Raw genomic sequence first — 65,446 nt, 5'->3', positions numbered from 1 at the left:
AAAGGAAAACAAGGATTGTATTGTTCAATTTTGGTTTAATAATTTGAAACAGAAACTCATATTTGTTTCACTGAAATTAAATTCGAATGTTTGGACTGAAACGTATTTCCCCAGCTTCAAAAGCCAATTGCACTTCCACTCCACTCCACATTTCATACCCTATGTACAAGCATTAAATGCACTTGTTATTTTGCAATCAAAGCCAATTAAAGCCATCAAACGAGCTATGGTAAATGGATTTGCGTCTGACATTGATCTCCGTAGACTGTCCGACCATCCAAAACCACCCAAAATCACCCAAAACCACCCAAAAACCGCCCACATGACCGCAAATGAAACAAATTCAGGCAGAACAGGGGAATTAACAACAATATATGACTATAATTGTGTGAGTTTCGGGGGAGGCTATTGCTATTGTGATTCTGTGGGTTCATCGATTCCAGGGCAGGGCAATTGATTTAAATTAAAATTTAAATGGAAATCAATTAATTGCGATAGCCAGTGATTTTAATTGAAATTCGTTTTCTACGACCAAAAACTAAAGCCCAAAACCGAAATGCGAACGAAGGACCAAAAATGGGAGACTGCAAACCGAAAACTGAATTAACTGGCGAGCAGAAGGAGTCCTTCGATGCCGAGTCAATTATTGTCGATGCTGATGCAATTTTTGCGGCTGCCCCTCAGCCGACATAAATTCGCTTTGGTTGCGAAATTAACAATTTCATTTGATAAATCAAAGGTTGCCAGGCTGGAAGGGAGATGGAATTGTTCACTCAGTCACATTTGCAATGGCAGAGAGGCAGTTGCAGTTGCAGTTGCAATTGCAGTCGTGGTGCCCAGTGCCATATGCATGCATCAGTGGGCAGTGGCAACCTTTTGTGTGTCCATATTCAACATGACACGAACACCCACGCATCGTGGAGCATTCATTATGCATTGTTGCTTTCGCACACACACACACACACATTCGGCACACACACACACCCGCACATTTGCATTTGCATAATTGCATCTGTCATTGGCATTGGCTTGCTGGCTACAATTGCATTGGCCTTCGTACATCCACTCCAAAACCCCTCTCCCTCCTCCCCCCCTCTGCAAATTCGAACCATTTTACTTTTTGTTCAATATGCTCAACATGCAACATTTTGTTTGCTTTGCTATGCAAAGTATGTCGAGAATGTTCCGCAAACCGGATTCATTTGTTAAAATAAAACAATTTTAAGCTTTGAAAATATAATAAACTCGATAAACAACTCGAAAAATGTAAAGGATTTCATTGGAAATATCTTTTCAAGGATTTTTTTATGCAACCACTTCCATTCCAGCTTAAAAAAGAAGTCCTTTAAAAATATTTTTGTGAATACATCGAGAAAACCCTTAGTGGTTTTAGTTGCTGTTGGGTATTTAATTTTGTTTAATTAGGGGCTTGGCATGGGTAAATTAAATATTGACTGAAAAATCTGAAGATTTCTAAGTTTATTAAGCTTATTTTCTAAAAATGTGTTCACAGCCCACATTTAAATACAGTTTAAAACCACGACTCCAAATTAAAAAGTAACGAAAATTTAATCAAAAAAGATTTATGGAACCACACTTGCTAATTCTAGAGTTTGAGATTGAAACGGTTGACTAATAAGTAAAAAAGATTTCGACATGTTTTATTTTTGGAGATATTAAAGTCAAGAATGAAAATATTTGGCAATTGGAGAACATTGTTGACATTATTGTAAGTGCATTCATTGTCCCTGGACTCTTTTATTTGTTTTTACACTCTCGACATGGCAAACACAATTTCCCGCAGACTGGCGATGACTGGAAAATCTCGCACTCGACTAAAATACATATCAGAGAAAATGACTATAACGTTTTAAAATCATAGCAGGTAAATATTGACCGACTGTGCCCCACACAAGAGCAACACTTGCCCGTCGCCGTTGATTGCTGCCATCCAGGGCAGTTAGATATAGATAGATATAGCTGGATATATGTATATAGATGGATATATGGATAGGCGGAGTGTTTATAGAAATCAGAGCGTAGCAGTGTGAGTGGCAGACTTTTAATTAAAAGGCCGAATGGGGCCAAAAATGTTGGCAAATATCGAAATATGCAGATTGAGTGCAGATCGAAAATTGACTAATTTTTCACCCAGAATCGATATTTGTTTATGGAGCTTAAAGCCGGCTGAGTCATGGACTTTTATGGCCATTACTTGGCTCACATGTACACGAGTGGTTGTATGTGTTATTGCATGCACTTCATTTATTTTATGCGTTCGCTGGATCCTTAAATGTTCATGTATTTTGTTAGTCATTCTGCACCCTCAACCCCCCTTCACCCCCTCATCAGCAATGCTTCGTTCCACTGCATAAAATTTATTTCGTTTTTATTATCATTTCGTGCATTGAGTGCACCCCCACCAACCCTCAATTCCACACCCCCGCATTTTTCGAGCGGAAGGAAAGGAAAAAATTCAAAGAACCGCCTGCAATTGACCTGCCCCCCACGCTCCCCTTTCACTCACCCCTTTCACTCTCTGCAAAATGTTTTTCCCGGAGCCGGGAGAAAAATGGAGGAAAAAAATAGTTTTCGCCCCCATGTAAAAATATGTAAAGTTGCAACACGTTCGTCCTGGCCTTGCTTTTGTTGTTGCTGGCATATTCCTTAAAAAAAAGGAATAATAGGGAAACCCCAAATACATATATATGTTCCTGCAACAATAACAACAAGGACAATGGCAGTGACAACAAGGACAATACTGTATGAAGCAACGAGTGAGGGGGAGGGGGGGGAGAGGTGTCGGTTGGGATTCCCTGTCTATTTTAGTTGCTGGGGTAATTTTTTCCGTCGTCGTCGCTTTCTTTATGCTTTGCGTTCAAATAATGTCATTTCGTAAATTGCTTCACTTCTCTCCACCCCACATCCCCGCACTATCAAAGGACACCCACCACCCCCCACCCCCAAAAGTAAACCGCACACCCTTGTTGGCATATTTTTTTAGGGCTTCCAACTGAAACACAAACATATAGCGATATATATCCACAAACATATCGAGAGTTCGGCTGGGTCCTTTTTCTTTTATGTTTTCTGGTTTGATTTTTTTTTGTTTTTCTTCTTTTATTTTGTGTCCACCGCCAACAATTGGCCTTTTAGCTCCGACTCCGGCTTTGGTTCCTCCGCCAGCTGCTCTTCCTGTTCCTGCGGCTTTTGTTTCATGGCAGCCACTCCTTGCTCCTGCTCCTGCCCCTCCCCCTGCTCCTGATACCCCTCCCCATTTCCAACACCCGACGTGTGTCCATGTCCTTTTGAAACTTTGCCTTTTGTTTGGCGCGAAAATCAATTAACGCGCTCAATGAGCTTCAAAAACTTTGTGCCCCAGCCAGCACACACAACAAAGCCAATTTACAGTTATCCAAAATGTAAATGTCCTTTTTTGGGGGGACCAAGGAGGCGGAGGGGGCGGGGCGGCGAGGCAAGTGTCAACTGCTTTGATAAGCTGTTAAATTTAATGTGCTTCAATGTCATAAAAGTCTGTGGCAGGGACAGCAGCTGAGGGAGATTCAAAGAAGCCATAACACGAAAACAAGTTTGGAAAGGCATATGAAGTCATCAACAATGCGGCGAAGCCTCCCCCGAAAAAGATTTTTCGAGGGGGGGTTGATGGTTTGGGATTGGGGAAATCTGAAAAGAACAGCTGATAAGTGCATGCAAATTAAGGGGGAAAGTTTCAAAGGCTCTATTGAATGCAGCAAAGAAATCAGGCTATTTTTTATATTCTCAAAAGGTTGAGTCCAAGCCAATGTGTTTTAATGACTTCTATATTACCAAGATGGAATAAGCCTTATAATATAGCTTATTACACACCAAGGCGACATGTCTCAGTCTCCAAATTCATTTATATAATTATAAATCCCAAATCCGGACACATTTTTACTTTCACAGCTTTAAACACTCTTTAGATACACCTCGAAAAATGAAAAAATATTTTTAAATTGTTTAATTATGGTTTTCGCTTTTAACATAAAATATATAACTTCAATAGGATAAAAAACAATGATCGACAGTGTTTTATGTTTAAGTATCTTCATAATATATAGTTCAATCGTAAGCATGTAAAACTCAAATAGTGTAATATATTCATCTGACAGCTTTTTGAATAACTTTTATCCCCCGAAATCCTTATTTATACCGACATTTAGAGACATTTGATATTTTATGGGAGTCATAGTTTAAACACTTAGCGCCATTTTTATATTGCTCACGATTTATTGACACGATTTTTGTTATTGTGCGGCACTCCATATTTTTGGCTCCATGCTTTTAGCTAACTCCCTGAGCTTTTCCCGCCCCACGTCTCCATTTCTTTCACCTGCCCGATTCCCACGTGCCCCATCAAAAGCCGAATCAGATTCAGGTACTGATACGCACTTGCCGCGATTCACATTCAATTTGAGATCAATGCGCGAACATAATGCGGAGCATGCAGCTCCCCGAGGAGGGGAGGGGGAGGGGAGGGGAAAAGGGGAGGGGGGGTTTCAGTCTGAATGCCATTATGGCTTCTGGTGGCGGCGCCAAAACGATTTGCTGCCAATTCTCCCATTTGCCCAGGTGATTGCATTCGCACATGTATTTGCGTGCTCCGTAAGAGATGTGGGGTTTTTGCAAGTTGAATTGGTCCTTTGCGGCAAATGCCGCATGCATCAACTAACTGGGAAGTGCACTCCACTAAACTTGTCCGACAATTAAAAGTAGCCAAACTGCAGTTGGGGCCAAAACGCAGACCGATTGACAGGGCCTTTGAAGTGGCCGAAAGACCGCAAACTTTAATTGCATGTCCGGCTCAAAGTGGGGACAATTGACCAATCAAGCAAGTTGCAGAACTTTGCCAATTGTCTTTGATTTTATAGGCGGCCCGTTTGCCTTGGTTTGCTTGAGTTGCGTGTTTGCACAAATTGCGGCTTGTGGCCTCCTATTCATCCTGCCTTCCAGTTGGGAATGCCATTTATTGCCCGGCTCCGGAACCACTAGATTTATCTGGGCCTCCAGTCCATTGTCCTTAGCTTTTTCGCACCCCAAAAACTTCTGCTCACCCTCCCCTTCGATTCGCACTTGGATTGTTGCCAAAAAATTCCCTGCTTTTCGGGTCTTACAAATTCGGGCTTATTGTCGTGTTCGGTTTGCGTGTTGTTCGACTGTGTTGTGCCGGATTTTTGGATTTTTCCCAAACAACAATTATTTTAGATTTGTGTTTTTTCAGCCATGAAATTAATTTCGGCTCTTTGTGGTGAACGGTTTGTGTTTGTGCGGCTAGTGAAAACTTTCATTAACTGCCTGTGACCTTAATCAAGTGTTTTGGGGGGTGGCTAAGATAGCTTTAAGGTTGCTCAAGGAGACAACCCAAACCAAAGCTGTAGTTGCAGTATCCTGTAAAGCAATCTGAGTTTCAGTCAGTCGGAATGAGCATTGGAAACTTGAGCGTCGGCCATCGATACCGAAAACCGAAACTATGAATGCCACTTCCATAATTTGCCGCTTGCCGCTTGCCGGTTGCCATGCCTTCGCAATGCCCCCCCTCCCATCCGAAAAGCACTGAGCCGTAGATTTTGCTCCGTTCCACATGCATGAGTGCATCTTGACTCTCGACATGCCAATTGCAAAATTGTTTTTCCTGCCTCTCCGCCTCTGGATCTCCTCCTACATCAGGGACAGGTTGCCGTGGCAACCCTGGTCGGCTTTAACAACACAATCATCAGTCCGGTTTTGAAGAGCACTGGGCAATGCGAAGGTGTTTGCCTGTGTCCATCTCCATCTGAATCTGCATCTCCATCTGCACCTCTCCATCGAGTGTATGCCCACTCTGCATAGCCCTATCATGTGCCAGAAACAGTCCCCTGTGCATCCGAGTGGCTCATCATCACTGCCACTGACCATTTTCCCCCGGTAGTGCTCTTCAACTTTTACCCCCCATCCACAGGCAACGCTTCCAAAATGGATTAAAAATGCCCTGTGTTGGCGAAAATTATGGAGATGGTGCCGGCAAATTAGTTTAACAGGCAGTCGACAAAAAAAAAAACGCTAAATTAATTTCAATGCCAGGCAACTGAAACTGGAACTCAGTTAAATTCCGTTTGACAGTGAATAAAACTGCTCGCGTTGCGTCTGCCAGTCTGGGTTAAGGGTTTTTCACGGGGTTTTCGGGAGGTTCCAGAGTTCTGCTTCAACAAAATGCAATTCATTTGGCGCCAATGCCGCTGCCGACGCCATTGGGCGCCATTTTGTTGCCGCAACTTTGAATGGAGGGAGGGGGAGGGGGGATTACGAGGGCAGAAGGGCAATGAACAAGTTTTTTTCACCCCGAGCAATTTTTTTCGCTACAAGTTCTTGGCAAAAAAGTTTCAAGTTTATTAGAATGGCAGTGTTGCTAAATGCCAGTGTTGGCCATGGCCAACGCCTCCCTCTAAGTGGGTCCAGTAATGGCCAAAGTTGTGCGGCATCCGCTGAGCCAGGCGGCCAACTGCAGTCATCAGATTGTGCACTGAACAAAAAATTAGGTTAGCAGATTATTTGAGATCAATTTATAATATTTAATAGAATGATTCAGTTTATTTGATCATAACTATGGGAATTAATGATCAAATATTGGAATGTCTTTGAATTCATTATACAATTTTAAATCAATTGGCATTAACTTTTGAAAAATGTTATTTTTTTTGCAAAAAAAAAATCAGTCGAAAAATACATTTTTACGAATCATTCTGGAATCGATTGTTTAGAAACTTATCATCATCATCAAAACAATTATTATTTTAGCTGTGCTCGAATTTTGGACCAGTAAGAAAAAAAAAATCTTAAAAAGGTTTATTCTATTGCCTAAAAAACAAGACGAGTTTATGGGAAATAAACCATTTTCTAAGGTTTTAATGTAAAATGTTGAATTCGTTATAAAATGTCATATCGATTGACAAACATAGTTAAAAAATTAATTTTTAGCGAAATTGTGCACAAAATCCTGCGAAAATCAATCCAATAATACATTTTTTTTATCAAAACCCTTATAAATGGTCAAATGTTTGAATGCTAAAAAGTTTTAGTATTCAAAATTTAGTGCAGTGCAGCTTTTAGAGGCACGTCTGCCTTTTGGCCAGCCACTTTGGACTCAAACCCGATTTCACCTTGATTGGCACTTTGATGTCTCATTGTCGGTGGGAATCAGATTAGAAGCGAGCTCATTGAGAGGTGCACTTTGAGGTAGCTCAAGTTTGCATCTGACTAATTCCAGGCCATTTCCGAAGCTGCACTTTGTCTCTGAGCACCGTGGCATATGCCACATGCATCTCTGTCAGCGATTCCACACCCGGGACCGCCTCAACGAGCCCCAGCGAAATGTAGCAGAAAATATGGCGTTAGTCAGCGCAGAAACAGGAAGACAGAGTAGTCCGTAAATGGATTGCCTTCCACGTGGACTGGCGGCGGAAAGGCAGAGCGGAAGGTGGCGAACAGGAGAAGTGAGTGGCCAAAATTCCGTTCCAACTCACTGTGTCCTTCCGTTTTTCAGGCGCTTACGCAACACGCTCCCCAGAGAGAAAGACAAAGCTGAGCTGGTTCGGGACACCCCGAATGTATTCCAAATTAAGTCGTTATCGAGCGCTAAAATATATGCAAATTGTTTTCGGCTCATGTCAGACATAAACTCTTTTTATGGCCAAGTGACATGTAAATCCACCTAACCCACTCCTCCTTATCTTTCAAAATCCTCCCCGCCCTGAAACCCCTCTCTATTTGTCTGGCAAACACTTTCGTCTGCGTCTGGCAAAGAGAATTATTTCTCGGAGCCCGAGTTTGTGTGCCGATGATGGCGACGTGTTCACGTTTATGCACTCTCCGTGTATCCAGAATCAGATAAGCGGACCCACTCCTAACCTGGCCTTAAACCCCCTTAAGCACTTTAAGTCAGCGGCGGATCCTCGGGGAGTTTTTGGACTCGAACGCCCCTGAACAACTTAGCTTAATGAAGATATCAAAGAATTATGCACTTATATTTTCGGATCAGTTGCTTGTGAGCTTGTCAATGCAATCCCACCAGGTCAATATTTTTGTTATAAGCTGTTATGATTTTTAACCTTTTAATGAAGCCGAATATTATGGGATTAATTTTTATAAACTCTTTAAACCGAAAGAAAATCAGTTAATAAATCAACTTTAATTACTAAAATATAATCAATATGTCTATTAGTTAAATGTTTATTGTGCTTGTGTCAAATAAATTAGAATTTAAATAAGCTATTAATAATATGTCTGTTAATAATCATAAATTTGTTAGTAACCCCTTTTCTAATCATATTTTCGGACCGCCACTGCACAAACTCCATGCAATTTTCAGGGGAAAGGCGGAGATTTGCCGCCACACGTTGTAGAATAATTGCGAATCATAAATATGAGGCACGACGTCCTCGACATTATTTAGAGGCAAACAGCAGGCCATAACTCTGCCCCTCCCCCCTGCTCCATTTACCATTTATGGCCTGTTGATTTCGCAGAGTGCAGCTAACAGTTAATTAAGACATTCAAGCCCTGCTCCACCTCACCCACCCACTTTTCCATCCAGCGACTCATTCACGCCGTACTCCGCTCCGGATCATCGCGTGTCTGCATCGCAAAGGAAGTTAAATGGGGGAGGGGATGGGGGAGTGCAGCTGGGTGGGAGAAAGACTTTTCATGTTCCGTGTAGCCCTCCCACTCTCCTCAGCCCTAAAACACCCACCGTGGCTGGGGCTACAAGCTTCTAATTGAGCGTGCACTGGGCGCTTCTAATTATCGCACGAAGCGAACAGTTTCCCATTTCGCATTTCGATCCTTTGACGCCATTGTTCCCCTTTTCCAGGACCGCTTCATCTTGTTTGTTGTTTATGGCAAATGGCCTGCGACATTCGGGTGAAGGCGGCGAAAGGTTCAGCCGAAACACGAATTAAGTTGTTTACCGTCTGCGATAAAGTTTAAAGTCGCCCCCGTTTGGAAGGGGAGGTTTTGGGCCTGCGGTTGGGGATCGTATTCCCCATTTATGTACCAACCCACCCATCCATCCACCCATCCATCCATTCACCCATGCATTCATCCATCCTAACTTCATTACCCAGCACGGAGCTTGTGTGTATGTGCAAATTTCCTGTTCTGCTTTTTACGGCGGCACGTAATCAAATTAAGCAATTACTGCCTGGCGTCTCCCTCTCCCTCCCTCTGCCCACCGCATCCACATCCCCTTGATTACGGGGCAACTTCAAGGGAAAATCACCAGCTGAGAGGAGCGTGGAAGTTTTCCCTGCAATCATAACGGTAAACGCTGCCCAGGCAAATGAATTTGGAACTCCAGAACACCAGAAATGTTTCCCTGCGAACAAGTGGCAATCACTCCAACACCCACCCTGCAACAGAAGGACATCGCACATCCTGGCTAATCCACAGTGATGTCTGGTACTCGAGCATCGAAATATCGCATGGGAGAAAGATGTTCAACTGGGTTGAAATAGAATGGGTTGGGGGCACTCTTCAACCCCATCTCCTCCCGAAATTAGAATGATAATCGTTTGGTTTATGGCCAATTAATCAACTCCCCAATGCCGTTAAGCCCAAAAAGGAGGCTACACTTTCCATGGACATTATGCGTTTTCACAGCCGCTCCCTTAACGGCTCCTAAACAAACATCCAGGACATGTTTCTGGCCACTTTCCAATTGGACAAAGGCCTGTAAGCGATATATTTACGATTCTAATGGTTCGTAAGGATCCTGCGAAATGTTTCCATGTTGTCAATTAATAATATTGAATGTGAACCCAAGCTGGAGTGAGGCATCCTGTATCCACAGTGGCCTTGGCCTTGGTCATCCCATCACCCCCATGAAAGCTATATATTCTTTGTATCCTTTCGCCTAATCGCTCGGTCGTAAAGCTCCGAAGGCGAATGCCTCTAATTATAACTGACCACGCAGCAGTGCAATTCACTTGCGTTTGTTTCTGTTTCTGCTTTTGAGTCCATTTCTTTAATTCCACTGAAGTAAGCTAGAAAGAACTCCCCCACTGACCTAATGAGCCATTTAGCCAATTGGGGTTAATGTCCACACCCGCAGGACGAAGGACGAAGGAGGAGCGTCAAGAAGGGGGCGTGGTGCCGCCCACGAACTCAACTCAGCTGAAGTCAACTTGTGCGCGTCTTCCTGATGAATTTTTGAAGAGGCTTCGTGCGAACTTTCAGCCAGGATAAATATATCAACCCGATTACCGACTCCGAACTTCCTCCTCTTGATTTCCTCGTTTCCTTTATTTGCTGAGCTCGCCTCTTCATTTTCATATTTTCCTTGTTTATGGCCAAACATTTTGGTCACGTGCCGGGGACGTGAGCATTTTTAGGCAACTTTTCGACGTGGTACAGAACTTTGTAAGAGAGGCGAAGAGAAAAAAGGGGGAAAGTGTGGAAAACATTTCCTAGGGGTCTAGTTAAGTGCATTGTTCCATCGCTTATGACTACAGCAATCGATGGCTAACCAAAATTGCAGTGTAGCCCCAAGTTGTTGACCCAACTTTATTCTGCAGTCGATGGGAATTACGATATCATCTGGCCTTCTGTCGGCCTGCGTGGCGATGCTTCAGTTGCACCAGCCACTTTCCCTGAATCGTCTGATACTGCTTAGTCCTTGTCGAGCACAACATGATAGGACACAAACAGCTCCCAGCCATCAACGTCTCCAATTGCAGGGGAATGGATGTTTGTGCGAGAGGACACAGTAAAGATGCACTTCGAACGCTTTTGATTTCAATTTGTCATTGGCTTGGGTTCGGAAATAAAATCGGGATCAGCACCGTCGTTCCACCCACTCAACTCCATTTTCCACCACCCCCCCACTCACTGACAGCTCATGAAACTGTAATTGGAAGTCCCTGCAACTGGCTGTCCATGTCAGTTTGAGGAGGACTCCGGCATCGTTGGAGTGTTTCCCCAGCACTACATTTTTGATAAACGAAACCGGCACAGAAGTGACAGATTACCCCGCATTGCAGCCCACCATGGCGGTGGCATCCTGGCACCATGGTGACTCACATATTAATTATTGGCCCACAATATTGAAACAGAAACCAGTGCAAATGCTCTGAGGCAGATGACAAATCAATTTCTTTGCTTTCGCATCGGTTTCAAGGGGGATTGACCTGAGAGCAAACCCTTGTTACTCCGACCCTTAGTCGATTCCAGTTTCAGTTTCGATATCTGATTTTCCACCCATTTCTGCATCCAGGACATCCATTGGTGTCAATTAGGCTGTGGAAAGCTTTGTCCGCCTGCAAATTGGCATTTTATTATGGATTCCATTCTGTTGCCATCGCATTGCGCATTCATTGAGCTGCTTATCACTGGATGTGGATGTGGCAGGCAATGGCTTTCCTCGGTCTTGCGGCGGAATATCGAGTATCCTGTATCCTTTTAGCCTTTATCAGCTGCCTCATCCACATATTTTCCAAATCATTTCATCGCGAGTTGTGCGGCATCATCTGAAATTCAAATATCACTGCTAAAAAGCATAGCCATGTCTGGGTACGCCTGTATCCTGCCTCCTGTTGTTATCCTTCATCCGTGTCATCATCCCCTTTCTGGCCCCTGTACTACCCGTTTTCCCCACTTTACGATCGAATGCTAATAAAGTCGTCTGCCGTTGGCCGTCGGCGCCAACTTGCATAATTCAATTACATCCGATGCAGACTCATAAAACTAAATCAAAGGAAAACAAAGCGTCACGCTTCATTTACTTTAGTACAACTCCTCGGCGGGGAGCTCCGCTTTTCACCCATTTCCCCCCCTCCACCAACCAAGAAGCCCCCAACTTCGAAGTGGAGACACATCGAGCCGGCTAAGAGCAATAAAAGCGTTTGCCAAGAAGTTCTCCTTCGGCTCGCATTCCGCCCCAGCAAGTATCCTTCGTGTTGCTAGTCTGCTTATCCTCTTTGGCCGCCACCCAGCTCCTGGCTGACAGTTGACGTCCGTGGCTGGTGTGGTGGTCTCTGGCAGACTCCGAGTTCCGAGCTCCGAGCTCCAAGTTGCGAGACCCGTCTGCTGGCCATGAAACTTTCCCGTCACTTCCGACGCCCCCGAGGCGCTGCTTTGCATGGAAAGCGGCAAACAATTTCCTCCTCGGAAAGTTGGCTGCGACTTTGATTCTAGTTTGGCCCCGGCAATAATAATATCGCAGAATGTGATTGTCGTGACTGATTGCACTGGGCGCTGCGAAAGTTGGCAGCAATTTCTTGCAGTGCACTTAACTTTATTGTTCAGCAGTACAAGCTGAGTTGCCCTTGTGGCGGATTTGAGTTAGTGCCAGGCATCAGGCATAAAGTGTTGGCGCATTATTATCTTTCGGACTTCATAACTTCTGGCCGTAAAGTTCTGATTGGGCGCCGGCGGAGTGCCAAAAGTCTTGCTTGAAATAACATTGCCTTGCCAATTGGAGAGGCTACAGGGGGCCAGAGTGCCGCCCTCTTCATTATCTTCACATTTATCGAGCTAATTAACAATGGGGAAATACGTGAGGCAATTGAGGCGGCGAAGCAGGAAACGCCTTCATCTTGAAGATGTCAAAACGAAAAGTATTTAAACTGAAAATGCCACATCACAAGAGGAGACCGCCTGACAGCGAGTGTTGAGGCCATCAAAGGAGTTCTGCAAATGGTTCGACAAGCGTTGAGCAAATGAAAATGGGGGAAATGCTGGAGGACTGCTCAAAAGATGTTTGATTTGACAGCCATTCAAGGACTGCAGTTGCACTCGATGAAACGAGAATGGGAGGAAGTGGAGCTCGAAATGGTGGTCATTCCTGGCATTTGCTGGTGCGAATAATGCACAATCCTTTTTCTTTTTTTCCCCCTCTCTCTCTCTTTGGACAGTACAATGTCTTGCTACTGTCTGCCAACTCCCAAAGTGCTTCCTTATTTTCTGATCCTGGCGCCTTCGTAGTCTGCGTCTCGGTTTCAGTATCCGACTGGGTTTTTATGATGGCGCAACAATCTGCAAGCTATCGGGATTACTTTCATGCGGCAATTTGTTGGCCAGTTGGCAACTTTTGCCACATCCCGCTGTCCAGAGGCAGGGAATCCACCCTGGCTCCTTTATCCAGCTCCTGCTGGCTTCTCCCCTTCTGGTCACGTGCCCATTTTGTTTACATGCCGCATTAAGGGGATTCCATTCCGTTTAGTTTTCACTCGCTGTGTTTCGTTTTATTGCGATTTGATTCTATTTTCCGTTTGCCACACATTCTCCTTGCTTTATGCCCTCTGCTAAGTCCCTGCCACAGATCAACGCATATTTGTTTTTACTCTCGCATTATTATCCTTATCCCACCCCTTTTTTTTTCTCTAAATTCCCTGATGGGGTTGGTGTGAACTTTGGCACTCAGCTGCAGCTTTTTTCCCCGGTTTATCCTTCGTCCTGCTCTCCTGCAGCTCCTGCAACTATTTAGTGCTTTCCACTTCCACTTGTGTTTCCACTTCCATTTACTGTTCTGTTGCGGCTGCTTATTGTGTTCTATATCCGCCTTAGTACTGCCATTTGTTGCATCGGGGGTGGACTGGCTTAACCTTTCCTTTTCCACTTTATCTTCGGCTCTTCTTACACTCATTACTCAAGGAGTGAGCGTGTGGATAAATCTTGAGCAAGATGTGGGGGTTCGGGTGGGAATGGAGATGTGTTTGCCTCGCTGATAAGTGCACGGTTGGGGGATTAGTGGTCTCTTATCAGTCGGTATTGGCGTAGTTCACCTTCTCCCTTCTAAACCCAAACTTTATCGCAGGCAATTTACTTGCTGGCAGCTTAATGGCGCCCAACGCGGCACGTGCTCCACGTGCGAACAGCTCGCAATGGGTTGTTGAGATTGCAAAAGTGAAACGGGTGGGGGGGGGGGGGGTTGACTGCTGACTGGCGCCTGGTTAGCCATGAAAATTTTAATTATTTCCAAAGGCCCTGTTATGATTTGTAATTGGTTTTCTTTCTTCTCATTTCGTTTCCCTTTCTTAATTAAAAGTCCGAGCGTATCGCAGCGAACAAGTTGGAGGGCCTAAAAGTTGACACTTTTTTGTTTGCCTTCGCTCGCCTTTTGGTAATGAGGCATTCTCCGATCTAATGGCGAACTAATCAACCTTTTTTAATTGAATTCCTGGAGACGACGTTGTCGTGTCCAGGCCGGGGACAAATCAACGAAAGTTATTTCATTAAAAAATTTTAATTGACATTCGTTCTTTCGGCAAATTAAGCTTTGTGTCGTGAAAATATTTGCCCGACTCAGCGAGAAGTTTCGGCCAGGCCATCTGTCAGCCGGACAGGACCTGTCCCAGGACCTATTACCTCGCCCAGCTCCTCTCCCCTTGTCCATCTATTTTCACTTGCCCAATGAATCAAGCTGACAGAGCTCATATATATTTCTGTTTCAGTTTTTTTTTTGCGACTTGGACTTTTTGTGCACAGTTTGCTCTTCCCTCTTTATAGATATTTTGATGTAATTACTGCGACAAGTTGCCCAATTTGCTTAGTTCGGAGTTCGTTTTATTTAATTAGTTTGGAGATTGTTTGTGCCGGCTCCTTTGGTTCCTTCTGATGTTTTTTTCGCCCATTTTATCTGGCAACAGGAAATTGCTCCGTTTCGCAGGCTGTTGAGTGACAAATTGAATTTGCTGTGACAAAATGGGGCTACTTGTAAAGGGCGCCCGTACATCAGATCCCGTCACAAGCACAGGGGTTATGTCAACCCCACACACTCTTAAGCAATTAGATTTTTAGTAGTTGATCTTTCTGGTCAGCACAACGCTGCATTGTTCTGCTCCCGAAAAACCCATTTGTGAAGGCAACCTAGTTTATCTACTCATTCTGTACAACATTCCGCAAAAGCAACCAGAAGTCCTCTAAGGGGTATTTAGGACTAAGCTCAAATTTCACACTCATAGTGATGGTTTATTTGGAACTGGTTCCTAAAATTGCACCTTAAGAACTCTAATTAACACGTAAAAACACCTCTAAAATGTAAGGATAACCTTTAAAACATATGTTGAAAGAGATATCCAGCCTCAACATATTATTATTTACATACCCCATGACCAAGACCTGTTAATATAAGAGCTGGAAAATATTTATGCTGTTAATTCTTTTTCATAGTTTTATTTTCCCTTTTCAACAAAAAATTAAATTAAATTCAAAAAACATTTATTCTCCAATCTAAAAGAAAACAACATTTTTGATTTTATTACTCCTGGTAAAACTATTGAAAACTTTAAAGACTTTCGAAAAATTAAATTTTTTTCAAATCATTACAAGTAAACACTATATTTGACGTCCATAAGTTGTAAGTTAAGTTAAGGAAAGATAATAAAATTCAACTCGTTTAAAAAATAACATATTTATCGCATTTATTTTAAGAAAGTTAAGGCCCTCAATCTACATAAACTCTTACATAAATTTATCAAAATTATTCTAAATTCGCACACCGAACGGGAGCTAGTTCCGCTCCACTTCCGCCCAACTGAGGAGCCAAAACTCAACACGACATCAAGTGCAATCATAAACTAGCGCAGTTCACAGCAACAACAACATTTATCGCTAGCCATTTGCAAAAAAAATGCGCAACAGTTGCATGTGGCAGGCAGTGGCAACAACAGCAACACAAAACAAACAATTGTCCTTTCTCCGGCCCAGAAATCCCCACCCACCTCCTGCCAACCACCCAATTTACTGCCGGCATTTCGGCAACACCACCACCCACAAATTTTGATAATTGCGCATGTGCCCACAGAGAAAGCCGAGTCCTTTTTCGTGGCAAGTTCGTGGAAGAGAAGTCCGAAGGACTTTCCGCTGATTCAGTCGCTCGCCACATTTCGAAACAAACGGTCGTCGAGGACTTCCACCGCCGGTAATGGTGGAAAACTGAGTGCGTGAGTGTGTGTTCTTCAAGGGAAACGCGAAATTCTCCGTCCAAACAGCAGCAACAATTACAACTACAACTACAACTACAACCAACAAGCAAAAGCCGTAGTTCCTGCGAGACCCACAAGCCGCAAAACCGAATCATTAATAAAGAAAAGCCCAGCCGTCGACAATATTGTGCCGCGGTTGCCCCATGTTGACACGGCTTAAATGGGGCATTAAGTGCTCGGTGCTCGGTGCTCAGTGCTCATACATGCCATTGCCGCTAATCAGAAGTGCAAAAATCCCACGTTGGATTCCAAACCCCACCCCAACCCCAAAAAAAAAGGATTAAACTCCGGATTCACGTCAGCACATCACACATTGAAAATCCTGCGTGGACAGGCGTAAAGCTGATTGCCCGGTGATATGAGTATAAGTAAGCATTTAATGTGTTTTGTACGCTCTGACCGATTTCAACACCCGCTTGAACCCGTCACAAAGAATCGCACCCATTTCAAACTCTCGACCGGAACTAAATAAATAATTGTGCTGGGTCACCCACGTATACGTATATGTTTTTTCTGCTCTTTTTTTATGGTGTCACATTGCGTGACTGAGTGAACTTGCGGGGGTGGACTGACACTAATTGCAATGTGTGAGAATGAAGGCCTTTTCCTTGGGGCGCCAAGAAGTAGGCAATAAAAAAGTAAGGCCTACTCTCGTAGACCAAATGAGCAGCCAAAAAATAGGAAGAATTAGAAAGAAGAGGTGAATGCAACGACTATGAAATACCTGGTAGTTATTCCTTTCTTATAAAATATATGTTATTTTCTTAGGTAATCTAAAAGTAAAATAAGGGAAATGGTTCCATATTATACACTTTTAGTATAAATGTAGGCTTTTATGTAAAGACTATAATTAAGACTTACAGACGAATGAATATCTTTTTTTTTTCTTTTTTTTTTTATTCACTGGAATTTGTTCAGTGCCTTCTGAACTTAACCTTGCGTAATTAGCAAGAAACAGTTTTATGGATACATAATAGCCTTATATATGAATATCGCAAGTAAAGATTACTGATTTATTTAGCTAATAATCTAGACCTTGAGCATAAACACTTTTTGCGGTCACCAAATACCTAACTTTTTTAGTAAAACTTAGCTAGCTTGAAGCGAAGTTACGCCAAACTAGTTTAATTGCCAATAGATACACTATGAAAAAGGTAAAACTAATTTTACACATCAAATTCTCATTGAAATATGAAGAATGCATAGAACACCAAAAAAACCAAATTGCTAACCTTTTAGGATTAATGTTCTCTGAGTGTGGTTTGAGTGGAAAAAGGTGTTAAGAATAACCCAAACTCACCCTTTAAGTAATTTTTACTAAAGTTTGGGTAATTTGGTTTAAGTCCTACTTTCTTGAAACCAAACATATCCTTGCTGTCCAAAGGTACACCCGTCCTAATGGAGAAGAATAAAGCTGAAAATGCAAATCTCTCGTTGCGCTTGGGCAACTCCAAATGGGGCTGGCCCGACACTTAGCACCACCCCACCACCGCACCACCGAAGCAACTTTGGGGCAAGTGCCCCACCACCGGCCACCGCTCCACTCAGTGCACGCTAACGCCTCGACACGACAGTCTACGTTGATTGAATGCCTAAGTGCCCCGGCAGCAACGGCAACAAAGGAGGCACAAAGTGAAACTAAAAGTTGGCCCTAAGTGTGGGCCACAGTTTCCTTTTTAGCCCGGTTTTTATGCCTTAGCCCCTGATTAGGGGTCTTTGGGCAAATATGCATAGATTAGGCACGCTTTTAGCGCTCGATTGCGGGACACTTGGCCTGATGTTTCAATTAGGGGCATAAAACTCTAAAAAGGAGGCCAGCCAAGTGGCCCCGTCCTGCATTGACCCAGATAGCCGGCTCAGATGTCGTTCCCAGTCAGATTTTCGCCAGCGCCCAGGCAAAATATCATTTTAATAACCGAAATGACAGCCATAAATCAATGATTATTGCCCATTGTCTGGGGGGGATTGCCGTTTTCGTTGCCTTCGTCATTCCGAGGGGCTTTAAAACGAGGGACCGACTGTCGTTGAGATACTTTTACGGAGATAAAAGTCCCGTCCTGGGTGTCGTCGCTTAGCCGGGCTTCTGTCACTTGCCACCATAAATTTACGCCACATAATATTGAAAATTCCCATCAGACAACCGCACGGTGTTGAGTTAAACTCGTAAAACGTAATTGAGGTTGTATTTCATGTTAAATGGCTGGCTGCCCAGTGGCGCAGTACGCCGTCTGTAGTCCTAGGCTCTGTGGATCATGGAACTGGATATGTGAGATGGTCATTATGGGGTTATTTACTAGGCACTCGTTCGCATGCAGACAAGCATCCTTAAAAGCTCAAACGAGGAGTAGGGAATCCCCTTTGTGGTTAGATATTCAGGTCTTTAATTTTATGCAAAAACTCTGTAAGCACACAACTTTTTTTTAATTTTAAAATAAATGAGTAGTAAAAACAGAAATTCAACTCTATAGTTTAAAAGTTCATAATTACATAATGGAAAGTGGAAACAATTGAATCTGATTTCTGTTTTGCTTTCGTAAATTTACATATTTTGCACAGGTTTCTGTTGAAAAAGTTAATGCAAAAACAATTGCAGTGGCAATCAAATTTCACTTTCATTAAAATGTAACACTCAATAAGGACTAACCATTATAATTAACTTTTTAAAATGAAGAGAGTTTCGGCATAACTATAATTCCTCATGATTCCACTGTGTGCAATATGCGTAGTGTAATCCCACCCTAATGGCAAAGATCAATAATATTCCTAGTTTATTGGGGCAATAATTACGAAAGTAATTTCGAAACTGTTGGTAATTAGGAAAGGCCCACATTAAGTGGAAACTGTCATCATCCGAAATCGCACAAATTGTGAATTTAATTGCTAGGCCAGACCAGACACTAATACCAAAACGACCCAATTCCGCCACGAACATGAATGTCTTTCATTAGGGGTCCTGGTATTTTGGCTAAATATATTTAGTACACATGTTCGGCTGGAAATCGTTAACTCATTGGAGCGCAGCGACAAAATGAAACAAAACAAGAAAGGAAAGCTAACTTCGGGCGGAGCCGAAGTTGATATACCCTTGCAGAATACTCTTTAAATTATATTCTTCAGAATTATTCATATGATGCATTCCTAATACTCATAAAAAATCCCAACTTCCTAACTTTACAAACACCAAAGTTATGGCATTTCCAATCGTTCAGTTATATGGCAGCTATGGGATATATTCGGCCGATCCTTATGAAGTTTGGTAGGTCGGATTGATTGGCCAAAAATAAAACCCATAGAAAATCCCAACTTCCTAACTTTACAAACACCAAAGTTATGGCATTTCCGATCATTCAGTTATATGGCAGCTATAGGATATAGTCGGCCGATCCCGGCCGTTCCGACATATATACTGCGTGCAAAGGAAAGAAGGGTGTGAGCAAAGTTTCAGTTCGATATCTTTAAAACTGAGAGACTAGTTCGCGTAGAAACAGACAGACGGACAGACAGACGGACAGACAGACGGACAGACAGACGGACAGACGGACAGACGGACATGGCTATATCAACTCAGAAGGTGATCCTGATCAAGAATATATATACTTTATAGGGTCTGAGATGTCTCCTTCACTGCGTTGCACACTTTTGACCAAAATTATAATACCCTCTGCAAGGGTATAATGAAACAAATCGAGCCGACCTTTTCCCCCTGCCGTAATGTAAATTAATTGCCTGCACAAATTAGGCAGTCCGACGAACATTTTGGACATTAGGCCCGGGACTTTTGGTCGGGTCGCTCCGGGGGCAGTGCAATCCCCAATTGTTGGCACAACATTCGCCAACAATTCGGCATTAAATATACAACAATACTCAGGTAATGCCAGGTAAACATGGCAAACTGTCGCTCGTTACTTTTAATCAGTTATCAAAATTTATGGGCAACAATTTGTCCGGTCAGCGCGAAAATTTCGCATTGTGTTGCGTAATCCATTCTGAATTCGGAGTCCATTTTCAAATATTTACGCCAATTTAATGATGTTAAACACCGGCGTCGCGGTTGTTTATTCTCTCGCGAAATTAAAGTGAACACAACCCTTGCACTCAAAAAAAAAGGACTACTTAAAAAAAGATGTTTAATTATGTACTTTACTAGTTACATTTTTTTTAAATTTAAGCAACTTTAACTTAATTTTTGTTTTGTACAAATATATATTTATGTTAATTGAAAAAGCGGAGATTTTGCAGGAACGTTTAGGCATAATGTATACAGTTCTTACAAAAAACAAAGATATGGAAAGTGCTTATAATCACTTTTAACAGAACAATAGACATAAAACTGCTTAAAATTACTTCCATTTAAATTTGGGATCCATTTAAACATCATTAATTAATATAGAATTTAAATATTTTATGACATAACAATTTTTTGAAATTCAAAATTAATAGTTCATAATTTTGTAAGCCTTGTCTTTTGTTGAGTTTCAGCAGAATAATATTATAAAGTAGCCCAACATTTTTGTTTAGTATTACAAAAGCTTCAACTTTTGTTTTAGTTTCGCTACTCATTTAAAGCTAATGAGGCTGCCCACGGGGATGAATGCAATTCGATATTTTGTTGGGGGCCGAAAAACTATTCTCATTTTGTTTGTGCCCAGTGAAAGCCGAGGGCGAAACCAAATTTGAGTTTCAGTTTACTGAATGTTGGCCACTCGCTTTACTTAAATGCGAAATGTGTTTTTGTTTTTGTTAGTCGAAATAGATTCTATCGGAGTTTTAATAGCCAAGGAGATGGATATCCTGCCGCATTCGGTTGTTTATCATCAGTGGGGCGATAGAAGGGGAACTGCCAGCTCGGTTGCTACTCGGAAAAGCCTCGCGGCTGTTGGCCTAGCCCAAGCAACAACAAATGGGATTGGGAAATGGGAGTGGAAGCGGGGCGGAAAATGGGTGGAAAGTGGGTGGGCTTGAAGCCATGACAGGGCATTTAGGGTCGGAAAGGAACCGGGGAACTGGAAACGCTAAGCAAACAGAGCTCAAAAAGATGGAGCAGGAGCAATCGGTGGAAATAAAATATTAACTCAGCCCCGACTCTAGCCCACGATTCAATTAGAAGCGAAAGCCATTTTATAATTGAAACGAGCCGGGAGGAGCCTGAGGCCTCAATTCCCATCCTCGCGAAAGCCTTTTCAATCTAGGCCGGGCTCAGGGGGGCGGAAAATAATACACATCGATAAATATTAGCTGGGGAGAAATGATGCAGGCAGCGGCAAAGATTATTATTCATTACGGATCCGACTGCTCCCTGCGATTTTCCCCGGAGTAATTGAAAAGTTTTCCCCACCCCAACTCATCCATTCATGGCTCATCTTATGGCATCTCCTTCGGATCTTCCTTCCAGAAACAACGGCAAATGCTCAATTTGTCACTTGGAGGAGGAGTGGGAGTAGGAGTAGGAGGAGGAGTAGGAGTAGGAGGAGGAGTAGGACTAGGAGTAGTAGCAGGATGGATTTGGAGGCGTGGCAGACTGACAGATGATGCGTGTGACTAAGCAGAAAATGCTAGGGGGAAACTTATTTTCCCCCTGTTACATTTCCCATCTCTCTGCCTGCTCCCTTTCCTGATTATGATTGAGTTGATGTAGTTAATATGTTATCGACTAAGTTGAAGATGGCTTTAAAGGATGGGCACCTTCCTTTCTTTTTCTCCCCATTTCTTTCCGCTTCGGGAAAGGCAGCCTGCTCAATGTTTGTCTGCTGCTCCATTTAAATCAGTTACAGTGATTCCCCTCGAAAAACACACAGCCAAAGACACACATTTGCCTTCGTTTATTTATCTTTTGAATTATTAATGCACTCGCTGAATGACTTCGAAAGCCCACGAGTTGTTTTCCTTCTGCAGATGCGAGTGCTTTTGCTCCTTTTCTCCTTTTCATGATGTTAAAGGCTGAAGTGAAAGGTGGCTGGTGATGCTGATGATCTGGCCCTTAATCAAGTGACTCACTTTCCATCCTGCGGCGCTCTTTTGGGCGCAGATAAGTTTAATTAAAAAGACCGCAGCATTCTTTGGCTTGGCTCGGAAATAGATTTCATCCGCTGGAAAACTATCTTCTGTTGGTTAAACTTTAAAATTCCAAAAATGTTTCCACGCAAAAAGAAGAAAAATCGAAAACGAAGGCAACAAACTTTTCTGATTTCGATTTTTATTGCGGCCAGAAAATGGAAAAGCGAAAAGAGTATTGGGCAAAAGCAGAAGCCAAGTTGAGAATGAGTTTACCATGGAGATTGAAGCAGTTTCGACTGCTTCTTGGCAACAATTTCATTTTGGGACCACTCGACTGTCCTCGTTCCATTGCCATGCCCACGATCCCCACCGCATCTCCGCCCCTTGCACTTTGACCCACCTCCCTCCGCCCACTGCAGTTGGCATTCCATTCGGGCTACCTGCACACGCAACCACCAAGGATAAAGGGCGAAGTGGGAGGAGCAGCTGAATAAACACGTAGACCAAACAACAATGAGCACGGGAAAAACCAACTGAACCACTTGAACCACAAACATTTCGAAAGCCAAAGTTGTTCCCTTTTTCCAGTTCATAATTTATGCCAAACAAACACATAAATATTGCCTCAAATTTATTAAAGCACCAGCCATTTTCAACCACCATCCAAATGCGATGTGAGTAAGTTAATTCAGAATAAGTTTGCTTGGATCTCTTCTGGAAACCCTAAGCTGTTAATCTTTTTGCAACTTTCTAATTACTTTTGCATGCAAGAAACTTTTTATTTTGATTTTACAAATTACATCGCACATACTGACTCACACTTCTTAATCCCTTAATCCCATAATGCTCCAATTGGAAACATCCCTTCCTCGTAAACGCATATTCCTTTGTCAACTTCTCTTCTTTTTAAAACTGCAGTCTGATTTGCACTAAACTAAATCACTTTCTATTCAACAGGAACGGGACTTTAACGAAGATAAAATTGAACAGAGTCTAAGGGAGAAGGAGAGATAAGAGAGGAGAGAGGAGATAGAAGAAAGGAGTGTGGAGTGACCAGCAACAGAAAAGTGGACAAAGTGACAGGCGATAGCCACAAAACAACACACGAGAGAGGAGAAAAGAGGTGAGAGGAGGAGGAGGAGTAGGAGGAGGAGAGCAGGACCAGTTGACAGGAGCTCAGCCAATAAAAGCCAACCAAACTCAGTCTGGGCCAAATTTGGACACACTGATGCATACAGCCAGAGGAGGAAGAACTCCAGGAGTGGCAGAATCAGAGGAAGGCATCAGCAACAGAAACAGCAACCGCAGCAAAACAAAACTGGAAAAGTTGGTCTGAAACAGTCCGCTCAAAGGGGAAAAAGAGGAACAGCCAGCGGAAGCCGAGGCTGAAAAGTTCCCAAATTTGGTAGACAAACCTCTTTCTTGCTGTCTCTTTCCCACTTCCAACCGGAACAGTTAGCAGCAGTTGGAATTTGATTTTAACGCTTATTCGAGAGCTTGGGATCTTTTCTGAGCCCTGTGTTTGTGGCACCAGCAACTGACAACCATCACCAAGGCAGGATCCACTGGCAGCCGAATTAAAATCAGCACCAGGACAACTTCACCCCGGAAAACTCCGCCCCTGAACTCCCACTTCAAATCCACGCCTCAATGACTTCACATTGAGATTGGCTGTCAAAGGGAAGGATCCGGAAAAGGGAGCAGGACGAAGTGGGGCTGTGGAAATGTTCGCCACTTGCGGCGACACATGCTCTGACAATTTATCGACTCCTCGCAGCACCCAATAAACCAAAGACCGCTCCACCATGGGCCGCTTCCCCCCGCCCCTCCCACTCCTATTTCTATGCCTGATGTCCACTTGGCGGACCCCTTCGGTCAGCGGCTATCTGAACATTTTCATCAGCCACCACGAGGTGATGAAACTGATGGGTAAGTCCAGTCCCGTTCCGGTTCCTAATCCACTAATGAAATTTCGATTGGGGCACTAGTGGTTGACTGACACACCCACTCCAAGAGCAGGACTCCCCTAACCCGGGATCTATGATTAATAGTTGGAGGCCAATGTGCGACAGGACAAATTCATTGATCCCCGAACACGAAAACACAAACAATCCCCGAAGTCGGAGACCATGTCACAGTCATTAATAGTTCCGAAATTATAGTTGACCATTAAGGAAAGGTTGGTGGTGGGGCGTTGAGGAGGAGGTGGAATAATATGGGGATACTTAGTAAACCGAAACCACAACAAATCGCACACAAATCGATTTCCGCTGGGCCTAAACCACCCGCCTTCACCTTGCTGACAGCTGCAAGTAGCTTTCACCTCCCCATTTCCACCCCCCTCACCACTTTCCCCACCCTCTCCTTCAGTCTGCTTTCCATGCTGTTTCCCTGTCCGCGTTTCCTTGTTTGTTTTCTTGTTTTTCCGTTTGTTGCTCCACGCGAATTCTTGTTATTGATGGCGCCGGCTCCAGATCGAGCCAAGGCCAAGTTCCGCCACCCAACCCACTCCTCCTGATGCGAGTTACACGGATTTCGTAGACGTGCCAAGGCGGAATGGCCTCGTGCTTGTCGTTTGGCTCGCGATTTCCCTGCTCCTCATGTTGATTAATGGATCCAGGGAATGGAATTGGGAGGGAAAACTCCGAGGAGGAGGCTCGGAAAACTGGCCTAGTTCGCGGTCGCTACTCCATCACTCGTCGCTTAGCTGGTCACAGCATTTTCCGGCACTTAACTGTAATTGGAGCATAAATGCTTCCATCTCATTATGCAGGTTCTACTTCACTTCGTTTCCTAGTTGCCAAATCAGGGCATTTCAATTAGTTGATGGCATAAAAATAATCCACAGCCAGATGCGATGGATCCTGGATTGATGGATGAATGAGCTGCGCTGTATCCAATTATTCCCGCCCGTTTTCCACTATTTCTCATTCCCTTCTTCAAAGCATTGAAATGCATTCTGGATCAATGGGGCAAGTGGGCTCTTTCCTGTCAATTGCATTTTATAAACAACCCATCATCGTCACTATTCCCGCCTCCTTCACCTATTTACCCCTCATGCAAATCGGATTTCATTAGCGACATTTCAAAAGAACTTTCCACTTTGTTTGTTGCTCCTCGCCGTTTTCTTTGCCCGGCTGGCGGAGATTCCTTTTAAACTTCCTTGCCGTCCCCTTCTCAGATTTCCTCCCTCCATTTATAAAAGCTCGTTATGTTTTTTAACGACCAGTTAACACCACGGTATGTTTCTCCCCCTCTATTTGTGATGGTTGCCACCCCCGAGGTTGTTTCGATTTGAACATTAACAAGCAGCAGGGAATCAAACAAACTGACCCTCATCCTCCTCCCCCAATACAAAATAAAATTCCTGTGCATGATTTTCCCTTCCACTTCCACCTCATTTCCCTTTCATCCCCCACTTCCTTTCGGTCTCCATGGGAATTCCTTCATGTGGAAGGCTCGTCACGGCTGCATGACTTAGTTACACTTCCATCCAACTTATTCTGCGATTGTTTTGATGCATTTCCCCATATGGAAATGTAAATTTTTCTTCCAACTATTTGTTGGGCACTATTCGGCTTCTTCGCTGTCGTTCTGTGAACAGTAAACAAAGTTCATAGCTGTCTTCTCATTTCGTCTCAATTGTCACATCGAATTCCTTGAACTTTGCCTTTCCATAACCCTTGAATGGGGAGTATTCTTTCAATGAAGTGACGACAGCAATAAAATTAAACATTTTCTGCGCTTTTGTTGAAGATTTTCCGCCTCTGAGTTCAATTTGGATGTGTTGCCCCAGCAACGAACCATTTTCCCTCGTCGCCACCATCTTTCCCCGCCCCTTTCCATTGAAGACTTTCCTGTTCAAGGGTGCGTAAAAATGCAATTTCAACAAGTTTCGCTTTGATGTGCACACTTTTTCTTTGCCACCCGATCCCTGGTCTCCACCCTTCGGACCAGCTTCCATCCGCTCCACCCCAGGGTGGACCACAACCTTCGGCGGGTGGGCTGGTAAATTTCCCTGTATATGAAAAGTTAATGCAAAAGAAAATTATTTTTAATGAATAGAAAACAGTCAAAAAATCCCCACATTAATATTCCCTTGCTCTGGGACTCGAAATGATTCTTTTCCAAGGGTGGCTTGCATCTGGAATCCATCTTTATTGCTCTGAAATCAGGATGTAAGGAAGGAGGAGTGTAGAGAAGAGGAAATCCCAAACTGTGCCAATTGAACAGCAATTCTCATCTCTGATTCAAAGGTCAATTAGCAGGAACACCCTTAATCAGCGACAAGGTGAAACTGCATTCCCCTGAGATCGGAAGTGGAGGATTGAAGGGAGTGGAGTGCACTCTCCCAACTAATGACACTAATTATTCTCATAATCTCTTATGCAAATAGTGTCTCCTCTTTGTTGGCAATGCGAGAGCTGGGAACTAACACGGCATTAAGATTCCCCTTATACTGCCGATTTATGCCAGACTCCAGTGTCTTCCCATTTTCTGCTTCTTATCCGGAGCTCCGTAAACCCCTTGTTCCCCTCTCCCATAACTATGAGTTGCGGTTGTTGCGTCACGTGTGTGTGCCGGAGTCGTTCAGACAATCGCAATTGCAGAATTCATAATTATGGCCAGGGAGGGAAGACTTGCAGAGGTGGTTTTATAAGGAGAAAGGTATAAAATAACAAAAAAGAGAAAGAGGGCCTTATAAGCGCGGAGAAACTTTCGCGGGCAAAGTTGGCGGCACCGTGATATGAAAGACGAGTAAAGTTTGACACCAGTAGAGAAAGGGGACTTAAGGGGTGTTCCAGAAGATATCCAGGAGCAGGATGAACTTATGCAAGAGGGTGTGCAATGCCAATTGATGCCAATTAAAGTGCAGTTCAGGCTCTTGGTCCCTAGACAAGCCAATCGAGGTGACAGAAATGAAAAGGGGTTACGAAAATCGAGTAATAGAACATTTTGCGACATCCCTAAAATCAGGGCTGAATTAATTGAGGCAGTCACTTATTCAAATATCTTCCACTTCCCTCAAACTTCGCTTGACACGGTTGGCAGAAAATGGAAAAGGACTAAAAGGTACAGAATGACAGCGGAACATTGTCCTTTTTCCGTGTTTGTGCATATTGGATGGGAAGCACTTTGGGGCTATGTTTGTTTTTTTTACCACAAACTCAAAGAAATTTCATGAAGCAGCAGGTAGTTGAGGGACTAACGAGAAGAGTGGTGCACTTGGCCCACTCTGAAACCCCAGATGAAAACGCGACGGGGAGCAAAGCAATTTGGAACTCGAAAACAAACCCGAAATGGAAATAGGAAAGTGAAAAACGCATAGAGAAATGAGCTGGGAAACAGAAACAGTCTGAAGATGTAGATGAAGCTTAGACCTGGATGAAAGCTAACGAAAAATGCTTTTTCTTGTTCTGTAATTGGATTTAAAATTGTTTTAAGCAGCAAGCGCGCCCTTTGTTCTATCCTAAATGCAGCCGCACTTCCCCATCACCAATCATCCCCTCACTCAGTCCGCCGGAAGCGGAATCGCTACATTCAACATCCGGCGGAGTCTAAGGAAGAACAAGCAGCGGCAGCTCAAACTTGAAGCCGGTAAACATCCAGCATTCCCACTCCGATTTCCACTGGTGAATAGCGAACTTAGCCTGATCCCGTGGAGTAAATAATGGGGGGCACCCACTGAAGAAGTGGGTGAGGGAATAGAAATAGGAAGAGCAACAATGAAAGCGGATGAAGAAATTTAATTTCACGTCGTTTTAACTCAAGCAGCTCGTCTTTCAATGCCAGCGGGTAGGGAATTTCAATAGAGAGTGCGAGAGATCAGGCCATTCCAGGACTTTTGAACCCGCCAACGGTTGGAAGACGATGCCCTTCGATGATGAAGCAGTCGCAGTTGACACCTTTTAATATCGCCTCTCGAATCCCTTCCCCCAGGACGCCTGTCGCTCCTCATTTTACTTTGCTTCTTGGGACAGCTCCAGACACTCCCTGCATCGTCGCCTGCTGGTGACGGATTCGATTTCGATTATTATTGTGTCTTGGGTTTTGTTTACCCACCAGCATTGTCACCTCGTGTTGGCCGCTTTTCCCTTCCATCTTCGATGAGAAAATCAATTTCCGCTTAATGGTAGAGAGAAACGCTCGAGGGGAGTGTAAACAGCAATTGCACAAAGTTTGCTCAACAGTGGGGATTCAATGAGTTTAATGGAGTGGGTGTAGCCCAGCAAATTGCGGGGAAACTTTCCCTTTACGTCTGCAGTGCATCCGCATCCGCATCCACTCTCACCTCATATCCTGTCGTTTCTTTTATCCCCGCAGGACTCGAGGCGGACCTGTTCTATGTGCACGAGGGAGCCATCAACACATACGCGATGCACTTCACCGTTCCAGTGCCCGCGGACGTCCACGAGCTGGAGTTCTCCTGGCAGAGTCTCATTGCCTATCCAGTGAGTCGGATGGTGCTACCATCTAGAACCTCCGATGATTAACCATTCCACTTTCTTGCAGCTGCGCTATGCCATTAGTATCGAGTACAACAACGACCAGGAGGCACTGGGCACGCCCACGCTGAGTATTCCGCACAAGGGCCTGGTGCCGCAGGATATCGAGTCCTTCCTGGTCTATCTGCCCTGCACCGGCAATGTGAGCCTGCAGATGCCCGTCAATGTCAACATGGTGGTGCAGGCTCCTCCCCGATTCAACGACACCCGACTCCACTTCAAGCGCAACAAGATCTGCGCAAAAGGTGGGTACCATTCGGCACTCCCCATGTAGAACACTCACTTATCCATCACTCATCGGTATCCTGTTCCGTAGGCATCTCACCTGAGCCCAATCAATCGCCGGCACCCGCCCACGCCCCCTCCCAGGGACCCGCCCTCCTGAGTGCCGCCGCCTGTGCTTTGGGTCTGGTTTTGGCCGTCGGGCTGGTGGCCAGCATGATGTATGTGAGGGCTCGCAAACAGCTTCGCCAGGACTCGCTACAGTGGGTTATCACCCCCACCCGATGCCGTAAAACCATTAACACTTTTCACCATTTTGCAGCACCAGCTTTACCACCGCGGCTTATGGCAGCCACCAGAACGTGTTCATCCGCCTGGATCCCCTGGGCAGACCACCCAGTGCCACGGGATCCTATGCGACCATTGCCAGCCTCAACAAATACCCAGCGGACAGCAAGAAGTCATGCAGCATATTCGACCGTAAGTTCATTACCCACTCGCCCATTTTTTGGGTGACCACTAACCCTGGCAATCCCTCCACCAATCCACAGGTTTCAGGAGCTCACCCACCCCCACGCCTTACGCCACTGCCCTGCTGCCCATGAACCTCGAACAGACCGCAGAGACGATTTACTCGAAGCCAGAGTCGATCTGTCCCTCGAGGATTTCCTACTACGCCTCCTCGCAACTGACCCAGGTGAGTGCTGTGATTCCACTATCTAACCCACTATCGACTATCCCAGGGGCTTGATTGGATTTGAAATGGGGATTGGGACTGAGGTCCACTGTTGAATCAAAGCCTTTGATATATTACGACACGTGGCAGGCGCAAATGGAAATGGAAATGGGAATACCCTTGAAGCAGACTCCGCTTTCCCTGTTGCCTGGACTACCCTCTAATTTGTCCAAAGCACCACTCGATTGCTCCCCAGGCGGAGGACCCTCTCTCCCCCCTCGCCACTTTCTCCACTCGCCAACCACCTTTCCTCGACGATAAAAATTAAATTCTAATTTATATTTACGAGCTGATAAAGCTCCCGTAGTGCGTTAAACTCGAAACAAGAGCCATTCATAAATATGCGGCTTTTCCCACCCGCTCACCCCCCTCAAGGATGTCTGGATGTCTGGGTCTGATTTCGGATGGGGAAACTTTCGTGTGGTGCTCACGTACTTCATGTGGCAGGTGAAGAGTGGGAGTGGGAGTGGCAGTGGGAAGTGGGCGAAGGTGAAGGCGACACACAAACCCAGTGCCTCGAGAGTCAAATGATGTGAGTCCTTCGAGGGTGAGCAGGTGAATGCAGCAGGAGAGGGGAGGGATGTCCGCTTAGATAAGCGAAAGGTGCTCCATTGAGGCAGACGCAGACAGTCTGCCCCTGTTTATCTTTGTTTTTGTTTCCAATCCAGTGGCTTTCTAGCAACGCATACCCCTTGGGCCAAAATTAGCAAACTTAATCGAAACTAATTTAATCCAAACTTAAACCAAAACTATTAAGGTTCCTATCAAAACTCACTGGGATTATTTCCCATGAACTTAAGGTTTGATGTCTCCTCCTTAAAAGCACTTGCTCTCTCTAGAGAGAACATTAGCATTTCTTTCGAGCCAAGTTAACTTCTTAGTGTTGTGGAAATCTCTGTCAAATTGGAATAAATTATTTAGCAGCCTCTTTCAATTGTTGTCCTTGTAAACATTCCTGAGACCCAACTCTGCCATTTTTCTAGTCCTACTTCATTCCCCCCAACATCCTGATGACTGGCCCATTTTCGTCACCAAGTTCTAACGCAATTTCCATCGACGCATAATTAAATATTCAATTTCCATGGCGACTGGAGGGGCTTTTTATGTGCTCAGCTTAAAGCATCTCCTTTGGCCTGATCCCGCTGCTTGTTTGCCCAGCGATTTCTGTTTGTTTAGACTTCAATTTCGTCCTCATTATGGAAACAGCCTCCAATTGCTCCTCCTTTACCCACTTACATGGTTATCAGGGCACACACAATGCCAAGAGTCATATCCATTTGGATTCGCCTCTATCTAGTGGAAGGACATACGCATCGAAGCAGACGGCAGGGAATTAAATGAATTCGCTGTCTCCCTCTCAGTTTGTCTCTATCTCGTTCCCTCCCTCGATATATCCTCATATCCACCAAAATTGGAGTGGAGATTCTGTTGGTTGCGAAGTGGTGAAGGAAATGGGGATGTGGTTGGAGTTTGAGAGTGCTTGCCATAATTATTGTTGTTCCGTTCTGTTCAGCTCCCCATCCAAAGCACTCCTTCCCCTCCCCTCCCCTCCGCTTTCCATTCCTTTTGGCCATGTGTGTGAGCGTTAAGCGAAGTATAGCACATTTTGGGGGCACAAACAAGGGGCGAACGCACTCATTTAGTCAAACAATTATATCCAATTGCACACAGATACTCTACGCACCCACACACACATCCGCAGTCTGGCTCTGTTCACTTGTGTGGAAATATCTCATTTGGGTGTGGACCCATCCCCTCTTTCCCCCCTTTGATTCTATTAAATCAGTCTATAAACGCCATCCAAATTACTTTAATGTGCAGCGAAAGTTTAGCAAAAAGCAGTAACAGGGAAGGCCACAACAATGGGGTTGGAAAGAGGATGGCGAGGGGGTTAAGACGGCTTAGAGAGGGAAGTAGTGGAACATAACAATAAAAACAGCAGCGAACAGAAACCAGACTACAGCTGTTGAAACATGACTTTGCGCTTGTTTAGAAACACTTGCAAATATTATTGCAGCACCAACAACAAAAGCCAAGTTCCAAACGGGGGAGGGTTTAAGTAAGGACAACAGGGCGGATGCGCCATGTGCAGGAGATCCGACAACCATGGAAACAGAACGGCACCTAAACAGTGGCATTAGTATATTGGATCAGAGCTTCGAAATCAGAGCAAACAGTGGAATCGCAGCGAAAGGAACCCCGAAAGGCTGTAATGGGTTAAGGAGGAGCCGGGAACATCGTGCCACGCATTTGAATGGCATCATTAGGGAGAAAGTTGTCGAAGTGCTTGGGCGTACTCGCAGTACAGACGAAATTACGAGACGGAGAGCAAGGAAAAGTTGGAAATTAATTACCATGGAGCTGCGAGCATGTCCTCCTGTTTTATGGAGATTACTGGATCGACAAATGGCAGGCTAACCTGAGCAACAGCAGGAACAGGTGCTAATTAAAAATGTTGTTGTCGCCCCATTAAAGAAATTTGTAAATCAACCCGGAAACGACGCGCTCAGCATGGGAGCAAAACAAGCTCCGCGGGGGGAAATCCAGGGAAAAGGGGAGCAATCTATGGGAATCCCCATTTCAAGTTGGCGACACGTACTACTTTAATGGATTTACCGCTGTTGTTGCTTTTGATTAAAAGGCATTACTTACATTTGTGACAAAACTTGGGGTGAGGTTGAAAAAAAAGATGGGGCCGTGAGAGGACAGTTAATGGTTGTCGTGGTATGTGACCAGCCAGGTGGCGATTCCAAGGGTTAACCCGCCGAACAAAAGCCGTCACCAAAGGTTGACAAATTACCCAACCGTCAGTCGATATTTTTTCCTTACCTCAACTCTCGCCCATCCGCTGGGGATTCCCCTTTGGGCGGGCAAACTGCGGCGGATGCTTTTGTCTGGCATTACACTATATTGATTGCTTCCTGTCAGCCGCAGGAGAGACAAACGGAAGTGGCGGATGTTTCTTTTGTTCCGATTTTTCCTTTGTGGTCCAAGGACCACAAGAGTTTTCCCCCCTTTTGTTGGAAGTGCTGGTTGCACACTGCACTTCACTTTCGGCGTTGACGTTACATGGAAATCGTTTGAAGCGAATTAGAGTACAAGATTTCTCCATTAAAATGAGTGTGTACGTCCAGTGTCCGCATCTTTAATTAACAGTTTTCTATTTGCATTTAAGTGCCTTCCTAGGGAGCAACGAACTGGACAAAACTGCTGTCCAAGCGATTGTGAATTCATTTAATTTCCAGAGTCAACAAGCCAAGAAAATCAATGGAAATCCGTTCGGAACATATGTAAATTGTGCAACCGCATTATTAAATTGGGGAGGGGGGGAGGAGTAATTGGAGGAGAGATGAAAGGAGGGGGCGGACTTGGGCGTGGCCCGGACACGCAATGGCTAATTGAAAGGCAATTACTCGTGATTAAGTGCGTGTAAGCGGCGACTTTGGTTAAGTATGCGCCACCTTTAATTAGAAGCCGGTAACCCAGACCACCCATATTCCGTCCGACATCTTCCCTCTTCAATTATGCATTAGCCGAAAAACCGTTTTTGGTTGCCCCGAAAACGCTTATTAAACGACGAGCCTAACGAGGTCGACTCATCAAAATGCCATGCATCAAAGGAAGACAGCGAGAAGGGGGGAGGGGCAAAAAGAGGCGGGGCCAGCAGAATCGATCAGGCATAAATCAAACGAAATTCAAATTAGTTGGGCCCCGGCAAATTAGAAGGCACACACAGTTTGTCCTGGCAGCATCGGCCATGGAAATGCTAAAATAATGAGAGTTCAGTTAGTTGGCCCCAAAAAAAGACGAGGGAAAAGTCAGACAGAGAGGCTTTCCACTTTGATTAAAGGCTTTTCCACAGAGCCCAAAAAGGAAAGACCTGTTGTCAGGTAAATTGAAATATAATTGAGCCAACGGCAAGCAGGTCGTTCTGTCGCCTCCACCTGGCTGCCCGCATTTCATCTGGTTCCACTTCACTGCCATGGCTTATTAGGACAAGGCGATATGTTAAAAACGTTGTCATTGTCTGACTAAAGTAAAATATAGTGCTGGGGAATGGGCGGCGAAAGTGCTGCATATTTGCAACAGCATCAGCAATTTGCATAGTTTCATTTTGTGACAACCATTTTTTGGAACAGTGGGTTGGTGGCTTAAAAAAATTGTTCTAATAATGAGGGTATATGATTATAAATACAAACATACTAAATAACTGCTTGAGAAAATTCATAAAGGTGTGAAAAATATTTTGTTAATTGAGAATAAAAACAAAACATTATTATTATTATTAAAGGAAACGTACCTTGTCTTTTTCGATTTTAAACAAATTAATTTGCTAACACAAATATTTTAATATAACACTCTCGGATTTTAATTTGAATTTAAATATTTCATATTAAATTATCATTAAACAATTAAAAGTAAGAGTTAAATTCTTCAATTTTATCAAATAGTTTTGTTTTTGAACTAAGTTAAAATTAATTAATTTATAACAGACTCCACTCTTACATTTCTTTTGTTGTGTACTAAAAAATAAAACTTTGCCACAGAATTTAGTTAGAGGTTGCCCATCTCGAAAGTTGCAGCGGTGAGACTTCATTAAAATATTTCCACCCCCCCCTGGAACCCACTGTGCGGTGCTGGGGAAACTGTGTGAAAATGTTGTGCTGCTTTTCCCTCTGATGTTGCCAAAAAGTTGGGCTGCAGTTCGGTTTGCAGGCAAGTGACGTGCTGACGGGCGTCGTTCTGGCAAAATTGTCATCAAGCGTTTTTAATTACAAGCCGGTCGAGATTGGGGGCAGACGGGGCGTGGCAGGGGGCGGGGCAGTGGGGCAGCGGTGGAGCGGTGACGATGGTTGCGGCTGTTGTTCCTGCGGGCAGCCGTAGAGCTGCATGTGACATAAGCAAATCAGACGCCTGTCAACTCGTATGTGTACGTTGTTGTGCTGGTGTTTGTGCTTACGTCATTTGCAGGCCAACCCCTCGGACACCTAACCATACCACCCCCCACCACCCTGTTGTCATTAGAAATGTCACAACAAGAATACAGGACCAGCTGCAGCACATCCCTCAAACGAATGTCCCGTATCCTTGACACCCAGCTGGAAATTCGGCTTCAAAAACTCAGAGCCACCACCCACCGTATCATGGCAATGCGATCTGTGATCGAAATGTGAGTGGGGCCCACCCTCAATTGGCAGCTATTTTCAGTCTTCTTGGCCATTTCGAATTTCAAATGAAAAGCCAAGCAATAATGTCTCCTCGTTTGACATCCGCATTTAATATTGACCTCGCCATCCCCATTCCAATCGAACGCTGAAATGAACATTTCCATTTGCAATTCGAGCTGTGGAGACACTCTTATAAAATCGCTTTCCCCATCCTTGTTTATTGGCAATCATCATTGGCCCATTCTCGTTTTAATTTTACCGACATTTTCCGTTTTTATTGGCCTGCTCACACAGACGCAAAAATTTCAAGTATTTCTTCAATGACAATCAACTAAGATTGAAAGCAATAAAGCTAAGAGTGCAGAAGTCAATTGCAGTTCACAATTATTTTGCTTGAAGTCATTTAACTATTTAATCTGCCACTTGAAGTGCTTTTTCAGAGTATTATGAAATATTTCAGGCATGATTTGCTGAGATTTCGATTGCTAATATTTCAAAGAAAACTAACAAGATTTAATATAAGGGCTCAAAAGTCATTTGAAGTAAGCAAATATTTTATTTGATTCTTAATTGGGGTAGTTTGTAATTGGTCGTATCATTAGAAGAGCATATTTTGTTAGAATATAAATTATTATTTATTGCTTGGGTTGATAAATTTGAGAGACAATTGGGTTATTTGACTTTATAAAATTTTTATTAAATTGTCAAGATTTGTAATCACAATATTTAAATCACTTATTAGGACTAAAGCAGCTATACTAGTTTCTTTCTGTGCAGCAATTAATTATGAATTACTACTCGAACTCAATTCCGATTCCGATTAAATGAATTCTAATTACACTTGAGCGGGACTCATTAACGTTTTAAAGGAATCCAACAAAGGATTCCGAATGTAACCAGAAAGGACAGGTTCAAGGTCTGGCAGACATCCGCTTTCTGAGGGAAAGGGACTCTTTTGCATGTGGATCCCGTAGGATTTATGGCTCAGTCAGGATACGCCCCACCAATCCAATCGCAGCCAGCCACAGGACCTCTTTCCTGGCTTGAGGGGCCAGCGGACAGCTTTGATGATGGAGTGCGATATTGTTGCGTTTTAATTGAATTTTCTTTGTGGGCCAACAGCAACAATAGCAGCAGCAGAAGCACGACAAATACAATAAAGGACAAACAGCAGGAATCACAGGAATTGCGGGCTCGGGCAGCAGGGTTTCAACTTCAGGAAAGTGGCAATGAAGGCAATAATGAAATGAAATTCACTAACAAAAGGCAGCCAGCAACTATTGTTTTTATTGCCTTTTGTCGCTGTGGTCGTGCGAATGTGCTGCAATTGTGTCGTTTGGCTTCCTCCCGGCGATTGTGTCCTTTCATGCTGCTTTCGCAGGAGCTGTTGTCAGGCCACACCAAATAATATAATTCCCGCATATTGCCAACGGTGGCTTTTAATAAAAACGCCATCCACCTGCTGCTGGTTGCTGCCTGATGGAGATTTAGTGTCCAGGGAAAGCCAGTGGATCCACTTGAACTCGGCCGCAGTTATGCAGATTTCTGGGGGAATTGTGCAGATTTTTCTTGTGTTTATTAGACCGAGTTTCTTCCCATTTTTTGGCAAACTGTTTCATGTTTTATGAGAATAAATGTGCTGCGTAGGCAGGAATTTTAAGGCGTGGCTGGGGGGAAGTTAAGTTGCTATCTGCTGCCATCGCAGACTTTGTTTGCTTAAGACGAGTTCGCAATTTCCTACAGCTGAGCTCTCCAGCTCCATTCAACAATTCCCCTCCTGGCGGCTGTGCAAACATAATGCTTGGCGAATTAAAGCTTTTTTGCCAGCCAATAAATTATTCATGCTGTAAGACAACTGAGCGAGGGGCAAAATTATAGCTGGCAAAGATGTGGGCGGAGTGCCTCGGAGCGGAAACGGAACTCAATTCATTAAAATGAATGAAACGGAGGAGCGCAGCCGAGTGCATGACTAACGGTAAACGGATGCAAGTCGAAAGATGCAAATCCGGCAGCTGAAATTGCTGTTTCTCTTGCCAAAGTCGTTGCCAGTTGGCCTCTTTGGGGGCCCAAATTAGATGGGGTACGGAAATATGGAAATTTATACAGTTTCCTCGACTCAAGTGTCCTGCCACTGAGCAGCTTACTCGATCGGAAGCCCCTTCTGCATTGAAGGGCGGTAATCTTGATTGCCATATTGGCTCAAATTATACATCGCTTATATGTTTGATTTCCCACTTGAAAATTTCACATTACCCGTTAATATATTAGTTGATGAATAAGTTATTAATTGATTTGTGTTTTAATTATAATCAGCCCAGAGCTTTAATACGCTGCAAAAGGTTAGTAGTGAAGGTTGAACTTAAAGTTAAATTGCGATATTTGAGTACTTTAAACAGTTTTCATGTCTTTCAGCAAGAGCTAAGATAATTAAAGGTTGGATAAGTTTGAATTCAAATCAGATACTTACCAACACAAACAACTATTTAATTAGAGCTTAGAAAGTTAATTTAATTGTATGGTTGTTATATTACAAGCCAATCTTGAATTATAGTGACGCAATTATCAAACACAAACAAATATATAATTAGAGCTTGTAATGTACGATTTATATGATTGTCATTTAACAAACACCCTGGGTTTTAATTAATTTAGTTGATGTAACATACAGGATTGGACTGATTTTAAAAACCCATTTATAAATATAGAATTGGCAGTACATATTAATTGTTTTTTATATTTCTTTTAGGCGTGCAGTTTGTCGACGCCGAAGAGCATCCGGAGCAATGGCAATGGTCATTGCAACAGCGGCAGTGGCAGTCTGAGTCTTTTCGGGGGCATCCCCACCGGCAGCACCATCACGATGGGCAGCCACGGGGAGAAGGGCAACCAGCGACTGCGCCGCATTCCCAGTGTCCAGCCGGGTGCCCTCAGTTACGAGGAGCTGGTCAAGGAGGGCACCTTCGGCAGGATCTTCGCCGGCAAGCTGGGCGAGTCCTGCGAGGCACTGGTCAAGACGGTCATCGACGGGGCTTCGCTCACCCAGGTGGCCTATCTGCTGCAGGACGCCTCGCTCCTGATCGGAGTCAGCCACCAGCACATCCTGGCACCGCTGCTGGCCAACACCGAGCTCCCGGGACCGCCGGAGATCGCCTATCCCTATCCGTCCAAGGGCAATCTAAAGATGTGAGTATACTAAGGGAAAAAACTAATAACCCGTTCTTCACTTCCGTGTTACAAAATGCGTTTTAAATAAATTAAATCAATAGGTAACGTTCTTAAAAAAGTACACCTCTTAAAATAATTAAATACTCTACATTTCGATGATTAAAAATATATTACATAGTCGTCCGATTTTTATAAAAGTAAGACCGTAATTCTAAAATCGTTTAAAATTACTATATTGGAGTGTACGTGTTATACTATCAGAAACAAAAAAAAAATTTTTCTAAGTTTCATGGCGGTCGAAAATAGTATTGACCTTAAATCTTAAGTTCCTGAACCTTGAATAGACTATTTATATTTCATAGAGTTAAAACCTTTAATAATATATGTCTATACTATATAACAATTATCTTCTTCCCTTACAGATACTTGCAAAAGTCGCGCGAATCGAGCACGGCACTGAGTACCCGCCAGCTAGTTGAGTTTGGACTGCACATCACCAAGGGATTGGCCTACCTGCACTCCCTGGGAATCGTCCACAAGGACATTGCCACACGCAATTGCTAGTAAGTATTTAATATACACATATATAAATCTTTTAGCTGGTATTCAAATTAGAATCATTAGGATTTGTTATTGTGGGATTGGTAAAGTAAGTGTAAGTTAATCATCGTAAAGCTAAGTCAGGAATATCAGCAGAAACCATCACCTGAAGTTCTTTAGTATTCATCACCCAAAGTTCAAATTTATTTAATGAACAGACCTATTATATTCTTATTAAGTTTTAATCGATGTCATTCAAAAGTATCCAAGATATAAACGCCAAACAATCGAGTCGTCAATGTGAGAAGAATTCCAGAGTGTAGTTGCGAATAAAAAGTCGGTCTCTCTTTTTTTATAAGTTGTATCAAATCGTTAATTTACTTAAATAATCCAAAAACTATAACTTCGCGCCAACTAAAATTTGTATAATCCTACATTGTTTTACTAATATTATGTGCAGCCTTGACGAAGAGTCCTATGTGAAGATCTGCGACAGTGCCCTGTCCCGCGATCTATTCCCGGACGACTACGACTGTCTGGGCGACAATGAGAACCGCCCGCTGAAGTGGCTGTCGCTGGAGTCGCTCCAGAAGCGGGTGTATGCCACACAGGGCGATGTGTGGGCGTTGGGCGTGACCTACTGGGAGCTGGTCACACTGGCCCAGATGCCGCACGAGGAGGTGGATATATTCGAGCTTACCAATTACTTGGCTGCCGGCTTTCGGCTAGAGCAGCCCGTCAACTGTCCAGATGAATTGTGAGTACTCAGCAGAATGGAAGAAATATGGCTAACAAAATTAAAAAAATATATATATAAAATTTGTTTCCACTCTCGTTTTGGCCTTTAACAACCCTTAGCTTCACCGTCATGAACTGCTGCTGGCACAGCGAGGCCAAACAACGACCCACGCCCTCACAGCTGCTCTCGTATCTGCAGGACTTCCATGCGGATCTGGGCATGTACATCTAAGCGAGACGAAGGACTGACGACCGGGAGCCAAGTGAAGTCAAGCGGAGCGAAGCCTAAGATAAATTAATTGAAACTTTTGCATTTTAAATGTGAGATTAAATGTGAATTTACCTGTTAGAGTTTGGCGCAAAACCAATTACAATGAAAGCCAGCTAACTTCAGATACGTAAGCAACACGCAGATACACACACACAAGTACACTGGGGTGGACCTAAATGAGTTATACAAAATCTAATCTCTGGATGTGTAATGAAAAATATATTTTAAGCCTGCGGAAAGGCAAAGAACATCATGAAAATAAGGTGTATAAATTAAGATCACACTGCGCACAAGTGATAGATTATATGTAAACATCGAATATTCTAGGGCCGCAGCTGCATATAAGTGGGAAAATAAAAAAAATAATTCACTGCACTTAAAGCGTATACACGGCGTATGAGTGATAATGTCTGCAACCAACTTATTGCCCCTAAAACGTGCACATGAGCAAACTAAATCTAACTGAGTCACTGCTTTTAAGGAATATAAACAAGTGATACAAGTTTTAAGCACCTCACTCCGCGTAAAGATTACATGGCATTAGCTAGGCCACACTGCGTATGAGTAATATGCAAGACCAACTCACGGCCCTTGAAATCCAAAGCACTACAAAAGTTAGATAGCAACTCAGGTCCACCCAATAATATAACAGTTTGTGGCTATCAATTTTCAACGCGATGACACAAAGCCTGGCACGAAATGGCCCCCAGGCAGCACGTGGGTTAAGCGTTAGATAAATCTGACATTTAAGTAGTTAGCAATTGAATAACAAACACTCACACGCAGAGCAACACACACACACACACGTACACTCGCAGACACTAACCTTACATGATAAATGAATGTGAATTATTGATGTGCATATTTTATTGAATGTGTGTAGAGTAAGCAAAGGACGAAGGATTGAACGGGGAGAGATGCGACAACAGGATGCGGAATCTTTTGTTCACGAATGTTGTCCTCGATTGTTATGAAAGCGATATATTTATTTACCTTGATTATTATTATTACTATGGCGTATGTCATAAGGGAGGAAGTTCAAAGCAGAATCTGAATCAGGTGAAAAGCAAAAACAGCAAATGTTAAACCGATGGCAAACAACCGATAAACATTATTCACACCCACTCACACACAATTACACACAGTTGCATGCGTAGAGGTCCCTTAACACCTTGATAACCAAAACCCTTACTCTTTAACCCTCTTCTCGCTCCTCGCTCGCATATCGCACTAATTCCGTTTTGGAGAACCTTGTCGCAATCGTTTCGTTGCTCAATTATTTCGATGTCAAAGGACAGGGGAATAATCCAAGCTCCTGACAGGCCAAGCCATCAAAAATGCAGATGCAGCTGGGTTTTCGCTCAGTGCATTTGCAGCTTGTAGTGCCTGCATTTGTTTTCCGAGCTGTCATTTGGCCCCAATCCGAGCCAAAATCTCCAGCTTAAGACGTCCTTGCTGTTTGTTTATGCCTTTTAGTTGAATTAGCCAAGAATTGTTTCTGTTTCTGTTTCCATTTCCCCAGAGTTATGTATTAATTTGCATTTCCGTTAGCCAAGTCAGGCGACAACTTAAAGTTGTCAGGCCCCAAAAGAACCCCACCCCAGAATAACACTAGACAAATATACTGGGATGGATGAAGGTGTGCTTTAAAGGTTTTACTGATGTTGAAGCAATAATTTTGATTTTAACTACAGCACACCTTCGCCTATCCCAATATATTGTCAAAGGTCAGTGTAATTAATAGCTAATGCATTGCCGTCAACAGAAGGCCATCACTTAAACGTAGTTTAAATGTTCTCTGTACTAATTAAACACAAAAATAAAATCAGCAAAGAAAAGAAAACAAAAAAACAGTCACGCACCGAAATAACTAAGGATGAAATAGAAAATAGTTCCAGACCAGCAGCTGCTTATTCGTCTAGCTACGTAAGCTCTTTCCATATGTTTTATTCTTAAGCTTCGCACTCGACTATGAAAACGTTACTAAAGCAAATACCGAACTGCAAACTATCTCTGCATTTAATAAATACCCCAAAAAGGCAGCCGGGCAGCTCATAAACACACACAAACACACTAACATATAACACATACAGACAACTGTACACACACCTACAATTATCCTGTGGAGACAAACAAATTTCAAATAGATTAGAAAGCTAAGGAGACGGAGCTCTTGAATCAAAGGAGCGGCCCACTACTATAACTAACTGAATGTGTTTCATGTTTATATATGTGTACGTGAGTGTATGTCTATGACTAAACGTATATTTTGTCGTCAAATTGAAAACTAACTGTAAACGCTATTGAGAGGCAAACAAAACGAATACCAGCAAATGTGTAAAGCCCGGAAGGAAAAGGCTAAGGCACACACACACACAGACAGACACTCACACTCCAACACACACACCCACACACACACCCAGATACCCAAAAACCACAAAGCAAAACAAATTGTCATTCACTCTGCATATGTCTCACTCTTTAACTCTATATAGATGTATCTCTGTATCCTACTTTTAGATATACTCTAGCGTATGATTGTATGTGTATACAGAAACTCGAAACTAATGCGTTTTCGTGTGGAAAAAAAAACAAAAACAAAACAAGAAGGAATATCTGCTAAGACACACAAACACTCGAAACGCCCTCACACCCTTTAAGAACCCCCCCACCCACACCCCACCCCTCTATCTATCCAAGCGCTATTATAACGATGGAAGTGGGCGTGGCACTAAGACAAAGCTAAGAAGCAAAACGACAACTGAAAGCAGAAATTCAATTTTTGTGAAGAGCGGCAGCCGAAAACGAAAAAAAAAAACAAACAAAAACAAAAACAAAGCAAATAAATTAAATGTTCCTTTTGAATCATAAACAAAAATTGCAATCAGAGCAATCTCAGTGCTTTATTAATCAACTGTTGGACGGTTTGTATGGTCAGGGGAAGTCGGACAAAAAAAAGGCCTGTGGAGTGGGGGTATGGGGAATGGGCCCGATTCGATGGGCGGTCCTGATCCATTCCATGCGAGGGCACGTTCGCACACAACAGGAGCGGCTCAGAGGACCTCGAATTCTGGGCGTCATACAATGGGGCCGTAAAAAATAAACTGAAATCTAGCTTATGACCTAACTTCACTCATTCGTTACGGAAACTACTCTATCTAAAAATCAACCACAAATTAAAAATGGGTAATATATAGTAATAAATAAATTTATTACAATGTTCGAGGGATATGGTTTTGTAACCGATTCCTTCTTATCGATCCATGTAGTAAGGTGACCCAGATCTGCCTAACTTAACTTAAACAATTGAAGGTAAAAGTATAAGATTTAAAATTAATTTATTGAATTAAATTTGACAATTATAAAGATTTCAAACTTTTTCAAAACTATTAAGAAATGGTATTGAAAGTTTTTGTCGGCAGATGATTTTACATGGGTTTTCGGACCAAAAATTGTGTTTAAAATTTTTATTTTGAGATAACAATTGTAAGCGAAGAAATTATATTTTGAGAATAGGTTTTTATAACTTTATTTTTTCCAAACCCATTTGGGGCTCTTAAAAGGTTTTCCTGAAACGCTCCTGGACAGGGTCCACCATCCTTTAACCCAGACAAACATATTTGCCGTGCGTGTCAAAAACTGAGCGATGCGCATTTGCTGACCCCAGGGTATCCTTTCTTCATGGGATTCGTTTGCGCCGCTCTAATTACAAAGTACATTACCTCAAACATCTCGACTTCGGGAGACCCTAAACATTTTAAAAATGCTCAACATTTTTGAAAAAAATAGAATTGAATAAATAGATCCTCTCTTTTACAAGTAAACAAAAATGTCATCATTTTACTAAAATAGTCATTAAAGAAAAACACTTCATGTTTCCTTGGCCCATCTTAATGTACAATTTTTGAATCAATGTCCTCTTAAAAACCTTTATTTAATAAAAAAAACTTAGTTTCCCCAAAACAAGCCGAATCTAAAGAGTGTATATACTCATCGTTTCCTCCGATCACCAGGTACTATCAATCTTTTTTGCTCTCGCCCTCGGAGCTGTCTCTGGTCATTCGTTTTTTCACCCATTCTCATAACGACAAAACTTTGAGTGGCAGCACCAAAAGCGGGGGTTTGTCCAAGGGGGGAGGGAAAAGCTGCGTTATGTGTTTGCCTCTGAGCCGGCAAAAAATGGAATCGGAAAACAAAACAAACTAAATGGGAAAATCCGGGCCCGAGTTTGTCGTGAAACAACATCGTTGGCCCTGCGTGTCCCCTCAACTTGGGCAAACTGCGAAATGGGAAATGGGAAAATGGGAAATGGGAAGTGCGAGAAGCGGAAGTCTCCCACGCGGATACATCAACATCAACAGGTGTTCGTAAAGCACTGCGGCCATTCCATAGGATTAAGTTTTGTAATTAGCAAAGTCTGATTGAATTGGAAATCATGTTTGCGCATTAATGAGCAATTAGTTGACGCATTATGAGTGTCTGTCCCACTCGATTTGTGGCTGGTTGCATTGATAAGATCGCGGTAATGAATGGGGCTATATATGTAGATATATGGGGAATAGATGAAGCTAAATACAAAAATATTATACACACTATAAAAACAACATACATTTTTATTTTGTGATTAAAATACAGCAGAAATAAATAATATCTATACATTATAAAGTCAACATCCAAAGACTTAAAGAAAACAAGGTTAAGGTTTGCCGGCTTACATTTACCACTTATATTAAAATTTATTTTTATAAAAAGAAGAATTCTTAAAATATTAAAATAAAAATCAAGTTTTATTAATTCCTTAATTGTATGGTTTTTTTATTAAAGAGTGAATTTCTTTAACTTTATTTCCCAAATAAAGTTCACATTCATTTGCACAATAGTGTAGGGTGATTAATTAATGGGGATATGCTTTTGTGGGCCCGTTTGGCAGGCATAAATCAGAATTCCTGATTGAGTTTATCGCAGCATTTTGCTATTTTAATCTATTTAGCATTTAATTGGCAGCCAGAGGACCAGCAACAGCCATGAAATATGCAAAACGCTTTTTAAATCATTTAAAAGGCTTTATTATTTATGAATTCTGATGATTTGTGGCACTATGGCCGCGCCGGAAATCGATACCACCAGGCACTAAAGCAATTAAATGCGAGTAAACATATCAAGCGGTCTTTTGGTGGCAATGATCGAAATGTTAGATTACAATATAATGTATATTTTTATCCTGCGGTTTTAACAGTGCATTTTTTAAGCGTGATTTTCAACTCAATCGGTTTAATTGTTTATGCAGTCCGCGTTTGCCTGGAATGTTAAACAAATTGCGGTATTGCGGGCATATTGCATTTTTATCTGCTCCGCATTATGTGCTTTCACTGCTGCTGATGTGTTTTTTACCGCTTTTAATTAAAATGATGTACAAACTTACATATGTATATATATGTGCTGGAGCCGCAGAGAACTCCAAACCACAAAATAAATAGATTCTTTCCGAATGATGGAAAAAACCCGCAGCTCCGATTATGTTTACGAGTTGGGGCACAAGGCTCACTGGATTGTTATTACAGCTTCCAGTTATCGCAGTGGATTTTCCATTTGATTAAACGTAAATATTGTAGGAAAAACAGCGTCCAAAAACTGCAAGCAGAGTCGCAAACTGCCAATTGGTGGGGAAAGTTCATCAATTTGACGGCGAAACTCAATTGCCAGGGCTGTTTGTTAGTTATATGCTGCTGTTGCATTAATTAAAATTTTCCGCCCGGCTGCACGGCGAGCAACAATAACCACTGGAATAATTCAACTTGATAGACAGCCCAACCGGCAATTAAACATTCGGTGCACCCAAGATCGAATCTAAAGTTGTGTCTGCCACAACAGCAACAGCCAACTTATCGCCAGCGACACCAGACAGCTGCAGCTGCAACATTTGCCCATTTGGCTGAATAAGTTGTGGGTGGGGCAAAGTGCTGACAGCGATAGATTGCAGAAAGTAGCCAAAACAAAAGCATTTAAAATAAATAAAAATACCTGGCGACTTAATTCACGTAGCTGTAAAACAGATAACACATTTGTTTTACTTTAGCAAACACAGCTTTTTAATTAAATTATTATTTATTTTATATAGTTTTTTCTTTGTTTGTTGCTGTTGTTGAATCAATAAATAAAAGTTTAATTAGAATCAATTGTTTGAGAGACTCATGACTCACGTATTTTTTTAAAAAACCAACTGACAACCAAAATATTAAGCAATACATAATAATAAATAACTAAATATTTATTGATTTGCATATTTTTTTATGTTGCAGCTCTTCAATAAGAAATACAACTTAAGATTGTACTTAATCTGTATTCTCCGATTTTTAGAAAAATACATTTTGTGATGTTCTTTAAATTTTATTCAAATGTCATTACTGATTTAAATTTATTTTCTAATCGAAAAATTGTAAATTGCTTAAATTGAATAGTATTCTCTGTGATTTGTATAACAAATGTTTATACCAAAATATTTTAAAAATGTAAATTTAAAGTCTGACACTTTTAATATAAACATATTTATATTATATTTTGAAAAGCAATAAGAAAAATCTGAAACTTAGCTGGAAAAAAGTCGACATAGCATTTCTGCTAGTTCAGCTATTGATAATATAAAACGGCAAGAGCAGTTAACAACTTTCGACCGTTTACAACTAACAAAGGGTCACAAATCAAGTTGGTCGGAGGGTTGGCTCGTGACTAACCGGAAGTCGCCATGTGCAAGAATTCCGCCATCCAGCCGCCCAGCCCACAAATCCCTCCCACTTCTACTCCCACCCACACTCCCCATTTCCTCGCCACCCGTAATTTTCCAACTTGGGCCGCCTGCAGTGTTGCGATTTAATTAAAGCGCCATTAAGTCAGCAATTAACAACAACAGCGGCAGCAACAATGGCAACCAAAGCTAAAGCTAGAGCAGAAACAACAACAACATTGCCAACAAAGGGCAAACAACTTTGACGCCCTGGCTTCGGCTATACGTTTTCCTTTTGTTTTTCCCGCTTCCGTTTCCGCTCTTCCCGCTTTCATTATGTTTGCTTTGCTTTGTTGCTGCTGGCGCATTAAATTCTTTTTGCCGTGTTATCGCTTAGAGAATTCATTAGCAATTGCAGGGGGGACATTCATTTTTCCCCCCCATATGGTCCTGGCCAGAAACCATTTTGCATATCGCTGAAAAAAACAGTAACACACAAGGAGCAGAACTCACACCCTCAAGTCGCAACCCTTTGGCTTTGCCGACAAACTGCAACTAAAATATTTCCCTTTGGGCCCTGAAGAATTCCACGAGTTTCACTTTCCTTTCACAACTAAATGTTAAGTTTTATATTAGTTTCCAGCTGAAAAGATATTATTAGGAAATAGGGGAGGTCTCTACTTTTTATATTCATGGGAAATTTCTTTTGATTGAAAAACTGATTACATGAACTGCTTTTCAAAGTAGTCAATTCAATAATTTCAGAGAGCTTGAGTTACTCAGATAAAATATTAACCGCCGTTTGGCAACATAATTGTTAAATTGAATTCAAACAATTTTATGAAAATCACCAGAAATCAAAATGTTTTTAAGCACTTGTAAGCGAAGAATTAAAGAATATGAATATTTTGTTAAATAGATAAACATTCCAGTTAAAACGTTCAACACTTACACAATTTAAATGTAATATATTTAAATTTGATTAACTTTACAGGCACACAAAAGTACTTGTTTTTCAACAAAAAAGAACACTGCTCTCCGTTTTGCCCCAATTATATCGTATTATTGCATATGCAATTAAATTAAAAACAAATAAACATGCAAATAAAATGCTTATGAAAGTTGTTATGGCAATTCTTCAACATGCTAAATGCTGATAAAAACTAAAAGTTGTAGAGTTTTGGCAACGTGAAGCATACTTGAGTAGATGAAACCGACCAAAAATAAAACGCATTTAATGTTAAACAAAATGTTATGAAAAGCACTCGAATATGAAAAATTCTTTGAATTTGAAATTCTGCGAGTAAGGAGTCAGCCCCATTGTGTGGATCCAGAGGTTGGGTGTGTTTCTACGGCACAAAAAGTACATTAAAAACATGAAAAAATAAAATAAACCAGCCGGTGCTATTGCTGCTCCTGCCATATTACACTTTTTTTCCTAATATTTGACTTTGTTCTTTCGTTCCGACGAGAAAGTTTTATTAGGGGTACGTGTCAGGGTTGCCATGTGTGCGGATGTCGAGGGGATGTTTAGGGTTAGACTGTGTGGGGACCGGATGGGGTTGCCAGATGGGGGGGGGAGGAGGTGTACAACGAATGAACTGAAACTGTCAAAAGTGCACATTCCGCTCTTGACATTTTACCAAAGCGCAGCTTGAACCCTGGTCTTCTGCAGGGGGGAGGGGGGTTGAGGGGTTATATGGCCCGAGGGGGGTAAGTGTCGTGCCAGCGATTGGCATTGAAAGCGCAAATGAAAGGGAAGTCCTCTTTTGAATGGCAGTGGCAGCTTGCGATGGAATCCCAGACATATCCCATCCCAAATCCAAATCCAGAGGGTGGAACCAGCCAGCGCAGGAAAGTACTGATGGCACGCGTTCGTCCGCCCCCTTGGGGTCGTACCACCCCCCTGACACTGCCCCTGCCACGCCCCCGCCCCTGACAAGCAGTTAAAAAAGGCTAAACGAGAACGAGGCATAAACCCAGAAATTTGCTCTCTGTACGTTTATTGCTTTTAAATTTGCCAATTGTCGAATCTGGCGCTTGTAAGTGCATGTGTGTGCACTAAAAGGAATTAGTAGCAGCTTTTAAAATAGATTTTAGGCAATAAGTCGTTCTTGTATAACACATAGAATTAAACTAAATAACACTGAAGTACTTATACTTTCTAATGACATAAATACAAAGACAATGATATATCTTATACAATTTATAAGACTATAGAGGCCATGAAAGTACTTCTTTTTTTTCAGTAAGCAGAGGTATTAAAAATTTTTTTTTTTTTAGAAAAAAAACTTTATCTTTACTTTTGTATTTACCAAAAGTTAATATTTACCTACAGTATTTAAACACTTATTATCTCACTGTTATCACAACTATTGAACAACGTTAAGCTAGTTGCTTATAAATTAAAGTCTAGTCTTGTTGGTTTTTATTTTATTTGTTTTTTTTTTTCTTAACTTTTTCGCTTTGTGTACCTGTCTTTCATGTTCGTTCGAGCCAGTTTGTGTGAGTCTACAACAAATTGCTTATCAAGCGAACGCATGTAGCAGTCAAACTGAAAGGGGGCCCTGCAAAAGCTGCGAAAGCAGCCCTTAATTTGGCCAATTTAAAAATGGAAATCGACTCCCCCGAGAACTGGCGATGTGTCAATAAAATGTGATTAACAAGTTGCTGCACAAAATGCCAGCACAGAGACTGCAATCGGATAATGGCAATGGCAATGGTAATGCTCCCCCGACATTCCCTCAGGCATTTTGTCGCTGTTTGTCAGCCTTAGTTGGCATTGTGGCGTTCCTGTTTTTTATTGTGAATATAGTGGTGGTATTGTCCTGGGAGCGTGGCGAATTATCCCTTTCATAAGTGACAGATACGTCCACCCTTATCAGCCGCGGCTGCTGCAAGTAATGAGATTTTATTCCAAAGCAAGTGACTGCGGGCCGTGGTAATTCGCAATAAATATGCAGCCAAGAGCAGACCAGCAAGCTCGATAAGGATAAGGATAAGGGAAGGGGACGGGGGCGGTTCGACACGCCCCCTTAGGTCCTTTCTGGTGAGTTTGGCATCCTGTGAATGCATTCCGTTGGAGATTAATCATCACCAATGCCGCAATGGAATAATCTCTGGACTTAATTAAAGTTCAGGGAAGTTTCAAATCAAACAATGTTAATAATAGCTTGCAGCTTAAGTGGGATTACAATAGGATGCTGGTCGTTCATTTGTAATAGGATACTGGTCGACTCTGACATTTATTGTTATCATAAATTCCTTGGCCAAAAGTCCTATTTAATGCTTTCAACTAATATAAACGTCTTTAACTAAACATTCGGATATTAATTCAACTCACTTGTTAACTACCTATCAATGATTTACTGACTTGGACAAATTCAGCTTACAAACACAATGATTTTGAGTGACTTGCAAAAGGCATCTCATGTTTTTTTGATGCATAAATGTTGTAGATTTACTAGGGAATTGATTATTTATTGAGAAAATTAATTTGATTTAATTAAAATCGACTCACAAAATTCAATGGAATTACAAACTAATAGTGCCTTCGGTGATTGAGATATCTAATTTTGTTTATTATTGAAAACTTTGATAAGAAAGTCTTCAGCTATTTCATAATCTTAAGTACTTCCAGTTAAGAAGTGGTATCATTTGGCTGAAATCTGCAACACAGATGTCTTACGATTTTCAATTCCATTCTCGAGGGCTTAGGCGCTTGGTGATAACTCAGATAAGGGGAATAAATCTTTTCCTGGAAGAAATCTTTTCATATAATTTCGGAACTGCCTTGTTTTGCACAACCTCCAGGGTGAGTCAGGTAATCTTATCGGGGCACCTTGATTGCCTGGGGGTTTCTTTTAGTTTGATTTCATTTTGCACTATTTGGCTTTTTCGCCAGACTCTCGCCCTCATGCCCACTTCACCGGGTTGCGATAAGCCCGCCCTTAAACAAAAGTTAATTAAAAGCGAAGCGCTTTTGTAAACATTGTCTTACTCATTCGCTGCGAGGCGGTATAAAAGGCCGAGCATTTCGAACAGCTGAAAACATACGATCCAAGAACGTTCAAAAAGCACCAAGTCAACATGCGTATTCTGCTCGTCCTCTCCATTGTGCTGGCCGTGATCCTCGGCTGCCACGCCTACAGTGCCACCTGGGGGCGTAGGAACAGCAACGACTACCTCCTATCCCGCACCACTGAGGCCCGCAATCCGGTGAAGAACAACTACTGGAACTTGAACGTCAACTATCCCAACGGATTCTACAACATCTCGGCCGTGGTCGTCTACGACAACTTCAAGAACAACTCTGGGGCAAGTCCGAGTCTTTATTCCGGCGGACCGGGATACCGCTACGCCACCGTTAACCTCCGCAGCGCGGTCAACAAGGGTCTCAACTCCACCGTCGAGATCTGGGGACGCTAAGTGACCCATCGAATCTATCAGAATACAACCGAATAAAGCCCAATGGAAAATTAATTAAAATCGCAAAACAAGTTTATTTTTATTGCAAAGAAATGTATTTCATCTACAGCTTCGATTGACTCATAACTTGTGCATCTAGAGCTTGTAAAAGTGTAATGTTTATCTGCTCATTCAAAGCAAACATTTAGTGTAAAAGTGAATTCAGCTTAAATTCAAATTAATTCCAAATGTGATTGTGTTTCAAAACAAATCGAACTTATTTTAAGGAGCAAATGTTCTTAAATTTAACTAATTTTTCAAGGCATTTGCTTGTAAAATTTAATTTTCTTTCTCTGAAAATGTAGTCTTATATGATATATGAGAACATTTATCTTAACACCTTTATCGATGTGCAGAAGTGAAAATGGCACTAATCATTAAATGTTTAAGATCTCAAGACCATAAAGCTATAGCTTTTATATTACTAAAAAAAAAATTTTTATTAGTGATTAAAATTGGGAAAGTTAGAAGCCATGAAAAAAATATCATATCCAAATATCATGTCAAAGACGTATTAACCGTGGCCCGCTGTCAATAGGAATAGCATATTGATGTATCTTTCTCTGGCCGACTTTGCATAATCGTATATTAGCCCTTAGGTCAATCCCCAAAAACTGCCCGACAAGTTTCGAATTTTCCCTCCGCTGATGGGGCTTTTCCCCTTGTAACTGCGGGCACAAAGGATGAAAGTAGCCAGCCCGAGAAAAGGGGGAAACTTTTCCTTTTTGCCAGCCAGCGGCATATTCATCTAGCAAAGGAAAACATTCAATATTTAATAAATATCAGTGAGTGTGTGTGTGGGTTCTGCAGATGCAGAGGTGGGCAAAAGTAACTCGAAATTAAGGCTGGGGATAGGACTATTGCCCACAAATCCTGTGAGGCCCAGACAGACTGTTAAAATGGCTAGAGGGCTGAGCCACAGAAAAAAAATGGGAAAAGAAAAGAAAAAAAAACTGGGATCCATCGAGGGGAGACAGACTTATTGGCCTTGGCTCATTTGATTCCGGGGGAATGGTGTAAAATTTGTATTTCAAATTGCCAAAAGCAGCCCCAAAACGGGTGTGGGCTTGATATGTTAAGCTGCACGGTCAAAAGGATGTGTCGTAGTCCCTTTTTTTTCCCCTCTTTTTCTATTTCCTTAGTTTATGTATCGAATTTAAATTTCAATTTTAAACGTCTTGAGGCTACGGTTTCGAATGGCATCCCTGCCATCCGGCAAAATCCCGATGTCGTGGCGGTAAATATTTACACAGGGCGCACAAATGTTTGAAAAGTTGTCAACGAAAATGTTTCACTTAGTTAATATGCAAAGCGCGGACGCTCGGCTGCGATGCAAAGCCCCGGATCCGGATATGTTTACGGATACGGCCACGGCTACGGATACAGCAGGAGGCTGTGATTCCATCGCCCCGCCAAAGGGAAAGTCGTTCGATAAAAAATTGGCCCCAAAAAGTCACGTAACTGCAGTGCAGAAGCGAAAGCAGGAGGTGGTGCATCCGAATTCGATTTGCTCTGGCTGTGGCAACTTTAAGAACTGGCAAATGCGACTGCCGAATTTCGCTTCCGGCCGCATTCACTTGACATTCCTCATACGCCGCGTGGCCGCCGCACCCAAATGCCTAACGTAAGCCGCTTGCAGGCTAAGCTGACCAATACACCAGTGTCCACGGGTAACCAGGCTGCCACACACACTCTCTCGCCCAGGACTCTGAATCCTGCCACTCCCCCTTCCCCCTCCTCTCCCTTTTATCAACGGCAACAGCTTGCCGAGCAATTACTTCGGACTGCCCGGAAATGTCGCCCCAAAACCAGCAGCGACAGCAGTGGCAGCTGCTTGGAGCAGGTCCTGCAGAAACGCCACCAACACCGCCCCCGTCCCGCCCCCTTCCACACATTCGGGGGTGTGGCATATGTCTGGCGCTGTAAGGACAACCGCCGGCATCTGCTTACACTGGCCCGTGTGGCTCCGGAACATCGAAAATACCCGCCTCAAATGGGATTTCAATTAGCAGCAACTGTCTCACCCCAGCCGGCGATTGTGTTGTCCAGTGTTGCGGCTCACCCTGCAACGTTTACGGGACACCGATAAAAATAAGATCGAATTGTCATAATATATTCATTTCCTTTCAATCAACATATGTAGGACATTTAAACCTGAGTGAAACTGAATTTATTTATATTTCCGAAAGGTATTTGGAATTCAATTTATATTAGTGGTAGTGTTATTTGTAGTATAGTAGTACATAAAGATAATAAACTTTAACAGGAGTACTTAAAATACTTTAAAATAAATTAAACCTTAATTAAGCTTATTTTATCATTTCATTACTTAATTTAATCCCATTTAAGCAATTACAAGTATTTGAGTATTTTGAACTTAATATAATATTAATATTATTTAAATTTAACATATTTTTATTTAAAGAAATCTTTACACAAAATAGTTTTGATTTTTTATTAAACATTAAATCGGTTTCTAAAAATCCCTATACATATTTGCTTGAATTTAAGACCTCTACCAAAAGATTTGGATTAAACCAACCCATTATTTGTATTTCGAAATTTCAATGGCTCCCCTAATCCTTTTTAAAATTTGGTAAGATTAAAGTTATACTTGCAGCTAAACTTAATTTTCTCAGTGCCCACAGGTCGTTGGAGGATGTGTCCTAGGGACATGACATAGAAGGGTGTTGGACACGCTGTTAAGGCTGCTGAAATTGCTGATTTGCTGTTGTTGGCGTTGTCGCCGTCCTTTGCGTTTACGTTGGTCGGTGGCCGGCAGCATTGATTTTTAATAAACCAGCAATTTGGCAAACCAATCTGAGTTGTGATTATTTTAGCTGTCAGGTGGAAAAAGCATTTCAAATGTGCAGCGGGCGAGGCCAAAAGCTGCAGCTAATGTGCATCCCACATACACACGGCCATGTGCCATCGAAAAAGGTAATGAAGTATTTATGATCGGGGCTGATTGCAAATGGAGGTGGTGGTGGTCGTGTTAGGCAGCGTGGCCCGTACAGTAGAGGTGTCGCCTCGGCACCTGGATATCCGTTTTGACAGGCGCTGCTGGGGATTTGTGGCATAACAAATTTTGAGCGGCTAAATTGTAAAATACCACGACAGGCAGAGGAGCCAAAGCCAACTGGAGCAGCACGCAATCAATATTGATGATGGTCAAATCAAAGGCCAGACCGCTTTCGCATATCCAATATGAATTTTGCCACATTTGGCCAACAAAACTGAGACGAGGCAGTTGTTTATTTCACATGTATGTGTGTTTGTCTAACGATGAGTTATTGGAGCAAAGAAAATCCATCGAATAATATTAATATTTTATAGCGGCGAATGGGATCAAATTTTAAACTTAAAGGAGAAGAATTGCTTTGTAGAATATTCAAAGAGTTTAATAATACCATGAGGCAAAAGTTAAAGTGTTAGCTTTGCAGCTTGACTACTTTTAAATTAACTATATATATAAATCAAATAATTTTATTCGGTTTAAAGTTAAGTTATTCGTATTACAAAGGTATTTCCCCAAAGCAATTATAAATCTTAAATACATTTTTATAATTTAAAACCAAAAATTCCCTGAAATGTCCCGCTTTATCAAAGTTGCCAACCATAAGAGACATTTCTACTGCTTTATTCAAATTTCAAACTGCCTTAAAACAATAACTGCTTTAAAAATAATACTGCTTTTATTGGTTTGAAACCTTGATTTAAGTCGACACATAAATCTGTAGGTGGCGCTTTTTCGTGGCCCTTTTTTGTTTTTTACATTTACTACAATGTCTTGTTGTAAAAGAAAGCAGTTAAAAATGAAATTGAAATATAACCTTTAAATTTGGTTTGCTAAAAATAAATTTAAAAACATACAAGTATTTCATTTCAAGTAATTGCAAAAGTAAAAATCGTTTATGTGTGAGTATGTCAAAACTAAGGATAAGAATCTATAAGGATTTAAAAATAATTTTAAAACTGAATATTTTATACTTATTTATAAGCAAATTCAAAAAAAATATTCTAAACCTCTTTTTAAGGACTCAGCTGGGGAAGACAATAGATAACGCTTGATAGATTTTTCTACATTTTTTAGTTTTTGTCTATTTTTAAAATAAATGTAAGCACCCTTTCCAAATTTAGCTGATGGTGATTTTCTTCAGATACTTTTGCCTGTCCTGTATGCCGTAGTACTTCACCCAAAACGCTTCTTTCACTTGCAGTCGAACAACCCCGAAAATGCCACGAGTTGTATTATACATACACACGCAGTGATAGACCGCTTTTTCCTTTGTTTTGACTACTCTTTGCTCACTTTGTTTGAAAAGATATCTTTCCATATGGCTGACTTTGAATGGAAGTGTTTCGGTTTTCTTCTCTGTCATGTTCGCAAATGAATAATGAAGGCCAGACATGTCAGTTTCTGCTTGGCCTTCAATGTAAGAAAAACTTGGCTTAAGGCATGGCTTTAATGAGGACTCAGTTTTGGCAAACACAACTGTACTTAGGCACCTAATTGCTTCAAGCTCGGATCTCCTGGCTTCCTAATCATTTATCCATGCTTATGACTTTGCTCGTTAGTATATCGTTAAGCAATTTCCTGCTTATTTCGCCTCAACCACCCGGCCAGCCCATCAATCAATATTCCATTTATGCTGGCCCGAAAAGTCGCCCCCAGAAAGAGCTAAAACAACCACCCACCACCCAAACCCGGAAAACGCCCAAAACGAGTACGATTCCGTGAATGAAATCGAAGACATAAGCCAATCATTGAATCGAAGTACTCGAGTCCACAATCGGCAGCCAATAAACGATCGTCGCCCTTCGGCTGTCTTCGGCTTTGCTCACTTCTGGCCAATCACATTTGAGCATCAAGTAACGCCCTGTAAATCCGACCAGTCACGGTGCTTCGCTTCCGCGATTTCGCCGCACGTACGAGCAGTCGGTTTATCATCGGAACCGGTTTTCGCTGCCGTATATCTTTGGTGGTTGTTTTGCTCTCTCTCCTCTTTATCGGGCCTTGCCTTCCTTCATTTTCTTCTGGCCAAAATGCGTGCTGCCTGTACTTTCAGGCCCGACTTCCATTTTGAACGGTTCAACGCTCAATGGAATGGAATTTTGTATTATGCAAAAAGGGTTATCTAGGGGGCTATATTCCAATTTTTTCTTTTTAATTTCCTAACTATCCTACAGTTATACAAAAATTTAAAGTTACTACTCCCAAGTTTTTACTGTCGCTACTATCGTACATTTAAGTATTTTTAGTTATCTGGTAAAACTTTGGTTTGCAAATAGCACAGTAACATAACCTTGCAAAATACCTATAATCATAGTTAAAGTAAATTCGAAGAAATGTGAAGTATAATTAAACCCTCTCCATTTGTTACATATTATCATACTATCAAACAGCGTGATAACATCCAGCAGAGATCATCCTCAAAATTTAGTTAATTATCTCGAGTTCGACTATATTATTTATCTAAAATTGCAATAATTGTTGAGGAAAACATTAAATTTGCGAAAACTTCTTTATTTTAATCATTGAAAGTATCATAAAAATTCAATACTTAAAGAAATTAAAAGTCTCTAAATAATGAAAAAATAGATGTTGGAAAAACCGCATTTCTCATTCTGTAGTAAATTCTGTTGAAACCTTTATAAACAGTACATCGATGAGTTTAGCTGAGCTCCAATTTCCATATTATTTCATCTCTTTATTATCAGTTTTTAAGTATTTAATTTTAGGCACCCATTTGAGCAAAGTTTCGCAGTTCTTTCTCTCTGTGTACTGCACTTGATACCTCTCATATTCATGCATCCGAGTGGCTGGCGAATGTTTTTGACAGCTTTCAGAGCCATCAGCTCCCGACATTTGGCGTCACTCACATCCCTCCTGGGTCTCCATTTTGGTGTTTTATGCTCGTTGGCTGTCAGTCTGAATTTTAGAGTTCCAGAGTCGGTCTGCCTCCGTTCCTGCTTCATTTTCATTTTCTGCCCCTGACTGGCAGGCCATAAAATGGCTTCGTCGCCCCCGCTGATCCCTCATTCTCGTCGGCGGTGGCAGTTACAGCTGCTTTACTGCTCTGCAGGCTGTCCCGCAGCAAATTAGCATTTTTAAAGAATTGCCCTGTCGAAAAGTGGGATTTATAGAGGCCTCGGGTGTGCGAAAAATCGGTAGTGACGTGGTGAGTGGTAGGTGTTCTAGGAGGTTGGCAATATAGGTAATAACTTACCAAATAAGTCGTCTTGATTCCGCTATGCACTTTTTATTAAAAACTTAGGGCTTTAAAGATATTTACTTAAAATGTTTGTGTTCTATAAATCAAGCTCTCGTTTAATTGTGTAATAATTATTAAATCTGCAGCCTGCACGAATAAGTATCCCCCCATTCAACGTCTGCGCAGGTCCTTCCCCCCAGACTATCTAGTATCCACCGCCACCGCCTTGCATTCCTCAGTGGATTTCCTCCATAAGTCAGTAAACTTTCCAAATGTTCAGGGAATACAATTCCAGGGATCCAAATTGGCGCTTTTCAAGACAGGAGTTTCTCAAAAAACTGTAGTCCCAACAAATTTAAAGGAAGGTGGAATGCCGGTCTGTCCCCCAGAAGCATTCTCCAAACAAAACATTGTCGAAATTACTTTTTGTAAGAATTGGAGGATCTACAAAAACAAAAAAGAATTCGGTAATTTAGGTCACATTTACAATTTATGTAGATTTAAAAATTTCAAGTGACAATGCAAACAGTATAATTTTCAATAACTGCCGAGTTGCCGGCCAATAGGATTCTTGTATTACTGTCACGTATAGACCCCATTAATGAGATATTTAATGAATTTCAGACTTATCTAGCAATAAAAAGCACATTTCCTGGAAAAGCTTTATCGCATCCCATTGATCTTGAATCTTGTAGTTTCCCAATAAATGCCGAGACTGTACCGAAAATGAACACCATTTTGCTAAAATGGTGTCTAAATGTTTACAAATTATGTAACTTTGATGTTTTTGTATTCTTGTTGGTAAAGATTTATATAATACCCCTGAGTATAATGAGCAAAAAGAATACATTTTAAAATATATATTTACAACACCAGTTTACGAGCTTTGATAGTTATTAAATGGGTCGAATTGCCCTTTCATCGACGTACAACACGTTCTTATCAAGTCCAAGGTCGACAAAAATTCGTTTAATATTCGTTTCATTTCTTCTAATGGCTGAGGAATCTGTACGTGCTTTTATTAAAAACTGAAATGGCTGATTTCACTGCGTTTTGTACGTAAAAGAGTGTCAAATATCTAAAAGAATTGCTATTATAGAGTGTAAAATCCCATTTCGATAACTGTCATCAATTACCGCTGGCTTAAACCAAGACGCGACCCCTCGACCGCATAAAATGGCGTCAAAAGCGAGGGTCAGAGGGCAAAAGCGCTGACTTTGGCATCGATTGAAGTCACACGGCGCCAGACAGAGCACCCACACATCCGCAATCTCACACTCACTAGCTCACACACATGGCAACCAACTGTAATCTCGCAAAAAAAAAAATGTAATCGGGGGAGCAAATATTTTCGCTTTAATGAAACGCGCAATCGAAATGCCAAAGCGACACGCAAAAAGTTCTATATTTAAATATTACCCAGGGCCGAATGGCTTGAAAATATTTATAAATAAATGCTGTAAGCGAAAACGGGTGAGCAAATTAAATTATCGCCACGATTTTCCACTAATGGGCTAAGGGGGGTGGGGAGGAGAATAAATAAACGGAAAGGTGCCGAAGGACACTAAATGAAAATCACATTAAACCGGCCAGCGAGCTAACTTAATAATCGTCATAAATGGCGCCAAAGTCGTCTATTTTATCCCCTACACCCACACAACCATCCCTTCCGGCCATGCCACTCCCCCGCCCCAAACGCCCACCACCCACCGCCCCTTTTTCAGTATTTCGTTTTTCGTTTTCGCCACGCTACGTAATAGATGTGAAAAGTGGCAACATTGCGTTATCAAAAAACGAATTGTAGTAATTGCGTAGGTTTGGGTGTGTGTGTAACGACTGACAAGATATTCGAACTCAATATTTTATTCGAATTTCGAATAAGAGATTTTGACATCACGTACTCTCTCTCTCTCTATATTATTCCATCACAGCGAATTCGCCGCGATTTAAGCCGGCTGTGGTGTGTGTGAGATTTCGAAATCAAAGAGTGAGAGAGGGAAAGAGAGCGGCGAACTGAGAGAGCGTACTTCGAAAAACGCGGAAAATTTCACAAGCTGCTTCTTCTTCGCTTCGTTGCGCGCCACTTTTTGTTTTTGGTCGTGCCGAAGTGAAAATCGGCAACGACGCAAATCCCATTTTCAGCCCCAAAAAAAAAAACGAGAAGCGAGAATTCCGTGTTTTTCGGCCCCGCCAATGTTAATTGAACGTTTCGTTTCGAAACGACGTAAAAACAGGCCTCCTAATGTGTTTTTTCCTCTTCTTTTTTTTACCACGAATCTGCTAATTATATTTTGCTGTGGCTTTTTGCTGAAAATCGAGTGGGGCACAGTGTTTTTACCTCATTTACCGCCTCAGTGGCCAAAAGACCATTGTTTTTTCCGCTTGCCTGAAAAGTTGGCAAAACGAACGAACGCTTTGTCTAACAAATTGGCCAAATTGCGGGGGACTCAAGATTTGAAAGGCCCGCTCGGAAAAGAAAGAAAGCCCCTTTGGCGCTGACAAAAGTTCGCCTCACTTCCCACTTTCTCCGAATTAGCATGAATAGAAAACGGGAAATTCGTCGCAAAACTTTTGCGATCCTAATGCCAAACACTCTGTAGGTACAGACATCATAAATTCAAGCACCAGACATTCAAAAGTTTTCTATTTTATCTTTATAATAATAAAAAAAGGGCCATAAGCTGCCAAACCAATAAGACCGAAATTTAACAGAAAACATTTTAAATATATTTTAGATACTTGTTATAAAATCATCCCCAACGATTCCTAATTACGATGCAAGTATTAGCACTTTATTAAACCGTTGTTGATCCAAAGAGCTTTTACTTTTATTTGTTGCTTTTTTATAGAATAATCTAGATAATTAGTATATACGGATACCTTTTTTAAAAAGCAATACTAAAACAGTTTTCGTGAACACAAAAATACTTTTAAATTAGTTGATCGACCAGTTGTTGTTTTCTAAATGTATTGTTAGTAATGCTGATAGAATAAAGAGCTGATGGCTTTAAAAATTGGTTTATGTACTTGTCCTTAATAGCTTTATATAGATTAAGGAATGAGGGATAATCTTATTTTTTTTGACAAGATAAGAAACAACATATGTACAGATTAACACGGATCAACAAAACATACACTAACAAAAAATACCAAGAGCTCCTTAGTTTAAAAGTCAAAACAAGCTTTTCTGAAGAGTATTTAGAAATGCTCAATATGGTTACGAATCTAATGGAAATTAATTTAATTTGTTATTTGAGCAGCAAGCTTAAAGAGTCGTTGCTCATGTAGTAGAGATGTGAAGAGTACAAAAGTGCTAAAAATTGTACCTGACGTTCTTCCCAAGTTTGTTTATAATCACCAATAAATCTGAGTTCTAGCCTGAACAAACTGATAGTTACCGTAAATGCTGTAAACAGTCGCTGCACAGTTGTAAAGGTTAATGAAGCGTTTAAAAATGATGCACGCTTTTGTTTAGAAAGGACTTTGTCTAATTCCGTTTTCTGCACAATGAATCCAAACATAATGACTGTGCTAATCAAAGAGCATTTGCAACCGCCAAATGAATATGCAGAAATGGTGAGCAATCATTTAAAAAGTGCCTATTAAGACAATTTTTTGGACTGCAATAGTTAGCCGGTTCCTCGAGATGCAGATAACATTAATCGGACAGATAAAGTGCCTGTTTAGTGACGAATTGGTTATTTGGTCATTTAAATTAGATTTTAGAAGCCATCAGAAAAATGCATTTTACAGGTCATTTTTGATGATTCAATCAAAGTAACACTGCCTTTGCGCTGTACAGAACATTTCTGTGTTTAAAAGTGTTTCTTTGTCTTTCTCGTTTAACCAATTACAGTTGCTGAGACAACCGACTTGGCTTTACAACAAATGTAAAGATATAGTTTGTAAGTTCTAGTCTAGTAAGTTAACAAAAAGTAAATTTCTTTATAAACACAAATTCATTCAATTCGTCAACATGTCTTTGTCATTTTTGTTTAGCCGACCAACAACCTTTAACTATAATATTGTTTCTAGCTAAGAGTTTTCAGTTAGTTACAGTTAAACTCCTAAATATCAGAAAGTAAATGTTTCCGAAACAGTAGTATGGCAATCTCTGAAACATAAAAAAATTTGGAAATTATGGAAAGTTAACTAAATGTATTTAAAGTAGTAAATTCAAAGATATTGCACCCGATTTTCGATTACTTTGGTATAATTATAAGTATTAAAAGCTGGCAAGCTCCGTCACTCGAATAAAGATTTAAGTTTGCTAGATTTTATTGGCAATTTTTATTTTCTCATACATTTTAAATCCCAACAAACAGTTTCTTGTTTGGGGTCCTCTTCGAATATATTTCAGGATGGCGATGCCGTCATCATTAAACTTCAATCAACTTGTCACGCCTTTAAGAGAGGTGACCTTTACAAGTGATTGGCCACCACTTCAACGCCATCTAACGTAAGTCCTCTTTACGTTAGGCGGTGGGGTGAACATTTCAGTTACGACTCCTGGTTTCTTAACCTTAGCCCAAATATAACATTTTCATTTTTGATGATACAAATTTTTACAATTTCTGAGTGCTTACTTTGTGATGTTTTCTATAAAACACGTACCTCTGTATAATACTTGGGAAAACTGGTGACCAATTGTTTTTTATTAAAAACTTCTTGTTTTAACTTATTATAGACATTTACCAAACTATTAAATACAATAAAGGAGTATAGAATTAGTTAAATCAAATAATAAATGTGAATCAAATTCTTATGTAATGAAATATTTTTCGTAATTTCACAATTTAAAATGAGTTCAAAAATATACATCGGGGGATTATGTTACTATAGTAACATTGACAATTACGTAATAGGGCGGCGAGATAAGCTTTTAAGAGAGTGAGATGGCGATAGACGTCGAATCGCTGGACAACAACAATATATGCACATTAACTGAATGCTCAAAAATCAGGCACAAATCAAATCACAAAAAGTAGCCGCAAAATACGCACATAAATTTTGCGTTCATGTAAATGATTTTTTCGAATTTCGCTTTGTGGTTGCCACTTTGCCGAACCGAAGACGGCAGTAAAGAGAGGGAATAGTGAGAAAGACACAAAGAAATAAACAGAAGCAGCGGCAAAACGCTGATGTTCCAATTCAGCACAACTTTCGCTAGTTGTCGCCGCTGGGGCCTAAAAAAGGGGGTGGGGAAGGAGAACGGGGTGGAGAAACGGGCGCTGTGCAAACGTCATCAACATAATTTTCATCACTCAAATATGCTGATGAAAGAAGCCGAACGACACGAAACGCAAAGCCGAATGCCAAACGAAGCCGAAGCGAGAGAGAGAAAGAGAGTGGTGGCCCCAAACCCCAATATTTATCTCACGGGAGAACAGCAGAGAGGCAAGAGCGAGAGAGCGCGTGTAATGGAGCAACTGCACGGAAAAAATTGATGTTAGGCCAAGAAACAACACCTTGCATATGTAAATTTTAATATTTTTTTTTGTTTTTCGAGAAATCCTTTTTTTATAATATTGGTGTGAATAATGGTGTTATAAAATAAAACTTTATTGGCTTAGGTTGCGCTTTGAGTCCTCGAATTTAAATAAAAAGTCCTACTGTTATAAAATTCATCGGGATAAGACAAAACAATATAGAAATACTTTTACCTACTTAAGTAGACAAATGTATACTTCTTTTCGTCTTTATTTTTAAATTGACATTAAGATTTTCAATTTCGCGCTACTTTCTTCCAGTGTATGTGGTGGCCGAGGCGGAGAGTACGAAGCACAATGCAACGGAAGCAACTCATCGTGGCACAATGGGCAGACTTTGTCCAAGGGCCAACACCCCCGTACCGCACCCTCCCCTCTACCACCCTTGTTCCCCCTCATCTTGCCATTCCACTTAAACGAATGTTTGCCGTGACACTCCATTTTTATTTTCCGACGCTGGCATGAAAGCAATTTCTACAGCTACAGCTACACCCATGCCCACTCCACCCTTTGCGCCCCCTCCTTCCACCTCCCCTCTGCCCCAGTGGTCGCACACTAATTGGAACACATGATAAAGTAACTTTCGGAGGAAACACTAGAGTTCCATGAGCGTCTGACGGAGCACTCACATAAACAGGGAGAAAAAGTAGAAGATTACGTCCTCATTTTACAAAATACAATTGTTATTTTCATAATCCGAATCTTAATCTTGTAATGATGACAGCAAATCACATAATCCACAGTTGCAGAAAACAAATCTGATACATCCACAACTTGTTTGGATTGGGGATCCTTTAGTTTTACAGAAATCTATATATTATTTAAAACATAAAGTACTTTTAAATAGAAAATACGTTACATTTAAGAGTTTAAGAGTAAAAATCTTTTATTTAATTTAAAAATGTTAGTAAAATACAATTAAAGGCAAAATAGGTATTTAAAATTCTTTAATATGAAAATATTCACCTAAAAATCAATTAAAATCTTGTTCTAAAATAACATAATCCGAACTTTCGGAAATCTTTTTCAACGCAACTTCCAATCTGCCCCTGTATTTCATTAATTTCTTCAAGAGATTGATAGATTTATATCGACTTCCAAAATTATATGATTCCTTTTAAACTAAACAAAACCACCTACTTGTTTCAGGAAAAACCAATCTATCAGAAATATTACTAAATAAATAACTTTCTGAGATTTAAGTAAATATTTGTAATGTAATGGTAATTTATTTTAAATATTCCCCACAATAAAATAGAGACATGATATTTTCGAATCAAGTCGTGAGTAACTACAGTTGGCTTTATTTTTCCTCTGTGATTCCACCCACACCGAATTAACTTCCCGGCTTTTGTCACGAAAGGTTGCAACCTTCCCATGCTGCATTACCTTCCCACTTTTTTTTTAGTTTTCCTCTTTCGGTTTTTGCGCAAAATGTCAAAATATAAATCAATTAACTTTCCGGAAAAACTTTCGGTAGAAACTTTCAAAGCAAATTTATCGCTGCCACATCGTGGTGCACTTTCCTGGAGTGTTATTTATGCGGCAAGAGAGGGTCATTTGTGCGCCAGGCGGAGTGAAATGTGGCATTGGGATCCTCATCCACTGTGTGAGTGGGTTGCCGCCGTTCTCCATTTTGCTGCCGGAAATCTGCGGGGTTTCGAAATATGGCATTTATAAGCAATAAATACAAAAAGATTTGCCTTTTATGTTGTTTTATTTATCAAAACCAGAGGGAAAAACTTTTACAATGGTACATTTTTGGGTAATTATTAATTAAGATACCTTTTATTTCAGTTAGTTCTAGCTTCAATTTAGGAAAGGAAAGTGTTTAATAAAAACCAGCCTATTGTGATTTTTGATATCCCATCTTTTCCTGATAAAATTAACTTTTCCAAGTTAAGATTATATATAAATAAATTACAATGTTCTTGCCCACTATAATATCAAATTTGATATATTTTGGTATCAATCAAATAGTATTGTAGCTCATGATAATATTTTAAAATGGTGGAAACACACGCACAACTCATTTCAATCGTTGATCGAGCATGTATCAATTTTCACATGTATCGCTATTGGCATCAGCTCCCTGAATGTCTATTATTTATGGCGAAGATCTATATCTATAGCTATAAAGCATTTAATAGATCCATCAATTCTTGGCCTTGGCTCGTGCCAACTTTCATCCACAAACAAACAAATCTGTGCGCCGCGAAAGTTCATTAAGTTGGACCATGTTCGGCCGTAGAAAGTTGATCAGTGAATCGATAGATCTTGATATCCGAGCACGAGTATCTTCAAAGGCCTTCATTCGCCAGCTATATTTACAAACAAATAAGACGGCACGCATTTATACACATTTATATTTGTTCATATACGCAATTATTTCAGGCCAAGCAGTTGGATTTAATGAAATAATGATAAACAAAGAAATCATTTCAAACCCAATTTCAAGGCGAGCGAATGTTTACACAGAGATATGGCGAGATATTGTGAGAGTGAGTGAGAGATTGGATGAGAGGAAGCATTTAATCAGTGGAATTCATTAAGTTGAATGGAAATGAAAACATTGAAATAAACAAATTGAAAATGCGTTTATTAATCCGTTGATCTTTTTGGAATTTGACTCTCGCTTTGGGTTGCTTTCATAGCGATTAGGTCAGGAATAAAAAAATTATTTCAAAATCGATTTGAGAAATATTGATCTTATAGTATCAGCTTCCAAACAAATCGTATCTGATTCCGCATGAGCTTTGCTCATTGTATCTCAATCTTGCTCTCAACCATTTTCGTGCTATTTGTTCATTTTGTTTGATCTCCCACTCTTATGGCTAACGAAATTTGATACTTTTTGCCAAGGAGAGGAGGCTAACAAACAAACAAACAAACACACTCGCACAAACACTCGAAAACTTAAAGATACCCGCGAGACTTGCCAGTTCGAACCTGGTTTGAAATTGCGAACAGCGACTCTGAATTTAGATGCCGATAAGTAAAATATATCTGCGGCCAAAGCTAAAAATCGAGGCGCAAAATTCAATGCGAAAACAGCAACAACAACTAGCCACAATACCAAAAGCGTAGCCCACAACAACAACAACAGCAACAAATACAACAAAAGCAATAATAATAGCTTGCATAAATGGAACCAGTTTTGAGGCCGAGGAGCCAAGCAAAAGTCGAGACTTTAGTTAGCGTCAGCTTTTGAGTAAATTT

The 65,446-nt window shown here is 41.5% G+C and overlaps 2 protein-coding genes across 2 annotated transcripts; both read left to right on the top strand.

Moving 5' to 3' along the window:
- The first annotated feature begins 15,902 nt into the window (after positions 1–15,902).
- Positions 15,903–42,124, top strand: LOC108048648 (tyrosine-protein kinase RYK). Its single transcript, XM_017129451.2, has 11 exons — positions 15,903–16,363; positions 22,947–23,918; positions 28,314–28,441; positions 28,503–28,740; positions 28,812–28,980; positions 29,040–29,197; positions 29,269–29,414; positions 37,368–37,804; positions 38,209–38,349; positions 38,787–39,083; positions 39,185–42,124. Exons 2-11 carry the CDS (start codon positions 23,795–23,797, stop codon positions 39,294–39,296), a joined length of 1,950 nt encoding a protein of 649 aa, XP_016984940.1. The 5' UTR covers positions 15,903–16,363; positions 22,947–23,794; the 3' UTR covers positions 39,297–42,124.
- A 7,974-nt stretch (positions 42,125–50,098) lies between these two features.
- On the top strand, positions 50,099–50,552 carry LOC108048609. The gene has a single exon (XM_017129382.2). It carries the CDS (start codon positions 50,146–50,148, stop codon positions 50,482–50,484), a length of 339 nt encoding a protein of 112 aa, XP_016984871.1. The 5' UTR covers positions 50,099–50,145; the 3' UTR covers positions 50,485–50,552.
- The last annotated feature ends 14,894 nt before the right edge of the window (positions 50,553–65,446 follow it).

The sequence above is a fragment of the Drosophila rhopaloa genome, unplaced genomic scaffold (assembly GCF_018152115.1).
Source record: "Drosophila rhopaloa isolate 14029-0021.01 unplaced genomic scaffold, ASM1815211v1 contig_115, whole genome shotgun sequence".
Classification (NCBI taxonomy): Eukaryota; Metazoa; Arthropoda; class Insecta; order Diptera; family Drosophilidae; genus Drosophila; species Drosophila rhopaloa.
The sequence above is the reverse complement of the archived record's forward strand: the minus strand, read 5'-3'. Positions and strand labels throughout refer to the sequence as shown.

Excerpts from the sequence above, each read along its gene's own strand:
- LOC108048648 (XM_017129451.2), top strand. The coding sequence starts at position 23,795 with ATGGGCCGCTTCCCCCCGCCCCTCCCACTCCTATTTCTATGCCTGATG. Across the intron at positions 28,442-28,502 it reads AGAGTCTCATTGCCTATCCA|CTGCGCTATGCCATTAGTAT; the intron begins GTGAGTCGGATG and ends ACTTTCTTGCAG. Across the intron at positions 38,350-38,786 it reads ATTGCCACACGCAATTGCTA|CCTTGACGAAGAGTCCTATG; the intron begins GTAAGTATTTAA and ends TATTATGTGCAG.
- LOC108048609 (XM_017129382.2), top strand. The coding sequence starts at position 50,146 with ATGCGTATTCTGCTCGTCCTCTCCATTGTGCTGGCCGTGATCCTCGGC.